This window comes from Podarcis pityusensis (genome assembly GCF_964106645.2).
Source record: "Podarcis pityusensis genome assembly, chromosome: 13".
Lineage (NCBI taxonomy): Eukaryota > Metazoa > Chordata > Lepidosauria > Squamata > Lacertidae > Podarcis > Podarcis pityusensis.
In genome coordinates, this window is record NC_138038.1 from 44,859,061 (window position 1) to 44,920,008 (window position 60,948).

The following is a 60,948-nucleotide window of genomic DNA, read 5'->3' on the forward strand; positions in this document are numbered from 1 at the left end:
AGCTCGGCCGTGATGGCTCTGCAGGAGGCGAGCGAGGCTTACCTGGTGGGCCTGTTCGAGGACACCAACCTGTGCGCCATCCACGCCAAGCGCGTCACCATCATGCCCAAGGACATCCAGCTCGCCAGGCGCATCCGCGGAGAGAGGGCCTGAGAAGCGCCCGCCTGCGTCCCCAGAACACGAATCCTGTTTCACCACAAAGGCTCTTTTAAGAGCCACCACATGGTCTTTGGAAAAGATGCTAAATTACCTCTTGCAGCTTTCCGGCACGTCGTCGGTTAGTAAGGGCAACTAACTAGGAAGGTAACAAAAAGATAGGCTATAAAAATGACCATGATAATGGGAAATTTGATACTTAAAGGCTCTTTTAAGAACTTTCTAAAAGGAACCTGGGAAGCCCCCAAAAGGGAATGCGTACTGTTTAGCTGGCGATGGCTTTATCCTTTTACTTGTTAAGGAAAATGCTAATCCCACCCCCCTGGAATTAAATGGGATTGAAATATGCTTCGCTATTCATTGTTTCTTTGTATAAATAGTCTTTTTTATTTCGCTTAGCCTAACCGAATAATACACACCCCCTTTCCCAAATAATTTAAGTAAGATTGAAAAAGTTTAGAGGTGCCGTTTACAGTAGTACTGCATTCACAAAGTCATAAATTACTCGGATTAATCGTGCTGATTTGAAGTCGACTGCTTAACGGAGGCCCCAAGGGGAGAAGGCATTTGCTAGATTTGGGCACCATCAGAGCAGGGCCATTCCTCGTCCACCTACAGAGAGAGGCTGCTTCTTTCAAGATGGCGAATTCTAGGCTTGTGTAACATTTAAAGCAGGGATTTTAAATTCAAAAGTTTTTTTTTAATATATTAGTTAAGCAGCTTTGTCTAATAAACCTCACCATTCATAATTCTTATAGAATCCGCTCAATTTCATTGACTATGTTCTGGAAAATGTGCAAGTTACATTGTAATCCTACCGCATCTATTCAATGTGAAACCACCTTAAAAGCATACTGCAAAAAAACTACATCCTTTTGAAGTAGTGGAGTATTGAAGCACTTATTAAGTACTGGAGTTGAAAACGTTTGTTTTGTGCTCGACGAGGTGGCCGAGTGGTTAAGGCGATGGACTGCTAATCCATTGTGCTTTGCACGCGTGGGTTCGAATCCCACCTTCGTCGGTATAGTGTTTTCGTTGGTTCACCTTTTGTTAAATCAGAAGCACAGACCCATGTGCGCATTTTTAGAAAATGTAAAGCTGAACTTCAGTCTTGAGATCACAGACCCTCATCAGAAATGCTGGCATGTATTAGAGTATCCCACAGACACGTTGATAGGTAGTTTCTTCCACAGAGGAAAAACTATTGTGCAACACGGTATGTCAAGCATGCTGTCTCTGCTATTTTGAACGGCTTTTTAAAAAAAAACCATGACATGATCAGATTCAGGTAGGTAGCCCTGTTGGTCTGACTCAGTCGAAATATATATAAAAAATTAAAAAATCGTCCAGTAGCATCTTAGAGACCAACTAAGATTATTCTTGGTATAAGCTTGATATAAGCTTGATATGATCAGGAAGTGTAGAATACCAACGTGATGTCACTCGTTTGCCATTAACTAGTGGAGGAAAGTAATTTTAAAAGATGTATGAAGAGGCATAGGGTGGAAGAAAAATTACAAACGCCCGAGCAGGGACTTGAACCCTGGACCCTCAGATTAAAAGTCTGATGCTCTACCGACTGAGCTACCCGGGCTCTTCAAACTTATGTTCCAAATCAGTTACAAAAAATAGAAAGTCCCTCGTTACACCTGATCCAAACCCTGTTGGGCATTTCAGTGGCTGCTCAGCCTAAGGCTTGCAGAGGTAAAAGAAGCCTTTACATTAGTCCTTTATGAGGGGTTGCCAGATTATGTGGGTAAACTGAATAGATTGCGGATTACAGCCTAAATCCCCCACCTTCCTGTGTCAACCACACCTCAGAAAAACTCTGCCTATCTAATTTACAGTAAGGTGGCAGTTCATAAAGAATTTCTAAACCATGTAATTGTTGTTGTTGTTTAGTCGTTTAGTCGTGTCCGACTCTTCGTGACCCCACGGACCAGAGCATGCCAGGCACTCCTGTCTTCCACTGCCTCCTGCAGTTTAGTCATACTCATGCTGGTAGCTTCGAGAACACTGTCCAACCATCTTGTCCTCTGTCGTCCCCTTCTCCTTGTGCCCTCCATCTTTCCCAACATCAGGGTCTTTTCCAGGGAGTCTTCTCTTCTCATGAGGTGGCCAAAGTATTGGAGCCTCAGCTTCAGGATCTGTCCTTCCAGTGAGCACTCAGGGCTGATTTCCTTAAGAATGGATAGGTTTGATCTTCTTGCAGTCCATGGGACTCTCAAGAGTCTTCTCCAGCACTATAATTCAAACCATGTAATTAAAAACTCACTATATAAGGTCTGGGTGAGACATAGAAGGCTGTTAGAACCGAAAACCCCATGGTGGGTATCACCGTTAGAAGTGCTATCGGTCAAAAAGAAAAATACGACAGGAAAATTGGCAACATACCAGCAGTTCCTAAAGGAGGAACAGGGCCAATTAAAACTAAGACCATACAAAGAGGTGACCCAATACTGCACCACATGGTTACAATATCACCAAATTGCCCAAATATTTAATCAGGACAAAATAATAGGATTTGAAAAAGAAGAATCAAAATTACAAAAAGTATTATTACAAAATCCGAAAAAGAGCATATTCAAAATGTATAATCTATTATTAGAACGGGAGTTAAAGAATGAAGAAGTAAAAGAAGTTATGATTAAATGGGCATGTGATATAGGTTATACAATTTGGCTGGACCAATGGGAGAAATTATGGAAATGCGATATTAAATTTACAGCATGTTATACAATTAGAGAAAATTTGATGAAAATGATGTACCAATGGTACTTGACTCCAGTAAAAGTGGCCAAATTTTACAAATTAAAATCAAATACCTGTTGGAGATGCAAGAAAGAAATAGGAACAATGTGTCACATGCGGTGGGAACGCCGACCTATTAAACGATTTTGGAATGAAATATATGAAGAAATCAAAAAGATGTTCAAAATATCTTTTAGTAAAAAAACGGAGGCATTCCTTTTAGGTATAATCACAAACAATATTCCTGACATTCAAAGGAAAGTATTCCTCTATGCGACAACAGCTGCCAGGATGTTCATTGCAAAAAATTGGCAAGGGGGAAACATCCCATCAATAAAAGAATGGCAAATCAAATTTTGTGAAAATATATATTTGGCAAGATTCACAGCATTCTTAAGGGGACAATCGGATCAAAAATTAGTAAAAGAATGGGATTGTGTTAAAGAATATATGAAAAAACATTGTTCTGGAGTAAGTATATTGGTATGTAATGAATGAAGCTTTGCAGGGTTAAAGAAATTGAAAAATGGTGCAAGAGGTATAAAGATAGAGGTAATCTACACTAGACACAACAATACAGAAAGATTAAAAACTGTGAGGTCTCAGAACAAAGGAAGGAAGTCAATATGTGTATATGTACGTAACGATTCATATGATGATATGGTTTTCTTTGTAGGTGTGATTTTTCTTTTTGTTTTCTTTTTTCTTTCGCTTTGTCTTGTTTGTTCTGCTTTGTTTTGGACTTTATTTTTTAAATCTATTTTTAAAAATAATAAAAATTAAAACAAAAACTCTTTTGGGGGACTTACACCAGTCCTGCCTCAGCCAGGATGAGCAAGTCCCTACAATGCCAGGGTTGGGGATTTAACGCTGGCTGAGCTGCAGATTCATCGCATGCTAAACTGCTGATCCTGGCAGATCTTGCCTTAGGATGACCCCTTATTCTAGTAACCGCTAGCATTCTACACCCTACATTTTTGTTGGAAAGCAGTTGTGCTAAGGTAATATTTTCCGATGGTATACTTTCATGCAATTAAACATGGCACTGCCCCATAGAAAGGAAACTAGAGCTTTCAAGTGGCAAAAGCAATTTTAAAAGGGGCTCTGAAGACGGCATCACACTATACAAATGTAGCATTGAACGTGTTTGTTTGTTTGTTTGTTTGTATATCACCTTCAACATGATGTACAGAATGCAATAAAAACAGCAAACCAACAATTAAAAAGAACAGGCAATAAGAGCATATTAAAAAAAAAAATCCCAGGAGAAACACAGGCAGAGAACTTTTTATCCATCTGTTGAAGCCTATTGGAACAATAATATTCTCAATTGTTTCTTGTTCACAACAATTTGTAATGTGAATGCACTTATGAGTTATAAAAGCCAATGATCTCCCCGTCGGGGAATCGAACCCCGGTCTCCCGCGTGACAGGCGGGGATACTTACCACTATACTAACGAGGAGTTGGTAGTAACCTTTCTTGATCTCAATAAATGGAGGGGAGGAAAGGTTACCCTCCCATAACCAGCTAGTTTAAACTAGCACGTTTCTGCTCGATTCTACACGGACATGCATGACAATTACCTTAAGCAGTATGCTGCAATTCACCAATACACTCTTTGTGAGAAACAAATTTTTTTCCCTTACTATTTCAGGGAAGCTTATACAAGCAGTAACCTACAGCATTTTTAGAGGAGGGAAAACTCCCTAGTCTTCAGTAATAGATACGTATAGTGGTTTGACTGTAGTTGATGAGCGCTGCGTGGAAAGTAAGGAGTAACAAAACACCTGTGCGTCACCACAAGGTATTTAAAGATGCTTGCCTAAAACGGAACAAGTTTTTTGACTATTTAAGCAAAGACGATTTCAGGAAAAGAAAAGAAAGCATCGTAGTCGGCAGGATTCGAACCTGCGCGGGGAGACCCCAATGGATTTCTAGTCCATCGCCTTAACCACTCGGCCACGACTACTTGTTAAAACACACACACACACCTTACGTCTTAAACTTTCGCAATAAAGAGTTCTGCTGTACTTTTGCTCCAACTTATTTTCTTAGTCTTCACGACTCTCTGCGTGTTCTGTGTTACACTGGTTTCTTTAGGCCCAAATACAGTCACTTTAAGAAGGAAGAAAAGAAGTCAGAAACAGGAAGTCCAATTTAGACCTATTACGAAAATTATGGGCCAGGATTGGACTTCAACTCCCATCAATCCCAGACAACATAGCCAATGTTGAGGGACAATGAGTGTGGCATAGGTTAACAGCATCTGGAGAAACACAAATTCCCCATCCCAGCATGTACAGTATCTTGTCTTCCAGCCTCCAATTGGCCTTTCTCAGTTTATTTGATGACATAGGCACCTAATTATTTCTTTGCTGATGGTTTCCAGTGTTACGGAAATTTTTTTGGGGGGCACATCTTTAAAGTTGTTAAATGTTACAAATATTATGCATAAATGTATCTTTTTGACTTGACAGCTCAGGGAAGTTACCTAGCTTTAACAATCATATAAAATCAACTCCTTTGCCAGTTTCCTCCATTTCAACACTGTTTTGGTCTTGGAAAAACCCCAAGCATGAGGACATGTATACATACCTCCTACCCCAAGAAGTGCCCAGAGGTGACAATTGCTGAGCTGATTGTTGGCCAAGGAAAGCCTAACCCCATCACCAGACTTGCCAAGGGGTCCAGACATGCAAAGGAAGTTCTATTGTACTTTGGGTGGTGGGACTTCAGATGTGTTTGCCTATGCTAATATTTTACCTGGGTCTTGCCCTGACATGTCTGCTTATGCTAATCTTGTACCAAGGACTTGACTGGACATGTTTGTCAAGGTTAAACTAGTGTAACCCCTGTCTACCCCTCCCCTTTTGTGGCATGTCAGTGATGTAGCAATGATGTATCAATGATGCTGTACGAACTGTATTCTGGGATATGGTGGGAAAGATTTAAAAGTCATTGTCACCCCTTCCTCGGGGTTCCAAATTCCTCTTTAAACCTGTTGCGCAATAAACTTTGGTCTACAGCTATTTGCTCTGGTTGGTGGCTGGACTCCTTCCTTTATTTCGCAGGGACCTGCGGGCTCTTCCCGATGAGCTGTGTGACTGAGCAGCCTCGCACCTAGATTTTTCCGTGACACCTGTCTGGAGTTAGCAGTAGAGTGGGAATTTCAAGGTGCTCCAGCTTGTTGTAATTCCCATTTGTACTGCTGTGGCAGGTACTATTAAGGGTATGGAAGCTAATGAAAGGGTTGGGAATCTGTGGCACTTCAGATGTTGTTGGATTCCCCAGCTCCTATAACCCCAACTCTGCCCTGCCACACGCACAGCCACAATGACTTTGCAAGCCGATTTAAAATTTGTGTGGGGAAGTCAGATTATGAACATCGATTCTGCCGTTATGAAACTAGGCTAAGAAATGGTGGGATTTGAGCTGGTACCCTAACTACCCTTACCAATGGGAGTTATTTTAGAGTGAACATGCAAAGCACTCAGTTGCCAGATCTCATAGGTGAACCTTCCCTATGTCACCATCTATTAATGTATCTTCTTGGGAAACCAAGACTAAATGTGCAACTCTGAAAGAATATAGTGGGAAGACATCTGTAAACAACAACCTCAATTGTCAACATTCCTATTGGCTTTGGTGGGCTTGGAGGCTCCCCCTGACACTACTGCCCTCTAACTCTTCTTGACTGAGGCCTTGGCTGTGTGGGCAGCAGTGCCTGTGGGGACTGGTGGCACCTCTTCAGTCATGCTTGTACCCAGGACAAGGTGAGAAAGTATCATGTATGGTGAATGGGCCGGTATTATAGGGCATCAATGGCACTCCCATTGGTGTGTTTTGGTGCCTTCTTTTCAAGGATCAGAAGTAGCTCCTGCCTCATCTCAACCCTGGGCTCCTTACTCTGCACAAGGCTGTGAAATCATTCAACCCAGCTGTGCCTAATTGCTCGGTTCCCAGATGCTCTTCAAAAGGACCCTCCATCCTCCAGCTGCATTGGTGTGTGGTTCCCAAAGAGAAGAAAAGGAGTCTATAATGGGAACAGAAATCCAAGGGTGGATGTCCGAAGAAAGCCTCTGAATGTGGAAAGTGCTACTTTCTAGTTTAGAAATGCCTGATTCCTTCCCCAGGATGATTCTGAAACTTCTCAGCTTATATCTCCAGAAGATCCTGAAGTCTGAGAGTGAAGAATCCAGTGCTTGGCCAAATCTTGCAATTAGAGGCGATATGTGAAAGAATCAACATGAATACAGGGGGCAGAGGTCTCAGAGAACATGATGGTTAACTAGGGTGCAGAAAATGGGTTCAGATTGGTTGAGAGATGGTACCTTCTGAGGACTAAAGGTTATTCCCCTACACATAATTCCATTCCTTCTGCTTTGGGGATCTATTTCCCAAATCTAGCAAGGCCACAGTCTTGATTTGTGACTTGTGAGTCCCTCCTCACCTTCTCTTGGTATATTTGTGTATTTCCTAGCATATTTCCAGGACCCTGTGCATAATTTGCAAAGATGCTAGTAAGATTCCCTGAGAATGAACGCAGGGCCATAATCAATCGGGGATTGGAGTGGGCTTTGTCTATTCCACAACAACAAAATCCCAGGTAAAGCGTGCCATCTCTCCCCTTACACAGAGATGCACACCACAGGACAAAAGCCAACCATTCATGAATGAATGAGAAACTGAAGGGCAGAGTATGTAGGGACCCCCCCCCCCGGTCTCCCACCTGCTGACCAAATATCTATAGCTGGATTAAACAAACCTGCCTTTTCGCTCTTACCTGAATGCAACTGCTGCTTTTTTTTGGTTAAGGCTAAGCTGGAGCATGTGACAGAATGCTGGTGCAATACTGAAGCCTTTTTACATTTCCAGTGTAGAAAGATCAAAAGGCTGCAAAACCCTTAGCAAGCTTCCCTGGGAATAAACCCCACTGAACTCACTGGAATGCAGGTAGACATCATGATTAGGATTGCAGCCTAAGAGGCTTGCGGCTCATCATATTTGACAGGAAAGTACAATTAAATAATTGATTCAGGACTGTTAGTGTACATGGAGATTTCATTGCTGCAGCTGGGAGCATTTATACTGAAAAAAGTAGGAGGTGTGTAATTATTGTATAGTTTTTCAGCAATAATGACACATACCTATCCCTGCCTACCCCAATCTAAATATGGCAGAATGCCATTTTCTATATTTCTATCATTTGATGTGAAAAGCAATGTGTGGGGGAAATCAAATGGCAGGTGAGATTTTAAAAAATCTGGATGTTTACACTGGATTTCTGTACTGTATATGGGTGTAAACTGAGACATGCTTTCTTATGTTGAGAAGTCCTTTCAAGTTGGTCTCCCGACCATCAAGAATCCTTGTTTGATGCAAAAAAAAAAAAAAGAAGAAGCCTGCAGCACAAGCTTGTTTATTCATTTGTTGTACACCTCCTTTCTGCGAGGACACCCAAGGGAGTCTGCATTTTTAAAACACTAAAACCATTCATTTCATGGCCTGTACACTGCAGCTACCTCCCCCATGCCCTGAGAGAGAGATGTATGCATTGCATAAAATAATCACAGCATACACTTTGGCTTCTGCCTGGATAATGTATTAACTTCAGAAAAATCAATGGGCTGCTGGAAAGATAAAAAGCGCTGAGTTCAGAGAATAGTATGTGGGCTCGATTGCAATAAAATCCTCTTGATATACATTTACCACTGACAGAGATCCTTGCTATCTGCTACATACATCTGTCAAGAGAAGAGACAGTCAAACGCCTAAGATTCCCAGTGATTTCTTAAGTGAGGGTAGTATGTAAAGGCGCCATGGCTTAGATGGTCAAAGCGCCTGTCTAGTAAACAGGAGATCCTGGGTTCGAATCCCAGTGGTGCCTTCTTTATTTTCCTCCTTATCCAAATATCAGAGTTGAGATGGGTAAGATTCATTTCTGTGGACGGCAGAGCCTCCTGCAATATCGAACCTTGTAAAAACCAACGACAACAATGCATGACAGTCACCGCAGAATTGCAATGCAGAGAACAAAGCTAAGCAAAGCAACACGGCTGGAAATGATTAAGGCATTTTGCTGCTATTGCACCTTGAGATAATCAGAGATGAACAGTGCAATCTTACGCACGTCTGCTCGGAAATAAGTCCTTTTGAGATCAGTAGCACTTACTCCCGGCTGGGTGAATAGAGGATTTCAGCCTGAGCCGCAGAGAGTCTTCTCTTACGGGAGCGGAGGGGGTGAAACCAGAAAGGGCAAGTCCGCCTTAACAGCTATAGGATCTTTTTGTAAAGGGAGTGAAAGCTCTAGATGACCGTGGTTCCATGGTGTAATGGTTAGCACTCTGGACTCTGAATCCAGCGATCCGAGTTCAAATCTCGGTGGAACCTAAATTTTCAATGGTTTTATATATACACAGTAGTATGCAGTATAAAAAGCAAGCTTTGCCTTTAGCACTGGGCGAGGGAATGTCCCCTGCATATTTTTGGTAGTCAGAGGTCTACTGTTATTGGAATGAAAGATGTGGTAGATTTTAGCTGCCATCCTCTCACAGAATCGATACGCCCTAAGAACATTGTGCTGTCCAATGATTTTTAAAGATCCACGTAACTAAGCGCACTTGTGCACTGGTCTCTGATGGGAGCTTAGTAGCTACTGATTTATTTATTTAAGTACGCAGTTCTGTTGCGGCCCCTCACCCATCTTCAGCTACCAAAATTTTAAGATTATCAAATGTTTTAAGTGGGCAACAAGACCCGGGCTTTCCCCCCTTTATGTGAAAACGCTAAACAAACAAAGAAAGCACGCCTGAATAAATGAGGTACACTAATAGGAGACATAAATATTGGTCTCCCCGTCGGGGAATCGAACCCCGGTCTCCCGCGTGACAGGCGGGGATACTTACCACTATACTAACGAGGAATACCTTGTTAATGACTTTCCCCCCTCACTATCTATATAAATGACCGTAGCCTCTAATTCATTGCTTAATTAAAAAACCCCATTCTAAACCGTCTCATATCGCAGCGATGTACTTCATCCCTTTACATTTCCTGACTGCTTTGAGCTTTTAACTATTTTCATGCAAAATATTATTTTGATAGGGATATTAAAAAAATACAGTTCCAGGGTTAGACAGATGAAAGGAACACTATGAAAGGCTTCTGTACTATACACTCTGGGGTGAAACCCTTACAGTAGTACGGTACTGACGGCTAAAACCTTCAATCCAGCCGTCGCTGAATGCAAAGCTGTCAAGAGCTTTACATTTGCTACAAATACGAACATACACACACAGAGTCTCCTAACTCGTGCGCCGGAAAGCTCTCATCTGTTAGCGTCGGATGCATTGCATTGCATGGGAGGAGCAACGTGACGACAGAAATGTCGAGAGGCCAAAAGGAAGTTGAGGAAGTAAGACGTTGTCAGAGATAGAATACGTACTGCAGTGATTCCAGTTCGTGTTGCCATTGTGAAAAGTGAATGACGGGAAGGCTTTTTCTGAAGTCGGCTCGTTGGTCTAGGGGTATGATTCTCGCTTCGGGTGCGAGAGGTCCCGGGTTCAAATCCCGGACGAGCCCTCTTTTTTAATTCTTTTTTTTTTTTAAGCTCTATTTTTCAAATGCTGTAAGAAAACAGATAAAGGCTATGGGAAAGCTGAGACCCGACGAGATAAAAATGCAATGAGAGACTGATGAGAAAATATTCCAGAAATTAACTAGGTGTTCGTGGTTTGTTTTTGTTTTTAAGGGTACAGTATTTAGCTAAACCATTTGTGAAATTTTGAAACGCAACAGAGTTTACCGGAGCATATAAAAGAAGAGATGCAATCCTAATACCAGATGCATACACAGATGAGGGGTCGGGACACAAATCTGAATTAGTGTCATTCTACTGATCATTGCTATTGTGCGATGTTTAAAGTTTTTATTTATTTACTCAACATGGATCAAAATGTTCCTGAAATCGTGGACGACTGATCAATGGTAGAGGGCTTGTGCAGAGGTCTCTGTGGCGCAATCGGTTAGCGCGTTCGGCTGTTAACCGAAAGGTTGGTGGTTCGAGCCCACCCAGGGACGGTACAATTTTTTATTATCACGATCTAAAATTACAGAGGTTAGTAATTTATATGGCCTCTTAACTTAGTTCAAACACCGATGTTCTGCCTAAGGCATTTTACAACATTTACCCTCTGAACAGCTTAGGCGCATGTGTGAACTGCTGTTTATAATTATAGATGCTGTTGTTTACTGCACCATCAGTGGGCATGGCTTTTTACAAAGTACAAGACACCCAAGTGGCTTACCACCCAAAATTCAACACAGGAGAAATAGTGAAGGGGTGGCCATGAAGGCAGGAAAGCAATAAGTGATTAATGCAGTCACAAGGGCTCTAGCATTATGCCAACAATAATAATTGCTTGAAGAAGGGCTTCTCCAAATTGGTATCCTCCGGATGTTTTGGACTACCTTCTATGCTGTCTCGAGCTGATTGAGGCAATTGTCCAAAGAGCACCAGGTTACAGAAGGCACTAGGCTACAGAAGGCTGCAGAAGAAGGGTCTGTTGTGCTTCTCTGTGTTTATATAGCTATAGACTTCACATTGTCCACTCTTTGACACCCACACCCCTACACACCCACACATTTGTACGCCTTTGTATACGTAAATATATGTGTGTGAATATAACATTCAGGCTGAGCATAATTCTTCGTGCATATTCTCTAGGTATCTTTATTCTACAAAAACTAAATACAGTAAGTATCTCAGGCTGCAATCCTGCCTCAGTTTAGCTGGGATGCTCAGTTTAGCTCAGTCCTACTGAATGCAACAAAACTTACTTCTGTGTAGGCATGTGTAGGGTTGCCATATGTCCTCTTTTTCATGAGTAGAAGTGGGCAAAATGTGTCTTATTTTTTGCTGTTCAGAATATGGCAACCCTAACCATGGTCCAATGTTATTATGGAAGGCCACAGGTTCAATAAACAACTCCTGCGTACTACAGCAAGAGATCAGCCATTTTCAGCCTGGCTGTGAACTGCTCTGCTGTATCTGATTAAGGAAACACAGATTAGGTTACACTGCAATTTAACAACCTCCTGTATATTAAATTCTCAAGAGGGAGGGAGGCAGAAAGTCCATTTGAAAAGAGTCAGTGGATGAGTCTCAGATATTAAGAGTTTTATGGTTCCCCGTTACATGACTATATTCTTGAGCATCATTGTGGTTGTGAAATATTAGGGCTGTCTTCTACAATGGCTTTAAAAGAGAATTAGACAAATTCATAAAGGGGAAACAGTCAATGGCCACTAGCCACAATGGCTATTCTCTGCCTGGAGGAGGTAAAAGGTAAAGTAAAGGTAAAGGACCCCTCGACGGTTAAGTCCAGTCAAGGCGACTATGGGGTTGCGGCACTCATCTTTTTTTTTCAGGCCAAGGGAGCCAGCATTTGTCCACAGACAGCTTTCTGAGTCATGTGGGCAGCATGACTAAACCACTTCTGGCTCAATGGGACACTGTGATGGGAACCAGAGCACATGGAAACGCCGTTTACCTTCCTGCCACAGTGATACCTATTTATCTACTTGCACTGGTATACTTTTGAACTGCTAGGTTGGCTGAAGGAATCAATACTTCTGAACACCAGTTGCTCAAAACTGCACGAAGAGACCTAAGCTCTTGTGCTTTGGTTCTGCTTTCGGGTTTCCCACAGGCATCTGGCCACTGGGAGAACAGGATGCTGAGGTAGATGGGCTATGGACCTGCTCCAGCAGAGATCTTCTTGAGTACCTATTTTAACCATTCGAAATGGTTATAACTCTCCCCTAAACTGCTTTACCTTGCAACATCAGCATGCATATCTCTTGACTTAATTCTTTTGTATGCAGCTTTCCTTATCTGCTTTGTGTACATGCTTTGATATCTCAGCTGTTATTCCAGGCTGAAGACATTCTGAATGCATTTTTAAAAATTGGCTTGGCTGTTCCTATTTTAAATGGATTCCACTTAATTTTACATGGGTGGGTGTATTAGGCTAATGCAGCTTTATCATAACTTACAGAGATTTAATGCTTTCATAACATGGTCAAAGAAGCAGGTTTTCTTCCTATATTGATGTGGGGAATTTGGAATCTGGAGTACTAGGAAATTCCACCAGTCCTAGTCACCGTAATCAAATAGGAACAACATTGCAGATATTAAGAAGCACAAAGCACATACTTTCACACCCACCCCAACAGTAGAGGAAACAGGGAAGAACGTTTGCAAAAATTGTTTTCTACTTTCAACACATATAGGAAGAAGTTTGGTTTTGCACAAGTGCTACCATTTCTAAGTGTGTATAGGAGGAGGGCGGGAAAAAGCAGGGGGAACCTCACACACTATTATAAAGAATGAAGAAAAAACATTGCCGAAACCCGGGATCGAACCAGGGACCTTTAGATCTTCAGTCTAACGCTCTCCCAACTGAGCTATTTCGGCACGTGTGTTACAATGCCTGAGCCCCTCCATCAGACATAAAAACTTGCTGACCTACAACACACTACGTATTTCTTTCTTTATGGACTGCAGGGGAGATGGTTGCTACATTGTACTATTGCTGCATTTACACATTGTTGTGCTACATTGTTACGCTATCGGTCTGTATTATATTGTTACCTTATTCTAGCCACACTTTTATCCAGAGGACTCCGGAGGACTAAAGAGTATTGTAGCGTATATTGCCATCTAAGAGCCCAGAAACTTAAGACAAGAGGGAAACTCGGGAGACAGCAATGTCAAGTTATCTGGGAGTAAGCCTAGTAGAAAACAGAGGCTGGCTTCCAGGTTAAAAGTGCGCGAATGGTTTCACAGGAAGCCAGACTTACACAAACTTCACATCTGGGGAAAGTTAAGATACTTAAATGATACTCTGCCGGATAAGCCTCATGTTAGATCCGTGCTGCGCTTGCCGTTTTACCCCGGAAGATACCCACTGTGACACTGAAATAAGGCGGGAGAAAGTGTTTTACGCTCTGGAGATACCAGATATTGTTGCAGGAACTGGCGCAAAGCATAAGACCCTTAAGTTACGTCTCTGCTACTAGCACTGGTAATACAAATTCCATATTACGAATTCATTTTGTCAGAAAACATACATATAATCAAATCAGCTCTTTTCTGGATATTGTGGGTGGCTCTTAAAAGAGCCTTTGTTGTCTTGTTTTGAAATGTCTCCGATGTCTCCTAAAAATCCGAGACGAATTTACTTGGCCTTCGCTTTATGGCTCTCGGTTTTCTTGGGAAGAAGCACAGCCTGGATGTTAGGCAACACTCCTCCTTGAGCGATAGTGACTTTGCCCAGGAGTTTGTTCAGCTCCTCGTCGTTGCGGATGGCGAGCTGCAAGTGGCGAGGGATGATCCTGGTCTTCTTGTTGTCCCGGGCAGCGTTGCCGGCCAGCTCCAGGATCTCAGCAGTCAGGTACTCCAGCACAGCAGCCAAGTAGACGGGCGCTCCGGCTCCGACGCGCTCTGCGTAGTTCCCTTTGCGCAGAAGACGGTGCACACGACCCACGGGGAACTGGAGCCCGGCACGAGAAGAGCGAGTCTTGGCCTTGGCCCGAGCTTTTCCTCCTTGCTTGCCGCGTCCAGACATGATACCAACTTCTAAAGTAGAACAACAACTCGAGATGAGAAACCGGAAAAGTAAGTCGCAACATGGCGATTCTGGCCCTTTTATACCCTCCCTGAGACTCAGCCTCGGCAATTTCGATTGGCTGAACGCTGAAAGCCAGCACAGCGTCCAATGAAAGCGCGGCTTCTCATTGTGCCCAATGAAAACGCCGAGGTCTCACGTCACCCATTGTGATGATTGGTTGGTTTCCAGAAAACCTTTTGTGCGCGTTGTGCTTGCTTAATCAGGGCGCCGAAAGGAGCCAATAGGAAAGCGGGAGGATTGTGCGCCGAACCGCGGGGGGGCGGTGAATAAATAGGCGTGCTGGAAAGCCTTTGCTAGCATTTGTTTTTTCACCCATATTCTCAGTTGGTCGCAGTTTCAGCGTAGCAGGATGCCGGAGCCAGCCAAATCCGTGCCTGTTCCGAAGAAGGGCTCCAAAAAGGCCATCACTAAGACGCAGAAGAAGGGCGACAAGAAGCGCAAGAAGAGCCGCAAGGAGAGCTACTCCATCTACGTCTACAAGGTGCTCAAGCAGGTCCACCCGGACACGGGCATCTCCTCCAAGGCCATGAGCATCATGAACTCCTTCGTCAACGACATCTTCGAGCGCATCGCGGCCGAGGCTTCCCGCCTGGCGCACTACAACAAGCGCTCTACCATCACCTCCCGGGAGATCCAGACCGCCGTCCGACTCCTGCTGCCCGGAGAGCTGGCCAAGCACGCTGTCTCCGAGGGCACCAAGGCCGTCACCAAGTACACCAGCTCCAAGTAATGCCTTATTCTTGGCACAGCAGCTTTTTTAAACAAACCAACGGCTCTTTTAAGAGCCACCCACTTTCTCTGCAAAAGAGCTAAATTTGCTAGAAAAACTGCGTGAGCTTTATGTAAGAGGCTTTACTTGTGTGTTAACTGTCTTTTGGAAATAAATGCTAGTTAGTTTACGTTATTGTGTTATGAGATACTCCTAAAGCTAAGCATTTCCTTTTGAGTCTTAGCCTGCAAATGAGGGGAGAAGCTCTGTTTCGGTAGGGAGAGGACTTCTATTGCTCAGATGGGACAGATTCACCTTAGCTAAGATGCAGTAATTTAATTTCATTAATTGCTATTACCTTTAAGTTGTGGCACAGTTCTTATCACTTGTGAATTAAACAAAAGAGCACCAGACTTTTGGAAGATAATCACATAAATATATATCCCTTCACCTAATGCTTTAATGGCCTGAAGCTCCCACCTGAAAAGTTTACACTCCTGGACAGATGAATTTTTAGAATCCATCTGGCAAGTTATTTCTTCCTTTCTCTACTTCTCTTACCCGTCTCAATGCATTTTTCTTCTATTCGTTTTTTCCCTTCCCTCCCCATTTTATACAAGTCCTTTTCAGTCTCCACTAGATTTCTCAACTTGGCCTGTTTTTCCTATGTCTCTTAAAGTCAAAAAGCTCATACTGTTTTGAGTGCTCCAGAAATTAACTCCCTTTCCTCAGCTGTCTCCAAATCTCCAATTATTGAAATCACCAACTTGTTTCCATCTCGCCTTCATTCTCTCCTTCCAAAGTCTGCTACACAGAAATGTGTTTAGTGGTATGTTTGGCCAATAAGGCAGATGTTTCACAGAAACATTTCTCTATTGTTGTGGGGAGGCAGTTCCCAACCAGTCTTCTGATTAGGGTTACAGCTGTTCTTATTTCAAAGTCAGTATGCCAATTCCTTTTCAATCAGTAACGTTTTGTGTAAAGTTGCATTTGTTTGGGGGGCCAAGTTCTAGCGTGCACCTAGGTCTCAAAATATTCTGAAAGGGGACATCAGGGCTGCATGTTAAATTTGCAGACTTTTCTGGGAGTACTAGCAATCAGCAATAACTGATTGGTACACCTGAAGTCTGATTAGATTCCCGTCCCTGCTGGTAACCCATCGATTCAATAATCATGTGCAGTAGTACTTACTCTTTATTTACAATCTTTTAACTTGGGTCACTCAAATAAAACTTCTGCATACTGTCTGAAATGGGGATCACATTGGTTGCAGGAAGGTATATGAAAGATTCGCAGGGAACTATTATAGGTTAGTTGGAAAAGTTGAAATAAACTGAGTTCAAATCACAGCTCAGCTAACCAAGGTGACCTCGGGCCAGCCACAGTCAACTTTACGTACCTCACAAGGTTGTTGTGAAGATAAAAATGGGGAGGGGGAGAACCACATTGAACTCCTGGTTGGAAAGGTGGTATATAAACATAATATAAGAGTATGTGTAACAGTGCTTTAATGACAAGCATTTCGCAGAAGCAACTTCACAACTTCTTTGCCACCTCTTAATGCAGCGGTCAACAAACTTTTTCAGCCATGGTCCGGTCCACTGTCCCTCAGACCATGTGGCGGGCCGGACTATTTTGAGCGGGGGAAATGAACGAATTCCTATGCCCCACAAATAACCCAGAGGTGCATTTTAAATAAAAGGACACATTCTACTCATGTGAAAACACTCTGATTCCCATACTGTCCGCAGGCTGGATTTAGAAGGCGATTGGGCCGGATCTGGCCCCCGGGCCTTAGGTTGCCTACCCCTGTCTTAATGTAACATAGGTTTGCTAAACAACTGTAGATTGTACACTGGTTATCCATGTTGCTGTATTCACAGGAGCGGAGCAAAGGCAGGCAAGCAGCATGAGGAGCTTCAACTCATGCTAATGTGACCATCCTATAGGAACATGGGAAGAGCTTGTTGGGTCAGGCCAATGGCCTATCTAGCACAGCATCCTGTTATCACAGTGGCCAACCAGATGCCTGTGAGAAACCAGCAAGCAGAAGCTGAGCATGAGCACTCTCCTCTCCTGCAGTTTCCAACAACTTGTATTCAGAAGCATTTGTATATATAAAAGAATCTGTTTCAAACACTGCATATTTATGGTCCCCCCGTACTTTTTTCTTTGGATCATCCAGTGTCTTCGAATCTACAAAATATCTTGGTTCAGCCCCTTTTGACACAATCTGTGATAAAGTGCCTGGGTATTATCTGAACATAGACTGTTCAGCAACCTCTTTTGTGTTAAAGAGGTTGTTAAGCTGACAACACTTTGTTGAATTGATGTTACACTACCTGAAGAAATCAGGCTGCAAGGTATCTCAGCAATTGGGTGCAGTTTTGCAGCACCAGTGATGCCCTGCTGTCCGTCTAAATAGCTGGCCTCAGGTGAATATACCAAAGATGTATCATGAAAGTGGTTTGTCCACAGCTCCACTCATTAGGACCTTTTCAACACATCTTCATTAAACTTTGATAAGTGTTGAGGATCACAAAAGTTACCTGAGATCTCTAGGTTTAAGTGGTCTCCTATTCTGCTGTGTATAATGAAAAGGCTACAGCATCGGTGCTTCTGTTGGCTAGGTGAATAAACAGCTACAGGAAGCCTGCTAGAAAATAAAAATGGGCAAATTCATGGATGTAGCATTTGCACACACAAAAAAAACTTTTTGTGTGTCTGTCAAGATCTTTCCTGTTCACCCTCCCTTTACAAATATGGAGTGTATTCTCCCCCACCCCTTTTGTATGGGCACAATAGACCCCAGGCAGTCTTCACTTTCTATGAAAAACATCAAGAAGTTGGGAAGCATGATGGAGGAAGGAAAATAACAATAAATGTTAGTGTCTTGGAATCTTAGCCACTGTTCTTTCCTGGACATAGCACAGTACTGGTACATAGCTAGGAAGGCTGGCTATGTTCATCCTTACTTTTTAAGCATCTCAGTTGGAAAGGTTTTTGGAACCCCCAAATTCCAGAACAATTTGGGGTGCAATTGTATATACACACTTAGGAGTAAGCCCTGTTGTACTCAGTGGAATTTACTTCTGAGTGGACAGTGCTTATAGTTGCCCTATTGATTTTCCATAGCTGTGTATCTTGTGATATATACATAATTAGGTTGGGCTTCATTTTATAATTGGTTATTATTTGTTCCTCGTTGAATTCTGCGTACATACATACTGCCACCAGCCGCTTTCAGCTATTCTGTCATAGCAGCACAGAAATATATATATAACGGGAATGATATCCTGCCGCCACGAAAACGCTAAAGTGGGAAGACTGTGAAGGCGCCAACAACAATTTCAAATTGAAAGGACAACGAGGGCGCCGATTGGCTGGTTTGAAACTACCCAAACCTCTTCTCATTGGATAGAACCAAACTTGCCCGCCAAGGTTTTTTTCTCTGGGAATTGAGCGGGAGGCTCCGCCTCTTAGTTTTCATTCTGGTCGGATTGCATTGTATATAAACCGGCTTGGACAGCGGCAGAATCTCATTTGGTTGGTGTTGGTAGTATTTGTGAAGATGTCAGGACGTGGAAAGGGCGGTAAGGGGTTGGGGAAAGGAGGCGCCAAGAGGCACCGCAAAGTTCTCCGCGACAACATCCAGGGCATCACCAAGCCCGCCATCCGCCGCCTCGCTCGCCGCGGAGGAGTCAAGCGCATCTCCGGGCTCATTTACGAGGAGACCCGCGGCGTCCTCAAGGTCTTCCTCGAGAACGTCATCCGCGACGCCGTCACCTACACCGAGCACGCTAAGAGGAAGACGGTCACCGCCATGGACGTGGTGTACGCTCTCAAGCGCCAGGGCCGCACTCTGTACGGCTTCGGCGGCTAACTGCTCCTTCGCTTCCACAGACCAAAACATCAACAAAAGGCCCTTTTCAGGGCCACCCACCTTTTCCGGAAAAGAGCCAGTCGCTGTCTTTGTTCTAATACAAATTCAATAAATCGAGCAGTTTCAAAAATAAAAGGGGAGGGGAGGAAACTCTTAGAACATGCTGACCAGGGAAGTTTTATTTGCCACCTTAGAAGCCTTATAACATAACTGGCCACCATTCATATAAAAATAATTGGCCTCTATTCCTGCGTAGTGTCTTATTCCTTTTAAATGCTTTGCATTAGGAGCTCTCTTCGTCTCATTGGGTCAAAGCAGCTGTTCTTGATTGCCAAGTGACTACTTTAAAATAAACTATTGGTCAAAGAATGCAGTACGCTCTTGTTTGCAGAACTAATGGCTTCGCTTAAGAAAAGAAAAAAATTACGTCATCCTTTATATACTGACAATACACGCTGTGTCGCGTGCAGCAGAGTGGCGCAGCGGAAGCGTGCTGGGCCCATAACCCAGAGGTCGATGGATCGAAACCATCCTCTGCTAATATTGTTTTTTTAATTTTCCTTTCTTTTACAATTACTTTTTTTTTAAAGTGCATAAATCAATGTATTGGGGTTCCTTCCTAAAATGCTTTCCTGGGAGTCAGTCCTTCTGTACTCCAGCGAGACTTCTGAGTAGATTTGCATACATAAGAACAATAAAAACGCTGCTATAAGTCAACGAAGCAAGAAATTAACGACGGGCTTTATTTTCTTCCTGATTTCCTGCAAAGTTCCACCGAGGAAGCCTCCACCCTCAGCTCCCCATAACTTTATTGCAGCGCCTATTTTATTTTAAATAAAAATAGGGAGCGACATTAGAGGTAGGAGAAAACGTGTTTGTACAAATAAATAGAAATAAATTAGCAGAGGATGGTTTCGATCCATCGACCTCTGGGTTATGGGCCCAGCACGCTTCCGCTGCGCCACTCTGCTGCACGTGGATTGGCCTGTATTGTCACTATATAAAGGATGAAGTCTCTCCCTGAGTTCTCCAAAAGCACAACGAAGTAACTTCAGGACCTTACTTTCGGGAGAGGAATTCCTGCATGAAGCGGCAGATTAAAATCGTCAAGCCTAAACCCTGATGCTTCCTACTTTACAATCCTACCTGTGTGTGATTCAATGGGTTTTATCTTCAAAAAAGAATTTCTATCTATATACATACCTGCCCGGGAGCAAGTCCCGTTCAAGTCAGTATGACTTTTACATCTGAGATAGACGTGCAGGATTGCGCCGTCCGTCTCAGGCCCTGGCGACTCAGCTAATTCTGTGTTAATTTTAATCAAGGGCTAGGGGAAGGAAAATGAAATCATCCTTTATGAAAAGGTGATGTGTAGTAAAAAAAACCACACAGAAATGCTGGTTATTTTCTCTTGCCTTGGTGTGTGTGTAAAATATAAGCGATGCATTTTGTAAATAAACTTGTTATCTGTGTTCGTATGTTATCTTTCAAGGTGCCTCCTTAGGGGCAAATACTATTCATGTTCTGCACGCACGTCTGATTTTACTTTTTATTTTTATTTTTGTTCCTAGTAAACAGGATGGCTTATTTCTAGCCTCGGGGGCCCTGCAACATTTGATCCCACTTTGAGTCAGTCACTTCCAAGGTGGTTGTTTCTTTTTGTTTTTAAAAAGAAGATCTGTACATGATTACCTTGCAGTAAGCAGATGGATGGCTTGTATGTGTTTCATGAAAACTTTGCTGCAGAGCACCTCTTTCCTGTTTGTGGAGCAGGAGGTTGATTTGGGATGGGGGACGATTGCAGTCGCGCAAGAAATTCACAAATGAATTGGCATTCTTTATAAATACACAAACGACTGAAAACTGAACTGCTCTCCAGTCCTGCCCTGCCTCAAATATCCAGGGATGGGTGTGTTATTCTACTTACTAGATAGACAGTAGGTGTGGGGGACTTTTTGTTAGTATCCCAAGACTTTTAGCCCATCCTCATGTTGCTGAACTATAACTCCCATCGGCTGCAGCAAACCTGGCCAATGGCCAGGGGTGGTGGGAGTTGTAGTTCAGCAGCGTTAGGAGGTCCAAAAATGCCTCCCTCCTGCTCTATAGCTTCCCCCAACCTACTGGCCACCAGTGCTTGGTGCTACAACTCCCACCAGCTTGTGTCAGAATGCAGGAGTGCTAGTCCAAAGCATTTAGAGGGCACCAGGTTGGATACGGTGGGTCCGCTACACTAAAAACAAAAAAGCAAGAGTTTTAAGGCACCTTCAGTCCCAATATTGTTATGCAAGAAGCTTCTTGTTGACCACAATCTGGTTTATTTCATTGCATACACCGGGTCTGGGGTACTTTTGATTCCCAAGATGCTGCTGAGATACAACTCTCATCATGCCTAGTCCTTAGCCAGGCTTGCGAGGGATGATCAGAGTTGCATTTCGGCTACATCAGCTACATCTACTCTTCCTAATGGTGATTCCCAGCATGTGGTGTTCAAAGGTATATTGTCTCCAACAGCAAAGGTGGATCATAGCACTCATGACTGGTAGTGGTATTCTCCATGGTAGTCTTATTGTGCCGATCATTAATCTCTATGGAGGACATGACGTCATGCCAAAGAACCATCTAGTCCAGGCCAGCGGTGTTCTTATAGTGGTCCACCAGCTGAGGGATGCCTAGATGAAGCCTGGGAGAGACATGATAGTTGTCTTCAAATATCTGAAGGAGTGTCTCTACCCCCATCGTTCTACCCAGACACTGAGGTTCAGCACCGAGGGCCTTCTGGTGGTTCCCTCACTGCGAGAAACCAAGTTACAGGGAACCAGGCAGAGGGCCTTCTCGGTAGTGGCGCCCTCCCTGTGGAACGCCCTCCCACCAGATGTCAAAGAGAACAACTACTACCAGACTTTTAGAAGACATCTGAAAGCAGCCCTGTTTAGGGAAGCTTTTAATGTTTGATGCATTACTGTATTCTAATATTTTGTTGGAAGCCGCCCAGAGTGGCTGGGAATATGAAGCTTGTGAATATGAGAATATGAGGAAGCTTGTGCCCTACACGGGGCAGGCTGGCATAGATAACCAGCCTCATATAGCCAACATTCTTAAGTATAATTAATGCACATGAGGGTTAAAACCATAGAGTAAGATGCCTGGCCAGGCTTAGCTCACCTTGGCAGGCACTAGGTAATCAAGCCTTTCCCCCCTTGTTTACCTGAACTCAGCATGTGAAGAGGTCTCAGCTGGTTGTGCCAGCTTAGCTGTATAGCTCTTACAAGCCCCTCCCGAGTTCCTATACCAATAATTTAGAAAATTTCACCACTTTGCAACTTTTCTGACTAATGTATGGAAAAACACATGAACTTGACCTTTGAAGGGTTTGTTGGTAAACTGATTATTAACTTGCCAAACGTGTGGTCTTTTCATATGGTGGGGGAAGAGGGGTTTTGGAAACTCCCTAGAAGCAGTTTCTGGCTGTCCATCAGGGAAGGTGAAAGTACCTTTGACTTGTCTTGAGAGGTGAGGGGCTCTCCTTCACATATAACTTTTAAAGAGGTTTAAGCACCATCACTCATGAAGGAGTCATAGCCTGCATTGTAGGATTCCTGCATTGAGCAGAAAGCTGAACCTCCAAGTTCCATCTCCGAAAACCAACCCTCAAAAGTAGTGCTATTATCCATGCACGAGTATGCCATGTAAGAGCTAGTGTGGTGTAGTGGTTAGAGTGCTGGACTAGGAGCTGGGAGACCAGGGTTCAAATCCGAACTCAGCCACGAAGCTCACTGACCTTGGGCCAGTCACTGTCTCTTAGCCTAAGCTACTTCACAGGGCTTTTTGTGAGGATAAAATGCAGAAGGGGGGAAGCCATGGATGCCACTTTGAGCTCCTTGAAGGAAAGGTGGGATGTAAATAAAACAAAGGAGAGACAGCTCTGGATAAATTCCAGAGTTATTAAGACCCTTACTCAGAGTACATGCCCGCCTGCTTTGAAGCCTCCACCTTTAATCTCCTGGTTCATTCTCAGCTGGGTCCCTGTGCTTTTAATGTGACAGAAACTCACCCGGTGAAATGTTCCCGGGGTGAAGATGCCATGATGGGTGGTAGAAACTTCACCTGTTGCATTTTTAACCCAGGCACAAAAGCCCTGCCTGAAAGAAGGGGGTCCCTTCCCAGTGAACGGCTATTAGCATCTCAAGATTTCTTCTCCACCACCATCCCTCTGTAGGTAATGTAAGGGGTCAGAATCCAACACGTCTGCCATGAAATTGCCGAGAACCTGGGGCTGTTGCAAAGTATAAGGTTCTTTGCAGGTGGTTGTAGTTAGACAGAAGCAGAAAGCATGAATGAATTACTGGGTTACTGCAACATGCTCTAAGAGGGGCTTTCCTTAAGTGCAGAATGCTGCAGCACAATCGCTGACAAGGGTGAAGCCTTGTCTGCAGAGAACTCCTGCGTTCCGAGATCTGTACTGGTTGCCAATTTGCTTCCTGGTCAAATTCAGGGTGTTAATATTAGATTATAAAGCCCTTTACAACTTGGGACCAGTTTACCTACAAGATCACAGGTTTTCTTTCTGGCACCTGCTGAAAACATTCTACAAGCCTACCCAGGTGCTTTGAAAGTTGAAATAATTTTAATCTGTTTTAGTAGTTTAACTTTTTAAAGTTTCAAAGTAGGGTTGGTGATTTTCCATTCCAGCTGATAATAGGAACTTTGTGATTAATGACACGTTTCCTTTTGTGTCCTGAATTGTAAACTTTGGGGCAAGGACTGTCTTATTGAGCTCTTCGAGCTGTCCGGAAGAATATTCTTGGCTGAATAAAGAGGTAATAGGTAAAGGCAAAGGGACCCCTGACCATTAGGTCCAGTCGCGGACGACTCTGGGGTTGTGGTGCTCATCTTGCTTTACTGGCTGAGGGAGCTGGCGTACAGCTTCCGGGTCATGTGGCCAGCATGACTAAGCCGCTTCTGGCGAACCAGAGCAGTGCACGGAAACGCCGTTTACCTTCCCGCCAGAGCAGTACCTATTTATCTACTTGCACTTTGACATGTTTTCGAACTGCTAGGTTGGCAGGAGCAGGGACCGAACAACAGGAGCTTACCCCGTTGCGGGGATTCGAACCGTTGACCTTCTGATCGGCAAGTTCTAGGCTCTGTGGTTTAACCCACGGCGCCACCCGCCTCCCTATAAAGAGGTAATACTGCCCCCATAAATAAATGTGGGGCGAGATGTAGCAAAAGCCATGTGGGCTCAGACAAACTATACAATTTGAGAGTCTTGCGTTCTGCAGTAGCCTGGCAGATGCCTCTCAGGAAGCTTACGAAGCAGGGCATGATAGCAACAGCCCTCCCAAACTGCTGCTCCAGTTATGCCGCTGGTACTTGGGAGATAGACTGCTTCTGATCATGGAAGTTTCATTTGGCAATGGTGGCTAACAGCCACCACTGACCCTCTCTGCCACACAATTCGTCACATCTCCTTTTAGACTTCTCTAACCAAGTGACGCAGGTGGCACTGTGGGTTAAACCACAGAGCCTAGGACTTGCCGATCAGAAGGTCGGCGGTTCGAATCCCCGCGACGGGGTGAGCTCCTGTTGCTCGGTCCCAGCTCCTGCCAACCTAGCAGTTCGAAAGCACATCAAAGTGCAAGTAGATAAATAAGTACCGCTCCGGTGGAAGGTAAACGGCGTTTCCGTGTGCTGCTCTGGTTTGCCAAAAGTGGCTTAGTCATGCTGGCCACATGACCCGGAAGCTGTACGCCGGCTCCCTCGGCCAATAAAGCGAGATGAGCGCCGCAACCCCAGAGTCAGTCATGACTGTACCTAATGGTCAGGGGTCCCTTTACCTTTAAGCAAGTGACATCGCCACCTCTCGTGGCAGGGGATCCTATGCATTTCTTTTGCATATCAAAACTGGGCTCCTCCTGTGACCGAAAGGGCAAGAGGGATAAAAATGAAACACACACAAGTCCTTCATCTGCTCGAAGGAATGTTTTTATTTGGGTAGCTTGTTTCATTTTGATCTTATTTCATGTTAGTGACTCGGGAGAGCAGTTAGGATTTTAAAAACAAGTGCTTCGAAAACATCCAGTTAAAATGAGTCTAAAAGTTTTGAAAATGGCAAGTACTTGTTTTCTTTAAAGTCACCCCACCCCCACGTTAGCCACCATTTCTAAAGGACAGAATCAATGCACAGCATCAGTTAAAAGGGGATTTCTACAACTACGGGCAGCACATTCCGGCTTCATTCACAAAACTGGCTACACCAGGGGTTGTCAACCTGGTCCCTACCAGCCACTTGTTGGCGTTTCAGGATTCTAGGTGGGCGGTAGGGGGTTCTACGGCACAAGCTGAATCCTACTTCCATCGAGCACTCGTGGGCAGTAAGGAAATTTTACCATCAAGAAAGATGCATTACTGGACGGTAGGTATAAAAAGGTTGACTATTCCCTGGTTACACAATGGAGGGCTGCTCAAAGCTTTGCAGCTGTGCTTGGCAACCTTTTTGCTCCTGCAGTCTGATGTAACTGACTGGAGGTTTGCCGAGGAACTGCTGGGCCAACCATAGCACCTGGCGGGTTGCATTCGCCTCAGTGGTCCACACAAGGCAAGATCCTGCTCTAATGCACAGCAAGTCTTTCATCTTCAAACAGGTCCAGCGGGGGAGTCCCGCCTGCAGAGGAAGCGGCTCCGTCGTCCAATACTTCTCACGACAACAACAACAATCAAAGTCCTTAACTTTAAAACACAACAGACAAAATTCACAACAGGTTTGGACTAATTCCTACCCTCCCTCCTTTTCTGCGAGGCAACTACGCCCACGAAAGCTGCCCCCTTACTGAGAATGGTTCAGCACATGGCTGTGCTCCTCACTGCTTTTCCTCCAGTTCCTCATCCGCCGCCAAAAGGTCTTCCTCGTCTTCCAGATCCAAGTCCTCCCTCGACCCCATGGCGCCTTGCGAGGAGGGCAGGTCTCCCAGAGAGAGCCTCCAGTCTTGCGGGACGAGGTGGCGATTCTTTCGGATGAAGGTCAGCATCTTCACGTTGGCCGGGGAGAGGTCCTTGGGGTGCCCCCTGTCCGCCAACGAACCGGCGCCACCGGAGACGTCTTCGGAGGGCACCGACGTAGGCGGGCACCCAAAATGGAACAGGGCCACCTTGAAGAGGGCCGGCCAGACCCCCATCTTCCCCTGCCAGTACAGCATGGGGTCGGCGTTCTCCCCAATGTGGTCCACGTTGTCGTGGAGATACTCCTCCATCTCCCGCAGGGCCGCCGCTGCCCCTCCCTCGGACGCCAGGCCCATGGCGGGGTCACTCTTGGTAATCGCCCGCCAGCGCTTCATGGTGAACTGCCACGCCGCCGAGCCGGGGGGTCCGCTGGAGCCGCTGGGCTGCTGCGGGGACGAGCGCCCCATCGGGGAGAAGTCGGCGTCGGGCCCCGGAGGTACGTAGGACCTGGTGGCCAAGTCGAGGATGTGCTCCCTCAACATGGCTGCGTCGCCCGTGTCAGCCCCGCCTAGCTTCATGGTGGTGATGTCCCTGAAGCGGGGGTCGAGGAAGGCGGCCACCCGGCAGATGAGGGTGCCCTTCATCTCTCTCAGCTGGTTTTGGGCTTCCAGGCAGTCCAGGGCCTGTGTGGTGAGGTGGGCCGCCGTGTTGTTGTTCTCCTGGTAGTACCTGGTCCTCAAGGCCCGCAGCTGCTCCTCCAGGAACCACAGCAGAGGGAGAGCCTGGCAGAGTGTGGCGTCTGGGCGGGTGACCAGCGTGGCAGCATCCTCAAAGGGCTTGAGGATCTCCACCAAACACTTCACCACCTTCCAGTCTGGCGGCGTCAGGTGCAGCAAGGCAGCCTCCTCGTCTTGCTCGAAGATGGCGCTGACGGCTTGCCGCTCCCGGTAGAGGCTCTCCAGCATCCGCAGCGTGGAGTTGGATCTCCGGGGAGGCTCTTGCCCTGCCGGCTGCCGGTGCGAGCCCAGTATGGCCTGTGCCTCTAGCAGGCGCCGCCGGACTACCGTGGAGCGCTTGTAGCGGGTGCAGATCCTCCGGGACGTCTTCAGCAGCCGGTCGACGTGGGCGTCGGCCGCCAAGAAGGCCTTCACCACCAGCTTCAGGCAGCGCGCCAGGCAAGGGACGTACTTGAGGCGCAGCTCGCGCACGGCCTTTGCCGTGTTGGCCCCGTCGTCCAGGACCACGCCCCCGGTCTTCAGGTCGTAGAGCCAGTCTTGCAGCACCTCCCTCAGCTTGTGGCAGATGTCCTCGGCTGAGCAGGGCCCCTCGAAAGCACACACCGACAAGGTGGCGTGATGCCGCGAGAGGACGCCCGCCGACTCGGCCACCCAGTGCCCCGTCACCGACATGTAGGAGGCAGTCTGCCGGCCCGACCACGTGTCTATGGCGATGTGGACCGTACGGCCCACGCTGCCCACCACTGCTTGGCGGACGGCTCGGGACACCACTTTGGACAGCTCGGGCACAGCCTTCGTTGCGAAGAACGCACGCCCAGGGATTTTCCAGCGGGGCTGGGCGGTGGCCATCAGCCGGCGGAACCCGTCGCTTTCCACGTATGACGGGGGCTGCATGTCCACGGCAAGCATCCAGGCCGTTTCAGAAGCCAGCTGGATGGCTGCCGAGTGCGTCGGCGGGTAGTATGGCTGGTTCCTCTCCTGGCGCACGGGCTGGAAGGCCGGGACAGGTGGCTCGGTCACCACGATGGTCGGGCCGTGTGGCCTCTCCTTCAGGGGCATCAGGGGCGAAGGAGGGACCACCGCGACACCCGGCAAGTGCAGCCCGTGGTGCACCTTCAGGTGTTTGTGGAGGGCCGTGGTGCCAGGGCGGGTGCCCCCGTCCTTGCCCCTGCGCACCCGCTTCTGGCAAGTGCTGCAGACAGCTACGCATGGCTCCCTGGGATCCAGGGTGAAATAATCCCACACGGCCGAGGTGGTTTTCTTGGGGGCGTGCGTGGGGATGCCGTCCACCACCAGCACTTCCCGCTCGCGCCCGCGCTTGTGATGGTGGTGGTGGGAAGAGGGCGAGACGTGCGTCATGGGGGTGAAGAAATGCACCATCTCGATGCCCGCCCTGCCCATGGTGCCGGCGGGCATGTAGGTCCCCGGAGGAGCAGACTGCGGGTGGAGGACGTGGGGCGGGGAGAACGACACTCTCTCAATGACCTCCTCTCCGTCGTCGTCCTCCTCCTTCTTGAGGTACGAGAGCATCTCTTGAGCCTCGGGGTGGCCGGGCTCCTTCGCCCCCAGCTGGTTGGACGCCGCCGGAGAGAAAGCGCCCAGTTCTGCCGCGTCCTCGTCCTCCTCGTCTTCTTTCTCCTTCAGGTAGGAGAAGAGGTCGTGCACGGTTGTCGTCGACGGGCCGGGCTCCTCCTCCTCCTTCATCGCCGGCTGCAAAGAAACCGCTGGGGCAGCCATGATGGGGAACGGTTCCCGGGAAACGCCGGCCTCCGGCACGCCAGAAAAGTGAGGCTCCTGGAGGTGGATGGCCACGCCTCTCCGGGAAAAAGTCGCCAGCTGGGCTCTTCTGCCCCGGCCGCGCCTTGGCATCATGGCAGAGGAGCCCTGGGAAGGGGAGGAAAAGGAACACAAGCGTTTCACTCCAGACAGGCTCCCTCTGATCACTCAGAAGCCCAGCGGCTTCTTTTAAAAGCAGACACTCAAATGCAGGAAACAAAGGGCAATGTGCTGTCCCGCCTTTATCTCCCCTTCCATACCCACAACTTTTCACACCGCAAGGGTGGGACATCCTTGTCAGCTCAAGGTTCTCATTGCCATCTGGGCAATCTTTCATTGAACATAATATCTGATGGCCTATTAAATGTGTTCCAAAATTGTTACTGCTTTGCTACTGTTTTTAACATAGAATTGTAGAGCTGTGTGGGACCCTGAGGGTCATCTATGGCAACCCCCTGCAATGCAGGAATCTTGCCCACAGCTGTCCCTTGGTAGGCTCAACCTTCTGGTTAACAGGCAGATGCAGCGACCCATTGTGCCATTATGTATTTTCTGCGTTGTTTTTTCTCGTGAACTGCCCTTAGATCTACCGATGAAGAGCAGTAGGGTTAGCATTAGGGTTCTCAATATTCTCTGGTTGGCCTGTTATTTTCTCCTACCAATAGGTAACCTACATAAGGACTCTATATCGGCTCTTGGATACCCCATAAGGGAAAAAGGGCAGATTTGTTTACAACACCACTGAGTGGGAGCAATGGCCAGAGAATCCTACTGATTCTTGGGAGCAGGAAAATGGTAAATAAATGGGGTTGGGTGGGTATAGAGGGGGGGCATACAGTGGGGCTGAAATCCTCCATCATAGCTCTTCACACACTATTTTGTTGCTAGTTACATGTAGGTAGCCGTGTTGGTCTGCCGTAGTCGAAACAAAATAAAAAAATTCCTTCCAGTAGCACCTTAGAGACCAAGTAAGTTTGTTATTGGTATGAGTTTTCGTGTGCTTAGTTGTTCTCTAAGGTGCTACTGGAAGGAATTTTTTTATTTTATTTTGTTGCTGACTCCATTTGCCCCAGTTATTTTCTTATGGTTCTACTTCATGCTCATGGCATTTTGCTAAGAGAGAGATAGGTGAGATCTGCCTCCAAGAGGCTTACGATTCAGTGGTACCTTGGTTCTCAAATGTCTTGGTACTCAAACAACCTGGAACCCAAACACTGCAAACCCATGTTGTAAACAAAAATTGCCCTTTTTCCTTATGGGGTATCCAAGAGCCCATATAGAGTCCTTGCATAGGTTCCCTATTGGTAGGAGAAAATAACAGAGGCCAACCAGGGACTATTGAGAAACAAAGCAGCTAGTAAGCTTGATCTTTATTGATCTGTTGCAACAGGGTGCTCCCCTCACCCGCAGGAAAGGAGGAGGAACCCAGAACAATGGCAATAGACTTTTGAAATTGCTACCCTGTAGATCAAGACCACCCCCAGAAACATCATACATCACAGAAGGGGTGTAGCTCAAGACCACCACCCCATATACATCATACCTACATCACAGAAGAGGTGGTCTAAAACAGAAATTTGAATGTTGTTTTTCTCCTGTTGTTGTTTATCTCCTGTCTGGCAGGTTACTTGATTGGATTGCCTGGGGAACCTGGCCAGTCTTTTGTAATGATAAATACTTAGTTCCTGGGCCAGGTCACAAGCTCACACCCTATTCATATCTTAAATGTGCCCTTAAGACAGGATTTGTGAGGAAAGAGACAATGGGGAGGTTTCCCACTTTGACCTTGCAGAGAAATCATTTGCTCAGTTTGGGAATCAAAATGGTTTCAGGTCGGTCTTCCTGTGCTGATCTATGTACGTGCTTGGTTGGTACACTTATGAACATTTAACATATACATAAGACCTCAACATTCCTATCACACCCAGAAGTAAGTGTTCCTGTTTGCCAACTTTTTTCAGAAGCCGAATATGCACCGTTTTGAGTGTTACGCTTCCGATTTGAGTGACACACTTCCGTTTTGCGTGTTACGCTGAGATCTGTCTGCTTTTACTATTTATTTTGCATTTTTGTTTTTGAGGCTCTTTTTTTGTTGACTGTGTGGAACCCAGTTCAGCCACTGATTGATTGATTGATTGTGTGACTGCAGTATATTGTTTATTGCTTTCATTTTATGGATCAATGGTCTCGTTAGATAGTAAAATCCATGTTAAATTGTTATTGTAGTGGACTTCTAAAAGTCTGGAACGAATTAATACGTTTTGCATCACTTTCTATGGGAAAGCGCACCTTGGTTTTGGAACGCTTCGGTTTTGGAATGGACTTCCGGAACAGATTAAGTTTGAGAACCAAGGTACCACTGTATAGAAGTCCTCTATTTTCATCAGAGAAATGTTGGAGGGGGTGTTAGTATCGTCTACTGCCAGCAGCTCTCTGGGGATTTCAGCCAGGCAGGCGACATCCCCAGCCCTAAGTCCCTCTGCACCTTCTACATGCATAGCACATGCTTCACTGCTGAGCTACAGCCCTTGGTAGAGGTGCCGCTACTCTAGAAGTAACTCCCTCTCTTGAGAAATTCACCCAGCATAGCCTTTTGCAGACCTCCTCCAGGAGCAGGAACAAAACATTCCAATCTCCAAAGGTGTTTAAAGCTGGTTGGCAAATCCCACCACCGATTTCCTTTCCTAGCACCTTGACCAGAAGCTCTTGGATAGCAGGAACAATGAAGTATGCACCTTGTTGGGCTCCAAACTCCCCCCCCCCCAGCCCCAGCCAGCATGCCCAATGGTCAGGGAGGATGGGAGCTGGAGTGCAGCAGCATCTAGAGAAACAGAGGGAACCCCCCCCCCACTTTTGTTCATATCTATCTAGTCTGATTGTCTATCGACATATTGTTTTGAATTGTTTTTCAATATTGCTTTTTTTTAATGCTGTAACCCGCCCTGCGCACTTAGGGTTAAAGGCAGGTAATTAATAAACAAAGGAACAATATTGTTTCATTTAACCAGTTAAAAGTCTTTCAACATGAAGGGAAGCAGGCTTGAGAAGTTCCCCTAACATGGGAAATGTAGAGAGACTAGCTCTAGCCTACCTTACAGGGTTGTTGTAATTTACTTTTTTTAGATGCTAGAGAAATATGCGTGAAATCTAAAACGTTACTGCTGAAGAGAACAACAGATAAATAAATAAATATTTTTAAAAGGGGGGGGGGGGAATCACCATTGCTACGCCTTTCCCCTCCCTCCTCCCCGCAGGCGTATTCTTTAACTGAACTCTCAGTGGCTTAAAAGGAGATGCAACGCCTTTCTCTGATACCGAACCACGAGAGACAAAAGCGATCTTCGCCCTTAAAAGCGGGACACACTCACCAATCCAAGATGGAAGCTGCGCCGACTATCAGGAACAACCCAATCCCTCAGTTATTATTTTTTTTTGCAGAGATGGCTTGCAAGTAAGCGATACGCCTTATTGCAAAAAGACGCACACGCGCAAAACGACGCCCGATTTTAAAAATACAGATTATCATTTGTTTATTTTTTAAAATGTCGCAGGCTATCTATTCCAAAACGATATATAAAAACGTAAAAAAGGAACAAAAAGCACCCGGAAGAAAACCCTAACACCCGGATGTTAAAAAAAACCTTACAGGAAACCTCACTTCCCATATTTCTTTTTTTCCTTCCGCAAAATTCATTGCACGAACCACACTTTCGTAGGTTTGCTTGGCGAGGGATTGGGAGTGAGGTGTCGATTCTTGAGCATAGCTCCTGGGAAGCAAGCCCCACTGAGATTTACTCCTAGCGAGTGCATTCGCAGTCCTACACGTTTACTCACTGAATTTTTCTGGGGCATTAGTACCAGGTGGGTGGTGAAAGGAACTGAACCCAGCCCTTAGCGTAAATTCTCTTTTGCAATTATGCATCTTCGACACATACTGCGTGCTAAAAAAGGAAAGAAAAATGCAACGACTGCTTTGATCCTCCCTGCATGTGTTTCCCGTCCCCTGCTCCAATTAAATCAACCCATCAGCCGGTATTTCTCTTGTACGTAAATAAATTCACGTTTCCTGCTTTTTAAAAATTCCACGGGATAATGAACTACAGCCCTTAATTATTTTCCTTATGTTAGCTTTGCAACCTAGCAACAGGCAAAAGTAGAGGAAAAGGCTGGATCTATCAATCTGATCTATCTAGGTCTGTTTGCTTGCTTTTCTAGCTAATATTTGAATATATAATCAGGCTGGCTTTTTAAATCCAGGCAGCAGCTGAAATGTTTAGTTCACAAGCCTCCCGGGGCGCCCAATAGCACGCGAGCGTTCGAATCGTGGTCATTTACATCCTTCGATCTCTGGAGAGTGACGCAAGCTCGTCGCCGTCCAATAGCGACGTCGCACTTTGGAGCCCTTATTTCCATAAGCGTCCTATAAATACGGGAGCTCGTCAACCGCACCACCACTCTTGATTGAGGGTGCAGTTGAGCGAGAAGATTGAAGATGCCAGAGCCAGCGAAATCCGCTCCCGCGGCCAAGAAGGGCTCCAAGAAGGCCATCACTAAGACGCAGAAGAAGGGCGACAAGAAGCGCAAGAAGAGCCGCAAGGAGAGCTACTCCATCTACGTCTACAAGGTGCTCAAGCAGGTCCACCCGGACACGGGCATCTCCTCCAAGGCCATGAGCATCATGAACTCCTTCGTCAACGACATCTTCGAGCGCATCGCGGCCGAGGCTTCCCGCCTGGCGCACTACAACAAGCGCTCCACCATCACCTCCCGGGAGATCCAGACCGCCGTCCGACTCTTGCTGCCCGGAGAGCTGGCCAAGCACGCCGTCTCCGAGGGCACCAAGGCCGTCACCAAGTACACTAGCTCCAAGTGAGCTGGGTGCCCATTTTTCGGTCGCCTGGGGACGTTCTACAGAAACCCAAAGGCTCTTTTAAGAGCCACCCACTTTCTCATTTGAAAAGCGCTGTTCCGCCTTGTGTTAACTCTCAACGATTCCCCCCCCCAGGGGGTTTCCTTTGGTGTCCTGCTGTCGGGATTTAGTGGGGAATAATGCCAATAGACGAGGGAGGGAACAGGAAGAGATCGGCTGTATCTAACGTTACTCTTAAATCTGGGTCGACCAATTAATAGGTCTGTAATAATAGTAATGGTAATTATTATTATGGTCAAAGACCAGTTCATAATAGGTCTGTATTAGTCTGATCCCTTTATTTCAATGGGCCTGTTTTAGTGGGGCTTAATGTTATCAGTGAAATAGTGTGTATGCCTAAAATAAAAGGTATGGTGAGACTGGTTGTTACTTCTTAACCTGAAAGAGCCTATAGGTTCAAAGCGCTGCTTTGCTATTTCATCGGGAGAGACTTTTGAGTTTCCCCGCGTTCTTCGTACCCTGATCCCTTTAGCGGTTTCTGAATGGCGCTTCCCTAATGATTATTTCCTCCCCTCGCCATTAAATCCACGTTAGGGCGACAAAGTCATTTCCCTTCATTCTTTTTCTAAAGGCGCATGATAATTCGGTCACGGCTGCAATCTTTGTCGCTTGCTTCTTAGTAGGTCTCATCGAACTGAATGGGGTTTGCTTCTGAAGTAGCCTGGATTGCGCTAGAAATACAGGTCCTAACCCGGCACTAAACGGCCAGGTGGAAGTGACGCCCGAAGCTATTAAGTTACTGCATTAAGTACTGCGATCTGCTTGTTTTGAATTAAATAATGAAATCTTTGGCAGCAAGACAGCCAGCGAGTGATAAACTGTGTTTGAGACCCCATTTACCAGCAGCCCGGCTAGCTCAGTCGGTAGAGCATGAGACTCTTAATCTCAGGGTCGTGGGTTCGAGCCCCACGTTGGGCGCGACGTTTTTATTTACATTCTGTGGAAAAATATACATCAAAGACCACGGTGGGTGAACTATGCACGGTGCAAGCTCACGCTCTTTCATCGCGTTTCCTGTACTGAAATAGTAATAAGTACCACAGACAGAATATTATGGACAGATGATGAAGTGTGTCACATGGCATAACTTTTAAAAAGGGCCTATATGGCATCTTGTATCCATGTCTTTTAAAAATACACTCTTCATCAACACTTATATGACCTATTACCCATTTCCCACTTTTTTTTAAAGAGTCTAGTGCCAGAAGTGGTTTCTGTTTGTGTTTTTTTCTTCCCTAAATTGCTTCACCCCACAAAAAGAAAACATTGCAAACACCTTCTTTGCAAATTAATTTCTGGAGACTGTGTCTGCTATGAAACACAGGAGCTGAAAGTAATCAAGAAGCCAGAAAACGATCGACTGTGTTAACAAAAGCCCAGTTTATTTTACATTTTTTAAGGCTGTCTTATGAGGTAGCTTTTCTTTTTAAGGAAAATTGTAGAGGCCCCTGGATGACCCCAAACCACAGCCTTCCAGTTAACAGCCCAAGCCACTACTGGATTACGCTGGTTGAAAATCAATGATAGTTTAAAATAAGGTTACCAGATTTTTTTCAAAGAATCCGAGGACACTTTTTTTAAAAAAAGTTGTTTTTTTAAAGTTATTTTTAAAAATTAAGAATTAATATCTTCTCTTCTGTGGTCTCCCCTGTCACTCGGCCTTCCTCTGGGCCCCGGCCCGCTCTCTTGGAGCACTAGCCGCCGTGGAGTAGACTCAGGTCGGGCCTGGGCTCGGCCTCATGTCCTTGCCCTCCCAGTGCTCTCCTCCTGAGCGGCGGCAGCAGCGCGGCAAGGTCAGGGCTCCCCTCTTTTTTCTCCTTCCTCTCTCTCCTCCATCTCCTTCTCCTCTCCTCGTTTTCCCTGTCTTGGCTCCAGGGTTTCCCTGGCCCCGGAGCACCGCTGGGCAGTTGGCTGCTCACACCCGGCTCAATTTGGGTCACGGGGGGGGGGGGGGAGGTCAGCGGTTACCCCAGTTGATGCACCGGCCATCCCCGGTTCGCCCTCGGCAGTGGCAGTGGCAGCGGCAGCCCGTAGCCAGCCTGGTAGTGCAATTGGTTCTGGCTGGCTTCAGGAGCTGCTTGCTGCCATGGCACCCACCTTTTTGCCTCGCCGGAAGTCCCCCATATGATGTGTCTTGTGCCGTTGAACCAATCACACGACATTCATTCCCTACTAATAAATCTACAACACTTAAAATATAAATCTGGGGACATTAAATGAAATCCGGGGATGGATTTGTAAATCTGATTAAAATAAAAAAAATCCTTCCAGTAGCACCTTTAAGACCAACTAAGTTAGTTCTTGGTATGAGCTTTCGTGTGCAAGCACACTTCTTCAGATACACTGTATCTGAAGAAGTGTGCTTGCACACGAAAGCTCATACCAAGAACTAACTTAGTTGGTCTTAAAGGTGCTACTGGAAAGATTATATATATATATATATATATATATATATAATTTTTTTTTTGACTATGGCAGACCAACACGGCTACCTATCTGTATTTGTAAATCTGGGGACTGTCCCCGGGAAACGGGGACATCTGGTAACCATAGTTTAAAAGATGAAAAAGTAATTTTCTTTACTGACAAAACTTACCATAACCACCCTTCTGAATCAAACCTCTATTTAGTCGAATATTCTGTACTAACTAGTCGGCATCCTGATGCTTTTGAAAAAGTCCACCAGGAGAGCATGAAGACAACAGACCCGGCGGCTCCTGTGCTCTCCCTCTCATCGACTGGTATTCACAGGTACACTGCACCTCAGAATGGAGGTTCCATTACTGATCTAACACCCATTCCTTTGTCAACCCTCCTTGTAAAACCACCTAGTCTTGTGACCATATCTGCCAGCAATACATATCATGAATTATACATGGTGTAAAGGGTTTTCCTATGTTGGTCCTCACACCAGTGCACATAAATTTCGCGGGATAGACCGGAGTCCTTTCTGTTGAGGTCTAGTGCAGACTCCCTTTCCTATGTGTGTTGTTTTTTTTATGAAGACTATGCAGCACCTTTATAGTAAAAATAGGAAAGATGTGTCTTTTTATTTAACTGGTGTATTTGACCATGGTCGTTGATGAAAGGACTTTAGCTTAGAAACCGTATACAACTGGTCAAGAAAACAATCGTTTCTCCCCGTCGGGGAATCGAACCCCGGTCTCCCGCGTGACAGGCGGGGATACTCACCACTATACTAACGAGGAAGTCACAGTTAAGCCTTAGACAAAGCACCCTGCATTCCTGAGTTGCCACCTGGAAAGGGTCAATAAGGAACTAACCAATCCCTTTATAGCGCGCGAATTTAAAATGTTGAAATTGTCCCGTTATTTTATACTTTCAAGCAGCGTCGTTGGACACGTTTTGCCCTTACATAATTAAGATTTTCTACTCACGCTTTCTCCACTCCTTCTAAAATACGTTGATATTTCGTATCTATAAGCAAACTGGACACTTTAAAAAAAAAAACTCTTAGAAATCACTGTGATTGTTAAATTATTTAACTTATTCATTTAACTTGCATACATAAAACAAGCTCTAAAAGCTTTTAAAGGGAAGTTTTTACTCTTTTCCTCCGCCCATCGCAAACACACTCGCTAACTACAACTTGAAGCGCTGAATCTTATGAAAAAGTCGAGACATTTCCCGCAGCACTTTTCATCCAAAGGCTGCTATCCACACTGCGTAGCAGGGTACCCTACAGCTCCATACAGTTGGATGATGATGTAACTGATGTTAAAGCCACTGCGGCTTATGTATTTTATACACAAAGGCGTGATCAGATCTTTTACTAAGAAAGTGGGTGGCTCTTAAAAGAGCCTTTGGGTTTCTGTAGCACTTTCCCAGGCAACCGAAAAATGGACGCCCAGCTCACTTGGAGCTGGTGTACTTGGTGACGGCCTTGGTGCCCTCGGAGACGGCGTGCTTGGCCAGCTCTCCGGGCAGCAGGAGTCGGACGGCGGTCTGGATCTCCCGGGAGGTGATGGTGGAGCGCTTGTTGTAGTGCGCCAGGCGGGAAGCCTCGGCCGCGATGCGCTCGAAGATGTCGTTGACGAAGGAGTTCATGATGCTCATGGCCTTGGACGAGATGCCCGTGTCCGGGTGGACCTGCTTGAGCACCTTGTAGACGTAGATGGAGTAGCTCTCCTTGCGGCTCTTCTTGCGCTTCTTGTCGCCCTTCTTCTGCGTCTTGGTAATGGCCTTCTTGGAGCCCTTCTTGGCCGCGGGAGCGGACTTGGCCGGTTCAGGCATCTTCAACAATCAGATCACCACTACCGTAGAGCACAAGCAGTAAAAGAATGATGGTGCGGGACTCGCCGTCCCTTTATTTATAGGCTGGATAATGCAAATGAAGTTTCCAAAGTTCTTCGTTACCATTGGACGAGAAGTACGCTACCCTTACGCTATTGGAAGAGAGCCCATGCATTTCAAATCTCGCGTTGCAATTGGGTGTTTTAAAGAAACTTTTCTTATTGGCCTTTTTTAACAACAGTTAATTCTCATTGGCTGGAGGCGGCACCATTTTGATAGCAGGCCAATCCCTTTTCCCGCTTCTTTGGTACAGTGGCACTTCTTTCTTCCTGGGGAGAATTAGACCCCGATCTCTTCTCATTCTCTGGGGAGCTTTCTGCCCTGTTGTATGTTGTATACGGGTCCCGCGACAAAACTGTAAATTGGCAAATTGCTGTTAAAAGTTGACTAATCGAAGTGTACGTTTCATACCCTAGTAAGAGCTTGCACTACATCTACACGACCCCCAGGAAGTAAGAAGAATACTTGACATTAAAATGAGAAAAAAGGCTCAGATGTTCTGAGGTTAAACTCCAACATGCAGCCGAAATAGCTCAGTTGGGAGAGCGTTAGACTGAAGATCTAAAGGTCCCTGGTTCGATCCCGGGTTTCGGCAGCTATATTTTGGCCTTTGGTTCAGTTTGCTGAACTTTCAATTTCCTAGTACTGTATTTTATGAAGTTTTTGCTGTTAGCTTGAGTGTTCTTAAATTTTATGTGTTAATGTGTACTTCTGCTAAAAAAATACACCCAGAAATTGCACATTTAAACGCAGACCAACGGTTGGAAATGCCTGAAGGTGTGTGTTTTAAGCACAGAATATTTTAGTTGTTTTCCTTTGCAACTGTTGTATGCTGAAACTACAGAATTCATAGATTTACAATCTAATGCACGTCTTCAATCTTGAGTGCAGTAAATTTAGGTGCATATTTTCCTGCCTTACAATATGCTTAAAATCGTGCTGCAAACCTTGTATTTTTTAATATAATGTAGAATTATTTTAAAATCACTTAACAGTGGCAGTTGCCTAAGTATTGTGAACCTACCCAATACCCTGATCCACAATGCAGTTGAAAGCAAGTTACGTTGGAGACGCCCACTTGGCCCCAACTCATATTTAATGTGTTCGTGCAAAACGAAAATCCAAGCATTTGTAATCGCTTCTGAAAACAAAAGTATTATCGGCTTTTTAGGAAAATGTGGGCAACCCACCGCTACAGAAGGCAATGAGAGTTCAGAAATATTTAAAAGGAAATTGAGCTTATCACTATCGGAACGGAACAAAATAACCAAAGCTCTTTATACCATAAAGGAAAAGATTGTATGCCTCAAGGTAGGTTTCTATGTATTTAGGACATTATTCCAATGATTCCAGTGCGTTAGGTAAAATAGAGTTAGCGATTGGCTCTTTTCTGGAAAAGGTGGGTGGCCCTGAAAAGGACCTTTTGTTGATACTTAGGTCTGTGGAAGCGAAGGAGCAGTTAGCCGCCGAAGCCGTACAGAGTGCGGCCCTGGCGCTTGAGAGCGTACACCACGTCCATGGCGGTGACCGTCTTCCTCTTGGCGTGCTCGGTGTAGGTGACGGCGTCGCGAATTACGTTCTCGAGGAAGACCTTGAGGACGCCGCGGGTCTCCTCGTAAATGAGCCCGGAGATGCGCTTGACTCCTCCACGGCGAGCGAGGCGGCGGATGGCGGGCTTGGTGATGCCCTGGATGTTGTCGCGGAGCACTTTGCGGTGCCTCTTGGCGCCTCCTTTCCCCAGCCCCTTGCCTCCCTTTCCACGTCCTGACATCTTTCTAACGAATTGCTTCCAACGCAGACTGCGAAACGGCGCTCGAAAAAACTGCCTTTAAATAGTTTGAAATCTGACCAGAATGAAAACTTCAACAATGAGTCACGTATTTACACACGCGTCACGCCTCCGTGCGCATGAACTGACGCTATCCAATCAATGATGAACAGCTATTTCAAACTAACCAATCAAACACTCTCCGGCAAATGGTAGCGGAAGCGCTATTTGGCGCCTATCTCTGTCTCTGATCAAAAGAGGATTTTTGTGCAGTCCTGGCGTATGCGTGCTTTTGGGCGGAAGTAAAAATCCCACTTGAAGTTACCTCTTCGAGAATAGCATCATATTCATTCTCGGCCTAGCCTCCTTCAATCGAGGAGGGACTATTGATTGGCTTCGTGGAAGCGGGATTTCCCTTTTTAATTGCTAATTTTAACTCCACATCCTGCTGTGGGGACAACATGAATCTGCTGGTACGAAAATAAATGTAAGGAAGCAGGCATCGCCTCCGCTGTAAATAGACATATGCATGTGGTGATTAAAAGTAAAAATATAGGTTCGGATTTTAGCTTTTAGAGAAAACCATCTTTAGTTCCTAAAGTCAACCACAGAATTCGCAGTACGTGCAGCACCACTGACAAAAATAATACACACACTCCAGTAAGGCGTGGGAGCTGTTTTCAATTTGGTGCTCAAAACGTACAGGTGAGGGGATACTATGAGGGGGAAGGGCATTATGGCATGTATCCAACGTTACAGAAACGGGGTTCTACCCTTCTCTCCCTGCGCGCCAGACAAGCCTCTGGAGCACATTTCGAGGGCGCATGGGTGTTGCAGAGTAGAGGAGAAAATAATGTTCAAAGGGAAGTGTGAGCGGCACAATAGCGTTTTCTTCAATCCCAGAATCTAAATTGCTTTCCCATTAGCAGCGGCACAAAGGTCATCTCCTCATCACCAGCACACTCAGTTGTCAGAATGATTCTTTAATTTGGGGAGTTTCATTAGTTTTACGATGGACAGAAATCTATGCCCTCTAAGGTTCTGCAGTAGAAACGTCCCCTTTCGCTGGCTGGCGCTGGAACAGAAGAGGGGGTCCGTCGCTCTGTGGGGAGAGGATAGAGCACAAACAGGCTTTGTGCGCATGCAAAGGGATCCTGCGTTCAATGACAGGCAGGACTGAGACGTAAAAACCTGCCCTAGAGCTAGATGGACCCGTTGCCAGGCTTGGGAAATGACAGGTTCTTATATAGAGCAGCAACTATATATAGCTCTTACATGGAAACTGGGTTGCTTAAATGGGGTCAATGGGGGTCATTTTTCTAACGAGAAGGAAAGCTTCACATGATAAACCAATGTTAGTCAGTAAGTGTATTGATCTATAGAGTGATTCAGGGAGTAGAATTAATTCCTTAGACTACTAGGGAGATACTGAAGTTATAATCCCCACCGTGGAAGGATGTGTGGATCCAGAATTGGCCTACACAGTCACTTACAGACTCATTGTTAAAACTGTGTTTATGGAACACAATCTTACTCGGCTACGAGTGATCGCCAAAGAAGAAAAGAATAATCGACAGGTGTTTTATCCCCAGTGGTCAAGTATGTTATAGTCTTTGAGAGAAGGAAAAGACACACTGTAGGGCACCCACCTCCTATTTCAGCTCTATGTTTTTCAAGGATCAGATTAATTCTACTGAATCCAAGTTTTACTCAGTTCCTTTGGAAAAAGCAATGTGTGTGTGCACACACACTCTTTCTGCCTGTGTGTGGGAGCTTGATCCAAGGAAGAAAGACGACAAAGGTAACCAGAGAAATCCAAATGGCCTAAAATGATTGGAGACCTCTGTTCAGGTATTCCTGGATGGGTGTTGATTGACACTTAGTAAATACAAACCCATAGTGAGGAGTATTGTGCTCAGGTCTTGCTCCTGGTGGACCAGAATCCTTGACTAGGTGGGTCTTTTTTAGCCTGATCCAGCAGGGGGATTCCTACAATTTTATGGGATTGCTGGAGTACACGGGCCCTTGGTCTGCTCTAGCAGGTTTCTTGCTCTGCTAAGTGTTACACCATTTTAGGAGGAGTAAAAAAGCAGCCAGCACACCTCACCCTGAATATCTAACACCATCCAGGTCGCTTATGCCAGATAATTTCTAGGAGAAATAAACAAGAGTCCATCGCATTGTTGAGATCAGGCAGGGCAGAATGTATCAACTTGTACTCGTTCCTCCAAGTGATGGGATCTGGCTGAAGAGCCCTTTGCACGGCTGTGACCAAAGACATCCACCTCTGCTGTAATGAGAGCAGAAGCTCAGGACCAAGCGCTGAATAAAAGTCTGTTGCAACTCTGCCCAGGGCACACTCCTCACCAAGGCCCTGTTCTGCTTATTGGAGGATATTTGCATAGATGTCATGTGCCCTTGACCTGTATTAAGTCTTTGCCTTGCAAGGTAGAAGATTTGGGGAGGGGGGGTATTTTATATTACCAACTGCCCCAGCCCTACTTCACCACTAGCATGAGGCAATGCAGCCCTCTGGGTGGAAAAAAACCACCACACATTCCCAACCCTAACTTGGGGCAAATTGACTGGAAGCAGACATTTTTCTGCAAAAGGCTGGGCCAACTTGTCAGTACACAAACAGCACGCGAGATCTTTCACTTTATCCATTGCAAGTGCTTCACTTAGTTCTCATATTTCGGCTATTTGTGGCTATGCTTTTATGCTCCACACATGAAGGCTAAGTGTAAAAAGAAACTACGGCTTTTATTAGCATTATTTTATTAAATTTGTATACCACCCAGTACCCATAGATCTCAGGGTGGTTCACAGAGAAATGCAGAACCACAAACAGGGTTGGGGGCATCAATTACTGTTTGATATTGACTTATTGTAAGCATTTAGAGGAACAGCTGGATCTGTTTTATGCAGCTGCTTAGATTTAAATGTTTGGTGTTCCCCTATCCTGGTGTGTCAATATCATTGCTTTCAAACTCTGGAAGTTCAGCAACACCCAAAACATTCATTTTAATTGAGTGGCTTTCTGTACATTCATGTTGGATATCTTACTCTACAAATCATTTTCCTTGGCTCAGTGTTTAGACCTGGGATGTTCACTTATGCCATCACGTATACAAGGGAGATTGAGGAGGCCAGACCATGCCAAATGCACAACACACATTGCAGTTAGGAACACAGAAGTCATTGCCTCAGCAACGCTTGCAGCCAAGTGCTTTTTTAAAACATTACTAACCACCACGTTTGCATCTTAACTATCAAGCGTGGTTCTCACACGTTCTAACCCATGGGTAGGCATGGGTAAAACCTCAGCGCCTAGGACTTGCCGATCGTATGGTCGGCGGTTCGAATCCCCGCGGCGGGGTGAGCTCCCGTCGTTCGGTCCCAGCTCCTGCCCACCTTGCAGTTCGAAAGCACTTTTAAGTGCAAGTAGATAAATAGGGACCGCTTTATAGCGGGAAGGTAAACGGCGTTTCCGTGTGCTGCGCTGGTGCCGGCTCGCCAGAGCAGCTTCGTCACGCTGGCCACGTGACCCGGAAGTGTCTCCGGACAGCGCTGGCCCCCGGCCTCTTAAGCGAGATGGGCACGCAACCCCAGAGTCGGACACGACTGGCCCGTACGGGCAGGGGTACCTTTAACACCTTAAAAGGGGACACGATTCGAATCTGGCCTCAGAATACTGAAGGGTCAGCCTTTGCAGCTAAGAACTGTAACGTCACACATTCGCACAGCCCACATCCGAAGGCGTTCCCTCCCCACAAATAAACAAGAGGCAAGCCATCTAAAAACAATACGTCCTTTTTAATTGTTAAGTCAATAAAGAGGTATCAAAATTAAAAGAGGAGAATTACAGGGGATTTAACTGAACTACTAGGAGAGATTTCGGGGGTCTGGCTGGGGGGAGGAGAAAGAAAGGACAAATGCAACAGAAGACACGCCATGAACACACGGGGCTCTGGGAAGGAGGGAGGGAAGAGGGCAGTGAGGAGGCAGCCGACAAGGGGCTGGTGAGAGGCTCAATATCAGAAGAACGTCGGTGTTTGTTGAGGAGAGAGGAGAGGTGTGCTGGGCGCTTAGGAGTCGTCTTCGCCATTGGCGCTGTCTCTGTCGTCTTCGCCTTCTTCGGGCTCCTTGTCATCCCCCTCGATGGACTCCAGCTGAGAGAGAGAAGGGGACAGGCAGAGGGGCCGAGTTAGCAAACAGGGAGAGCCGCGCTCCTCACTCCTGGCTCTCTGCCGCCTCCAGCTTCGTACCTGGTCGTCTCCCCGGTCTTCATTGTCGTCATTGTCCAGCAGGTCCCCTTCCTCAGCGGAGTCATCCGCCCCAGTCTCAGACTCCATCTTGACATTGCTCTCTTCTTTCTTGGTTGAGCTGCTGCTTTGCTCCTCCTCAGACTTGTCATTCTTCAGTTCTAGGAAGGGAGGATATAGAGAGGAGGGGTCCAGCAGGGTATCGGAACCGCTTGCCTGCTCTCCTAAGCTCTCGGGGCTGCCGCCCCACGTGGAATTTTCCTACATCAAGACTTGTCAAGCCAACCACACGCCTCCGGCGAGCCGGAACCATCCCAGAGGCAGAAGAGCTTTTATAAGCTGGAAGGAGGTTGGTTCTTCCTAGTCAGGCCACCTATGCAAAGGCATGAAGGGGCCGGCAGCTCACGACATATCTGTGATCAAGCAGCTGCCATGGGTTCATTTGCAAGGCTGTTGTGGAGAACTATGGCTGTACACAAAGGGCTTTGGCAAGGTGGCTGCTCTCCCCACCGACAATATAGAGGAGGGGCTAGAGCGCTGCCCTCCTAGCTATGGAAAGCAGTTAAATTGAAGAGCAGCGAAGGAGCATCACAAGGTTGCTCTCCTGGAAACCCAAAACCAAAGCCCACCTAGAAAACCACCACGATTACACATGTCAGATATGCATCCCCAGACAGCCCGTTTCCCTCCCAAACAAGCTGCTCTCTTTATTGGGGAGGAAGGATAAAGCTGAAGAGATGCTTCAAGCCCAATTCCCACAACCTTCAGCCCCCCAAAAGTCCCAAGCCCATGAAGGGCTTCCAGGGTCTTCCCCCCGCCTCCCATCCACCTCCCAACCCTTTCATTCAACTGTTTACTTTGATCTTTCTCTATCTTCTCCAGGCTTTCCAGCAGGGAATCCACTTTCTGCTTAATCTGGGTCAGCTCCTTCTTAATGGTCTGCAGATCATCTCCTTTCACTGAAATAAAAAGGACATGAGCACACTGTTTATCGGAAGCACTGATACCCAAGGCTTAGCTTTTTTGAACATAGGCACTCAATGCCTATTCCAAATATATTCAGCATCTCAACAATAGATGCTGAAAGACAGCTAACACAGATATAAATCTGGAGATTAAGCGAAGCATTTATCCCAGGGAGAGGAGGTTTCCCCACTGTTCCTTCTTCTCAACCCACCATTAAAAAAGAGATAGGGAAATAAATAGTGCTGAAAAGCAAAGGAAGGTGCAACTGTTGTCAGGAGTTCTCAGATGCCCCTCTGAAACTAGGATAGAGAACAGTCTGGGGTAGTGAAACTTTCTCACTCTCTTTATGGGCAAGTCAGCAATTTACTCCAGGAATTGGAATTGGAAACCTGCAGCCCTAGGGATACACATGACCTTCAGCCCAAGCTCACAGCATGTGACCAGGACAGGCCTCTGGCAAGAGTGACCTCACCCTCTCCCAGCAGCTTGCCAGGCAAAGAGAGATAAAAGGGGGGCAAGAGGGTAACCCTTGCCCACTGCCAGCTTCAGCATCACCCACCACAGCATGCTGGCGCCCGTTTCAAATCAGGGAAGACTTTAAACATGTCAGATCTACTTTGCTAATTAGAAGTCTTCCAGCAAAATCCAAGCACAAAAACATAATTAGAATTACAAGAGGGGGGTGCACCTGAACCTAGGAATTGGGTAGTTTTGTACCACCAGGACTGAATTGAGCTTATGGCCTTTTCACACACGAAATCACCACCTATCTTTCTTAAATTCAGTAGCCTAATTCAGGGGCAAGAATCATTTCAGTTGCTGCCATTGTTAACCAAGTGAGAAGCAGAATCTGTTGCACAATACCCAGTAGATCCCGATCTACCTTCTGCACACCCCAGTTCCAAATGGAACTTCTGCCTTGCCAAGAGAACAGTTCTAGCCAATCCCCAAGGATTTTATGTAAGGCTACCGCAACATTTAACCACTCAGTGGCACTTTGTGTGACTTTTCTGAATCCCAGTTTAAGTCCTTGTGCAAGAGAAAGGGCCCCCACCCCACTCAAATCACCTGCGCCTAGCCAGAAAATTCAACACATACACTTTCCAGATTTGGAAGACGACCCCCGCTGCCCACTCTTCGAGTTGAATCCGCTCTTGCCCCTGCGGGAGGTGTTGCCAGAAACCCGTTGGCGTTTGGAGGGCACCACGGCCCGGGCAATGGGAGGCGGAGGCGGCACCCGCGCTTGGTAGCTGTACATCCTAGGGGCACAAGAGAAAACTGCCATCGTCAGAAGCCAGCACTCAACTCCCTATTGAAACTGCCTCTTCGTGCTTTACACCGCATGTGTGCATCCTCTGCCCTGGGCTTCTCAAAACTCAGTGTTTTGCTTGCGGGATCTAACCAACAGCACTCCCTTTAGAGTTCGCTCAGGAGAGCAGGCTCTACTTCCATAGCACTTGTAAGGCCTGTAGCACAAAGGGACCTTCCTCATCCACAGAATCCTGTTCTGTGAAGTCGCATGAGGATGACTCCTCTGTTCTGCATGCATCCCTCTATTCCCCAAAATAAAACCAAGTGACATCTTCCTTCGTGTAAGTTCAATCTGCTTCTTGCTCATGCACAAGCTCAATGGCTGTGGTTCCTCCCTTCTTGGCATTTGGAGACAAACTGCACCGGAGGTGTATGGAAGGGGCAATGGCTCACTGGTGGCTCCCAGGCTGTGCATGGGTAAGTGTCCCAGGAAAGCTCCCTCCCCACACCAACCCGAGAAGATCAGGCAGATCCTCTGGGCAAGAAGGTTAAGACAGCTCCTTGCAGCATAGAAAAAATAATATTATTATTTATACCCCGTCCATCTGGCAGCTGCTTTCTACCAACTCAAGAGTCCTGGCATTGGGACACCATGACTGGCAGCAGCTTCAGTGGCGGCTGGTGCCCAAGGGGACTGGCAGGAAGAAGGTAGGTGCAGCCACAGCCAGCTACAGGCACGGCCAACTAATTCATCCTCCTCCCTTCTGAGTTCTATAATGACAACAAAGAGATGGAGGAGAAGGAGAAGGAGGAGGAAGGTAGCAGAAAGAGCCAACCCGATTTGGTTCAAAGAGGATGGGTGGGGGCCAGTGGAGGTTGGTAGGACAGTATTTCATTTGCACCCATGAACCAGCCTCCATTGAGAGGCTCTTCAGGGCTGCTGACAAGGGACTTTTGCAGCCCTACACATGGGAAGCAGGGAGGTAATTGAGGAGCTTCTACCTGCTAACCTGGCACTCTACCACTGACCTACAACCCCTTGTGAAGACCCTTTCTTCCTCCCCAGACTCCTTTTGGCCAAAGAAAAAAATGCCTCCACTTTTCCCTCAAACACTGCCATCTCCATTAAAGTCATCCCTATGGCTTCTACTACGCATCCCCTCGTCTTCCTCACCGTTTAACAGCAGACGGTTCTTAAAAATATGACAAGCACCACAAGAACCCAGGATCTGGCTAAGTGCCTTGAGTGAAAACGGAAATTCATTCTCAGGTTGTTATACTCTATGCCAAAAAAAGGAACCTACACCTGGAATGTTTTGGAAGGAGGGAATTAAAAGGCCTGATCTATTTGATGCTGACAACAGAACAGTGTACAGGTGCTTTCCTATTTTACCAGAAGGAACGAAGCATGTACAATGCAGGAAACAGCATTCAGGTAAACCTACCTGTCGTAGTAGTCACGCTGGAAGTCATAGTCCAGGTCAAAAGATGACCTGAAAGACAAAGCACATGAAACATGGTCAGGTCTCAGGGAGACCACCAAGGAAAGGAATCCTGCTCAGAAGGGCTGAAAGGAACAGGAGATTCTTTCACTTCCCATTATCAGGAGTCCATTCCCAGTCTGGCATATCAAGGCTAAACACAGTTATTCACAGTGCAAGAGCAAAGGCAACCCTGCGTTTATCCAACAATCCCTCTGTCTGTCACCCACACTTCAAAGCCACCTGAGCTTTGCGCTGGGATCCAAGATAACAAATTGTGCCACCCGCAGGTATAAAAAAACCACTCTCCCACATGGCCTCTGACATTCACATGGAGTTGCTTGCACGCATGCACACGTACATATACACACGCCTCTACACACTCTGCTTCATTTCCTTGCAACCAGCTAGACAATTAAGACCTACGGAGACACTGCTCACTGCAGGGTACAAAGCCAGAGAAATAAAAAGAACGGAAATGTTAAAATAATGGAAAAAAAACATAAGGGTCCCGACCTGACTAGAGGGGACGGAGAAGGTGGTGCGGCTACTGACCCGTACATCTCTGTGGCCGATCTCTTCACCCCAGCTTTGCCCCGGTTCAACTTCGGCTCGGCAGCCAGGTTAATATCTGGAACAGAGACACACAGAGAGAGACATGCCAATTTTGAAAGCCAGCACCTCACAACTCTTGGAAACAAGTCGCGGCCTGCCATACATCTGGGCACTAATGTGTTGCCGAGCTCTCTCTGTTCTGGGATGGGACACATTGCCCTAAGGGATGGCATAGGATATGCTGCTAAAAGGTACAGATAACATAATGCCCAGTCGCAAGAGAGCCAGGAGGGTAGAATACAAGCTATGAGCCATTAGCTTCAAGCAGGAACACCAAAAAAAGGCATTGTGTTTGGCAAAAAAATGATACTGAATAGACATCTCATGTCGGCCAGGATCTTCAGCCAATTGCCAGTTGCAAACACAGACACTCAGCTTCTTACTGCTGGGTGGAAAAGTGCAACTCTTTCCCTTGCAGTAAATCTAAGCCACACAGTGACAGAACTAATATATTAAGCAGCACTTCCAAAGTAAGAGGGTTCGCTGCAGGATGGATGGGCTACACAGAACAGACAATTTTTTTCCGCACCACCTGGGGGAGGGGTGGCAGGAAAATGTTGTCTGGCAGAGGAAACACTGGAATGAAAGACAAGCAAGGCTGAGCAAGCTTGTAGATAGCTGCTCCACTCTGTCTCATGTGCAGAGTGAAAGTTTGTCCCAGTGACTAGGAAGGAAAGCTAGACTAAAATGGAAGCGCACCAATATGCCATTATGTGACTACTAAACAGCTTGAATGGGCAACTAAGATAATTAATATCTGTGGGCTACTAAGCTACTTGTACTGTTATTTACAGGGCTATGGGCAGCAGGGGAGAGAAGACAAAGCTGCTGGTTTCTCTGAAGATCAGGGATGTGGCTTTTCGATTGGAGGAATTTGGAATTGTGGCTTTCAAACAGAGCTGCATAAACACTCTTGTCTTGGGTCTTGCCTAATGAAACAATGAGCCAATTGCAATATTACAGGGATGCCGACTGCACAAGTTGTGTCTCCTTTCCCTATACTTAGGCAAACCGGTGAACTGCTTTGAAGGAACAATGCAATAAAAATGCTTTAGCTGCTCCGCTCAGAAGAGGATTGGTGCCAGGCTCCCTGCCCCAGCCCAGCATTGCCAAATACATATAAGCTAGTCTCAAAAGGGGAGACAAGGGTAGCCACAAGAAAGAGCTGGGTTGTGACATTCTGGACCCTAGTTCAAATCCCCACTGACTTGCCCAAGGACATCCACTCTCCTAGCTTCACACACCTGGATGCTGTGAGGAGCAGGAAGACCGTCATAAAGCTACACAAACACCACACATACAGAGGAAGAAATGAAAAACCAGACCTAAAGGCTAGCTCTACATGGTGATCAACATTCCTTATTTCCATAAAAGCCAATCAAGACTCCAAGCTGCCTTTCTGTTCCCTCACCAACCCAAAATGACCAACAGCCCTGGAAGGATCTCGGGAAAGAAAGGCAGATGAAGAAATAGAAATCAGGAACCTGCTCCTGCTCCATCCTGCGGAATGGATCATTAGAATTTGGGTATACAGGGGTACCTCGGGTTAAGTACTTAATTCGTTCCGGAAGTCCGTTCTTAACCTGAAACTGTTCTTAACCTGAAGCACACTTTAGCTAATGGGGTCTCCTGCTGCCGCCGCACCGCCAAAGCCTGATTTTTGCTCTTATCCTGAAGCAAAGTTCTTAACCTGAAGCACTATTTCTGGGTTAGCGGAGTGTGTAACCTGAAGCGTATGTAACCCGAGGTACCACTGTACTTGATTAAGGCTTCAAAAGGCGTTAACAGACAATTAGGAAAGACAGGCTTGTACCCCACCTTTCTGATGTTGCTCTGTGTGTTTACCATGTTTTGATGTTACTTGTAAGCTGCCTTAGAAGAAACTGTACCTTGAAAGGTGGAATAAAAATAAATACAATAAAATAAACATGGGCAACACTCTTCACTTCCACACAGCTCAATATCTAGCTGTAAATTCTGACTTCCTTGCTCTCCTCTTTATAGACTTGCCACCTCCACTCTGACATCTAGACTGCCTCCGAAACGGAGCCGAAAGTATGTGCTTGGTTTGCGTATGTAGTTGTTTGGCTCTGCTAGCAGAGAGTGGTGTGTTATGTCTGAGTGTGAAATGAGGCAATAAGGAAGCAAGAGAGGTGCTTGGAAAAGGAACTGGTCAGTGATTTCAGCCAGGCCTAAGGAAAGGGGTAAGCTAAAAACCACCACAAGGCGCTTACCTAGGACCTGGCCTGCGATCATCCTGCCATCTTCTCCTGCCACGGCAGCACGAGCGTTGCGCTCGTTCACGTACTGCACGAAGGCAAAGCCCTTGTGCACAGAGCAGCCCACGATCTTGCCGTACTTGGAGAAGATGGCCTCCACGTCCGACTTCTTCACCACTAGCGTGTTGAGATTGCCGATGAACACGCGGGAGTTCAGGGAGCGTGGGTCTGTCTTGTTGGTGACGTTGCTGGCCATGACTCAAGTATGCAGCAGAAACACAGGCTTGGTGCTGGAGGAGGAAGATTGTCAGAGAAGGGAAAGCAGTCACGTGGGATTTCAGCGTCTTGACACATGCGCGCACACACACAGCCAACAGAATACACACACACGCAGCCTGGCAGGAAGCGCTTCCCCCTTTGAACGAATAGCTACGATCCCCGAGGCATGCTGGAAAATCTCAGATCCATCCTGCAAGCTGTAAGGCACAGCAGTATTGCTAAGCAACTGCATTTTCCTTTTTTAAAAAAATGATTGCCACTAGGCAAAGACCATTTTTCGTAAGGCACTAAAGGAAGTGAGGTGGCTTTGCCACCAGCCTGCCACAGAACCACCCACATTCTCCCACAAGAGACACCTGTGCCCACGTCAAGCCCTGGCTGTGCATGATATTGTGTCTAAAGCTAGCAGTGGTATTCCAAGATGGGTGGGTATCTCTCATGTCAGCCTGGTCTCAGGAGAAACTCAACCGCTAGACTATGGGGCAAACTAAGGCCTGAGGGCCAGATCCGGCCCAATCGCCTTCTAAATCTGGCCTGTGGAGGGCCCGGGAATCGGCATGATTTTAAATGAGTAGAATGTGTGCTTTTATTTAAAATGCATCTCTGGGTTATTTGTGGGGCATAGGAATTTGTTCATTTTCCCCCCTTCAAAATATAGTCCAGTCCCCCACAAGGTCTGAGGCATAGTAGACTGGCCCCCTGCTGAAAAAGTTTGCTGACCCCTGCTCTGGATCCTTGTTTCAAGGACAAGCATATTGTGGGTAGAATCAATTTTACTCCCAGCCCTCAATTTTGCTTTTAACCAGCTTTCTAAGGAACACAACTACAGAAACCCCAGCTCCAGTTCAGATGAAACCAATACAAAAAGCTGTCACCAGCTAGCAGAATTTCTAGTAGTGAGACAACTCTCACACACAGTTTTCTCAACAAAACTTCTTTCAAAAGCAGTGAGTAGAATGCTATCTAACTTTGGGCCTCCATTTATAGATGCTTATGACAAAAGCACCAGGACCTTGCTGTGATCTTTAGATTCATTGATAAACATGGAAATGAGATTCTGGTTTGAGTTCCAGCCTCATTTCAACCACTTACATGGAGCAACAACATGGAGCCTGCTCATCTACACAAGTCTCTTGCGCACACCTAGTTAACATAGTTATACTTAGAGTATATTTTTAAAGCGACCGGTGGAAACTAAAATAAATCTGTATTGGAACTTCGTCTATGTACAAACTCAGAGTGGTCTTGTAATACATCTGAAAGTAGCCTGGGAAAGAAGTTTCAGCGTGGAGGAAGATTCAACGCTGCTCACCGCATTTTCTCACTCTCTCTCGCATGCATGCACACACACGTTCTCTCTTCTCTCCCCGCCCCCCCCAAGCTATTTACAGAAATCCAACAGGGCAAAGCCTTTTACTTTCCTGCTCTCACCTTGGCACATTTAGTTCTGTTGCATGTGATACTCGACAACCCAGACCTAAGCCATCAAGTGAACAGAGTGGGGGACTGATTGTTAAGTTTCGCTGCTGGAGGTCCATGTTCAGATTCTTTGTCCAGCAATGAAACTCCCAGAGGCTCGTGAACGCTCTCTGCCTATACTTGCTTCACAGGACTATTGCAAGAACAAGATGACAATGGAGAGCAACCTCTGGATAATGAGTAGAGTCGTGGGAAAAACCCCAAGACCCTTCAAAAGATTCAACACTTTCAGTTCCAGCTGGCAGTTTTGATTGAGATGGGCAGAGGAAAAGACTATTACATGATTTTTGTGATCAGAAACAAGGTAAATGTGTGTGTGTGGTCACAGCATACACTGCAGCCAAAGGCCAGCGAAACAGGATTAAGAGCAGGTGGTGTATATGGGACTGACAACATGCAGCAAAGCACAGGGACAGAAATTAGATTTATGGTGCTATCACCTTTCTGTGCGACCTCAAGGTGGGATGAGTGTTTCGTTAATCATCCTCTACCAAAAGCAATTCTAATGGCCAAATGTCAAGGGCGGTCAGAAGGCCCTCTCTGCAAGGCTCCAAGGAGACCCAGCTTTAAGCTCTGCAGGGTTTGATAAATCCACTTGCCTCCTCACTGTACGTGAGTGCTTCACCCCCAACTGATGACCATCCCTGCACTTCCATCACATCCTGTTTGCAGGCAAGTACCCCTCTTCACCACCACCACCACCCCGCCCAATGCTTCAGAGGAAGAAACAAGGTGTAGTCTTTTATTTTTCTGGTGAATTTTGTATTTTGTATACTGTATGCTTTTATCATCATAAGTCACTCTGAGACATTATTGTAGAAAGCAACAAATAAATGCAATAAATAACAACAAAAACAACATACTCTCTTTCTCATGCAAGTTGGGCTTTCGCAGCCCATGGCTCCCTCCTGCCCAAAACAGGGGAGAGGGATAAAGGAAGAAATGACACTATCTTTCTCTTTTCTGGAGGAATGAAGAGGCAATCTCTTTTCTTTCCAGTTCAATTCACGATGCAGGCAGCAAGGAGGTGCTGACACTTTCTTTCAGAAGTTGAACTCACCCGGGGGGGGGGGCAGGGACATCTCCTCCCCACCCCGAATCAGAAGAAAAGTGGTTTTGCTCCCTGGCGTTTCCACAGAAAGCATCAACTGTGTTTTTCAGTTGTCTCTTTAAAATTTCTATCTATCTATCATGGGATGGGGGGGGGGGTATTAGCCCTCCTTTATTCCCTTTCCTGCACAGATAAAAGGGTCACTTCCATCCGTTCCCATAGATGGTTCTCATACATCAAGCTGCAATTTTGCAGAAAATGCCAGGAGTCTCTCTCTGCTGATGCCTTCGGCAAAAACCCAACTGGGAGGAAAAAAACAAACGTTCTCTCTCTCTCTATTGCAAGTTAGGCTTTGGCAAATTGCAGCAAGCTAAGGAGGAGGAAAGGAATGACTAGGTTTTCTTCCACACGTTTTTTGGAAGATGCAGAGGGGTGCTGCTTTCTTCAAAAGCCCGGTCCACAAGCTCTCTGCACATTCTACAGCTCTCAGGGAAAGCAATGGGGAGCAAGCCATGGTGGTAGCAATGAATGGGATTAACTCACAAACCAAGCCAAAATATGCTGGCTGTCGATTCCACATCTGTCCATGAGTTACCATGCCTCAGCAAAGCCATATTATGACCACAAAACTTAGTTCTGAAGAGAGGTCCCATGACTTTAGCTGGCACCTAGCATGCACTTCTTCTGTTTGTCGCTGCCAGGAGCGTGATGTACCCAAGGCCTAAAGATTGGCTATTATTTCATTATTAACCAGAGCCTTTATCAGCCACCATCACTACCCTTAAAGATGTTCATGATGTAACTTTTCACAAAGCTATTGCCTGAACTTGCTTGTTTCATTCCCGCCCCTGTTGCCTTTCTCATGTCTAGCATAAGTCTGCTGGCAGAGACTTCTTTTAATCTCTGCAATGCATCAAGGTAACTTGGGTACTGTGACATACTCTAGTATTTTTATATATAACTCAACTGTTAAAAGAGATTGTTCCAATCTGTTAATTAGGGTCAAGTAACGGGCAAAAGATTCCAAGTATGTGCGCATGCACTGCAAAGTTTAACACCGAATTATACTCTGGGAGTGTAGTTTTGTTGCCACTTTTTAAAAATGAAAAAAAGAAAGAGTCCACCACACAAAACTGGCCAGTTCACCCCCTACCCACAAAGCCCAGCGCAACAAGATATACTGAGCTTGGTTGCTGAACTTGCTTTTGCTCCCCAAAACCAGACAACCCCTCTCCCCCACTTCTAACCCCTAAAGTGGCTGCATGTTCAGAAGGCAATGAAGACCTGAACTCACATCTACTAACAGAGTTTTGCTTGAAGTGCAGGTGTGTACTCTTTTTCAGCAAGGCCTTTAAGAGGGATGGCTGCTGAAGCCTGGAAGTAAGCCAACTCAGCCCCTTACCATCAGCCAAGATGGGTTTGTGTCTGCTCCATGCAAGGCTCCGCAGGTAACTGCCTCTGCCAATCCAGACTGGGCGTCCATGACGGCGTTTGTAAGGGAGGGACGGTGTGGAGGAAAAGATCAAGATGGGAACTGAAGGGTACGAGACAGGAAGGGGGGGGGCGGGATCTGACCAAGGGAAGGCTGTCACTGCTAGCGAGCGATCAGCACCACAGACACATTGCAGCAACAGTTGAAAAATTGCACAGAAATGAAATATTAAAAATTAAAAAAAATAAAAATAAAAAAGTGTAGGAACTTCCTGAGATGTTCAAACAAGTTCTGGAGAGAAATTGGGTTCCGTTCTTAGCAGCCAGGCAATCAGGGAGGGAGGGAAAAAAAGAGTTAAACGCGATCAATCCACTTTTTTAAAAAAAATGTGTTTTAAAAACCTTGTTGTGTTTTTCCCCCCCAAGGGGTTAAAAGCCCAGAGTCAGTTAGGACCACTCAGAAAAACTCCATTTTCATCCGGTTAAAAATCAGCAGTCATTTTTTTTAAATCACCACCATCAGCAACACATCATCATAGTCACAGTCACCACCATCATAGTAGCAATAATATCAATAAGTAACTAGCAACAACGATAAAAAGGAAATCAGTGGAAAGGCAGGAAAAAATTGGAAAAAAATTGAATAACTTACTGTAGCTGAAGATCAAAAAAATCTCGCTGTAAAAAAACAAAAATAAAAATAGCCCAGATTAGAAAAACCGGAGGTGTAAAAAGGTCAAAGTCAGTAACGATTTTTTTCCTCTCTCTCTCTCTTTCATTTTCTGTCCTTTTTTCCCCCCTCTCACCCTCTTGTTCCAGCCACGGTTACTGCAGAACCAGGCAGGGGAGAGCTCCCGGCAGGAAACAATCCAAGCCCTTTGAACACCATTTCTAAAAATGCCTGAGAGAGGTGAGCTCATGCGAGGCTAAAAGATTCCTCCTCTAACCCAGCTGCTGCAGGAAAAAAAAAAGTGATTTTTTCCCCAAAATTAACATCTTTCAATCCAGCTCTGGCTTCACTGCAAGGCCAACGCTGGGCCGCAAAGCCACCGTTTTGATAAAAAAACGGCTCATTCTAAGACATTGGGAGGGGTGTGCGTGCGGTGGGGTGGGTGGGTTTTTTTTAAATAAAAAAACAAAACACGAAGCTGAGCTCCAGTGAAGGAAGGGTTGGGGGTTTTCGCCTTGCTGCCCTGTGAAAGGAGAAGGGACAGGATGAGTCAGGGTACCCGAGAAACGTTGCCCACATCTCCCAGTTCCCCCCTCCCCAGCGCAGAGAATGCCAGTCCCACGTGGCTACCCCAAGCTCACAGCTGACGTCAAAAGGCACCAGGAAGCTTGTGGTAGGAGGTGAAGTACATTGAAGCTCATACACAGATACCCTGAAGCAAAGATGGAGGAGGAAGACTTCACAGAGATTCTGATGCATGCAACTGAAGGAGAAGCAACCTCTACAAACCTCATAAGCGTTAAGAGCATGAGGGCACTGCAGCCTAATGCTCTATGCATCACTCCCCAGAAGTGTAATACATGCACCCACCCACTGGTTTTTAACATCCTGTTCAAAACTGGAAGCCATCCTAGTCCTGGGTACCAATTTTGATAAGCCATTAATTAAATTCTAGCCCAACTGTTTTATCTGCCTTCCCACCCAGCATTTAAATGCCAGGAAAGTACTGCAGATAAACCACCCAGATTTACACTTTAAATAAATAATCCCCAGGTCTCTCAGAAGAGGAATTCATAGGCAGAACACTCCTTTTCTTTACTGTGCTATGTTACCCCTGGAAGGATATAGGGTATGTTTAGTGCAGTCAGCACAGGCAGGGAAAATAACAAAGGGAGAAGGGCAGGTCATTTTGGAATTACTTGGCAAAAGTGATAAGCAAAACAGGTACAAGGTTGTTGATGCCAAACACATTTTGATGCCAGCTTCAAGCAAACTGAAATGCTCTTTTGGACCAGATCTACTAACACTCTGGAGACAGGTGATGAGTATGTGGTGGTGCTAGGAAGAAAGACTTCCAGCCACGTTTCCTCAATGTTACTGGGGGAGGTCAATGCATGGTCCCTGGCAGAAGAACCCAGACGTTCTACCTTTCCACCCTTTGTACAAGTTCTCAACAAATGGAAGGAAGCATGTTAAGAGAGAAGAAGGCTAATGTATTCAGATTATTCTACTAAGCATGACCCAGCACGTGGAAGACTTGGATTCAAACTCCTGGTCTTGTGCAAATCCTGTGGCAACTCCTTACAGAACAGCTAGTTCAATCTTGCATGAACACTTGCAGGCTTCAGCTTTCAAAAAGTGACACCAAAAGCTCGTAGCCTTTAAGGTATCATGAGACTCATGCCTCCCTCCCACCCCGTTCCTGCTGCAAACTAATAAAACTAATTGAATGGAATTTTAAGTAAACTGGCTGTTAGTTCAGTGTTACAGGTGCTAATAAAGAGCTATGTGCTGCAAGCTAGCGAGCACCCAGGACCTGTCCAGTCAATGAATGGGTTTTGGCACACCAGGGATAACTGTTTTGCAATTTACACATCTGGACTGGTGTAAGTGCAATCACTGGTGCTGTTCATACAGAATGAATCCTGCCCTCACTATGTTCCCATTCCCCTTCTATGTGATTTACATATCTCTAGGCACCAAACGACAACAGCCCTCTTCTCTCAGACGTTTGGCTAATTAAACTGTCTAAAATGGGGGGGGGGGTGTTTTTGTTTGTTACTATGTTACACATTTCTGTGTTTTTATATTGTGAACTGTCCCTGTGAATCTTGAATGAAAGGTGTTATAGAAATGTAATAAATAAGAATAAGAATACTGTAAACCATCACTGTAAACCTAGCTTATGGCTAGGCATCAATACCAGACCCTCACTCCTGATCCTGTCTATCTCTGTCTTTCACAGGAACACCACGTCCTACCTCAAAGCAGGATGTTAGCTCTTCAACATGATGTTCACCAATATTAAGTGCTGTACAAATTACTTCTAAACTAACAACACAATTAGCAGCCACATGATTCTGAAGGATTCCAAGTGAAATGCAAGATCAGGCTTTTGTGGGCTTCCCCAGGAGCAGAGCAGTTAACCCTACTTAACCCTGTTCCAAAGCTGGGGTCTATATGAGCTGAACCCAATTCTCTTCCTTAACAATTAAACTTTTTAAAACGCAAGTCCAAATTCAAGACAGGCAGCATAGCTGTACTGAATCAATTGCAGCTGGCAAAGGCAATATACAAAAGTGTTTTTGACTCCCATTTGCTAAGCATGCAAAACAGACCCAATATAAATAGGCCACCCCAAATTATACAAAATTTAGAGCAATAATTGACAACAATCTATACCAGGCCAGGGAACTACTAATGATTTTTTTCCTTCAGAAAAAGCAGCAAGGAGTGGGGTGGCAGCTCTAAAGACGAACAAATCTAAAAATGAACCTTAGGTCCAGGTTATCTGAAAGACCATGCAAACATTCCTGGGTTCTGAGATCTTTGGGGCAGGCCCTTCTCTGGGTTACACTACCTTCACAAGCACATTTGGTGGGAATGCAGGAGAAGGCCTTCTGGATGGCTGTTCCCAAATTTTGGAACTCCTTAGAGAAGCTAGACTGGTTCCTTCCTAACTGTCCTTCTGCTGGCAGGTGGAGACTTGTTTTATTCCTAAAGCCTTTTGAGAACTGTTTTTAAAGAAAGGGCTTTGAGTAGTTCTGTGCTGCTTTTACTATCTGTATTTTAATACAGTAGATTTATTTTTATATTGTTTTAATTCTCTGTTTAATAACTTTTAAACTTCTGTGTTTTATCCATGTTGTTTTAATTTCTGTAAAGCCCCTTGAGTCCTGGTTCTGTGAGAAAGGCAAGATAATATAGCAATCTTGCTGCAATCCTATATACGCTTCCTTGGGAACTAGCCACATTAAGCTCAGTAATATGTACTTCCAAGAAAATCTAAGATTCCACAGCCTATTGATGTGCCACAAGGCATTCTGCTTTTGCAGCAACTGATTATTTATTTAAAGAATGCATACCCTGCTTCTCACTGTATTCCTCAATGTGACAAACATGATCCCTCTGGAACTTTTATTTTTTTTAACAACTAAAGTTCAGTATGTTCCCACCTTAAGCGCAATTAAATATTACAAATTAATTGCATGCATGCCAGTTTAATAGCGCCTTTTGTGTTGTCTTTTCCCAGTGCGAAAAAGCTTTTAATCTCCCGGGCTTGCTTTGCAGGTTCTGGGAGGCTCTTGGGACGGCCCAGCAACAAGATCTCAAAAGAGCCTCCCGGAGCCTGGTAAGCAAGGTGGAGAATTTAAAAACTCTCTGCCTTGCTTGGTAGGCAAGGATGGTCACATGAGGGCAGTTCTAAGGAGGCAGTTCAGATATGTGTTTTTTCTTATACATACCATCCCCAGAACACAGCCCCGGTGCAAGATGCTAGCATACTGTAGTTAAGCAACAGTCTGTATGACTTCTAATTTTTGCAGGGTCTTGCAGGCTGAATGGCACAAAGGCTAAGGAGGACCAGGAGACCTGAGCATGTAAGAACAGCTTTACTCCAGTTGTCACTAGAGAGCTTCCAAGCTCAATTCAATATGCTGATGCTAACCTGTAAAGCTCTCAATATTTGTGGCCAGCTTCTCTAAAGGACCACCCTTAGCTCTTATGATTCTCAGTGTCTGTAAAAAAACAACAACAAAGGCCCTTCTGGCATGCCCACAAGGGGAACACAGAAAAAACAGCCTTTAACAATATCAGATTGCATGCCCATCTTGCTCAGTATTGCCCGTTCTGACTGGCAGCACCTCTCCCAAGGTTACAGGAACCTGACTTTATGATACCAGGGACTAAGCCTGTGACCTTACTGCCCTTCCCATAGCTATTAGGCTGGTGGGCTCAAGTGTGGTGGCACCATGGCTCTGAAACTCCCTCCCTGCAGAGCTAACAAAGCCTTCAAGCGTGCCTCAAAAACTCGATTTGTTGCAACCTGCTACACTTTTCCCAGTTGTTTTTATGTCACTCATTCCTGAGACTTGTTGGTTGCTCAGAATTCATTATTATTATTATTATTATTATTATACAACCCAAATGCATTTCAAGTGGATCTCCTCCAGTTGTGCACTGCCTTGTGAGGGCTAAGAGGCAGGATATAACATATATATATATATATATATATATATATATATACACACACACACACACACATATATGGCGCACCCCCGCAACTCTTCAGCCATGTTTATTCATGAAGCAGCCCCACTGAGCTCAGAAAAGCGTGGTCAGGAGCGCAGCCTACATTAGACCACTAATCCGGATTAGGCCAGGAGAGAGGGCGGGCGGGCGGGCGCCATGCCTTCTGCACGGGAAAGGAACACGCGGGCAGAAATGTCACTTCCTGACCAAAGCCAATAGCCTCACGTGGGTCGTTTTTTGTCCCACCGCCACCTAACTCTTTCGGGGGGGGGGAATGAGGATTATTTCCTCCTCCTCCCCCGCCCAAGTACAATGGTCTCTTCCAGAGGCAACACATATGAATTAGCTCGGAATGTACCATTTGGAGTAAGCGGGGGGGGGGGAGGAGGGAGAATCTCTCGGATCTTCCCATTTCCCTGCGAAGGCCGGGAAGGGAGATACCAAAGTGGCGGGGGAAGAAAACAAGAGAGAAAGGGCGGTACCATCATTAACTCCCCCCCCCCGCGGCCGAAGCGCGAAAAAGGAAAGAAGCGTCGCCGCTCCTTCCTTGGCCACCTGAGGCGTTAATATCCAGGCAACGAACTCACCAGGAGGCCCCAGCTCCGGAACGGCGTCGTTTTCCTTATCTATAGGGCTTTTTATTTTCCTCCTTCTTCTTTCACATATACCTTCGCCTCATCCACGCTCCGGACTCTTCACAAAATGGCGCCCCCGCCGCCCTCTGCCTCTGCGCCGCGCAGCCGGGACGTAGCGCGGCCCCTTTTCATGCTACACCATCTGTCATTGGAAGGGGGCTTTATATATGGACGTCGTTCATTGGCTAGCATTCGCTCTCAATCAAATGGGGACCAATAAGCGCCCGCTGAGGTTGTGAAGGTGAGGACGAAGCAATAATAGGGAGAGGGAGAGATTTGCGACGTGAAAGGCGGGACTCGAAACGCGATAGGCTAGCAGGGGTGTCGCTCTGTGTCCCGGTTGTTTGCTTTGTGATTTGACAACTGGGCTGTCAGTCCAACCTTCCCTCGCAGTGATTTCTGCTGTTCATTAATTTCC

The 60,948-nt window shown here is 46.1% G+C and overlaps 6 protein-coding genes and 3 pseudogenes across 14 annotated transcripts in view; 4 read left to right on the top strand and 5 right to left on the bottom strand.

Annotated features, from left to right (window-relative positions):
• The window catches only part of LOC308460731 (histone H3.2), an 805-nt gene extending 301 nt beyond the window's left edge, over positions 1-504 (top strand). Inside the window, exon 1 of the mRNA XM_080977246.1 lies at positions 1-504. This exon is cut by the window's left edge and continues 301 nt beyond it. Within this exon, the coding sequence (XP_080833372.1) occupies positions 1-153 (153 nt within the window). The 3' untranslated portion in view covers positions 154-504.
• A 13,520-nt stretch (positions 505-14,024) lies between these two features.
• On the bottom strand, positions 14,025-14,662 carry LOC308460281 (histone H2A-IV). Its single transcript, XM_080976424.1, has one exon. It carries the CDS (start codon positions 14,537-14,539, stop codon positions 14,150-14,152), a length of 390 nt encoding a protein of 129 aa, XP_080832550.1. The 5' UTR covers positions 14,540-14,662; the 3' UTR covers positions 14,025-14,149.
• A 117-nt stretch (positions 14,663-14,779) lies between these two features.
• LOC308460282 (histone H2B 7 pseudogene) lies at positions 14,780-15,501 on the top strand (annotated as a pseudogene). Its single transcript has one exon. The product of its transcript is annotated as a histone H2B 7 pseudogene (transcript).
• Positions 15,502-18,882: 3,381 nt separating this feature from the next.
• LOC308461987 (histone H4) lies at positions 18,883-19,422 on the top strand (the record flags this gene model as incomplete). The annotated part of the gene is made up of 1 exon (XM_080979159.1): positions 18,883-19,422. One exon carries the CDS (start codon positions 18,883-18,885, stop codon positions 19,192-19,194), a length of 312 nt encoding a protein of 103 aa, XP_080835285.1. The 3' UTR covers positions 19,195-19,422.
• A 5,739-nt stretch (positions 19,423-25,161) lies between these two features.
• On the bottom strand, positions 25,162-32,850 carry LOC308461684 (zinc finger BED domain-containing protein 6-like). 2 transcript variants are annotated; one of them, XM_080978805.1, is made up of 3 exons: positions 32,015-32,850; positions 31,248-31,467; positions 25,162-28,754 (listed from the first exon to the last, which is right to left on the bottom strand). In XM_080978805.1, exon 3 carries the CDS (start codon positions 28,740-28,742, stop codon positions 26,055-26,057), a length of 2,688 nt encoding a protein of 895 aa, XP_080834931.1. In that variant the 5' UTR covers positions 28,743-28,754; positions 31,248-31,467; positions 32,015-32,850; the 3' UTR covers positions 25,162-26,054. The 2 variants fall into 2 exon arrangements, with proteins under 2 accessions (XP_080834931.1, XP_080834930.1); XM_080978804.1 differs by lacking the exon at positions 31,248-31,467 and having other exon boundaries at positions 32,015-32,849.
• A 264-nt stretch (positions 32,851-33,114) lies between these two features.
• On the top strand, positions 33,115-33,935 carry LOC308460241 (histone H2B 1/2/3/4/6 pseudogene; annotated as a pseudogene). The gene has a single exon. The product of its transcript is annotated as a histone H2B 1/2/3/4/6 pseudogene (transcript).
• A 3,432-nt stretch (positions 33,936-37,367) lies between these two features.
• On the bottom strand, positions 37,368-37,916 carry LOC308460750 (histone H2B 1/2/3/4/6 pseudogene; annotated as a pseudogene). The gene has a single exon. The product of its transcript is annotated as a histone H2B 1/2/3/4/6 pseudogene (transcript).
• Positions 37,917-39,182: 1,266 nt separating this feature from the next.
• Positions 39,183-39,732, bottom strand: LOC308460751 (histone H4). Its single transcript, XM_080977277.1, has one exon. It carries the CDS (start codon positions 39,659-39,661, stop codon positions 39,350-39,352), a length of 312 nt encoding a protein of 103 aa, XP_080833403.1. The 5' UTR covers positions 39,662-39,732; the 3' UTR covers positions 39,183-39,349.
• Positions 39,733-43,455: 3,723 nt separating this feature from the next.
• On the bottom strand, positions 43,456-60,641 carry HNRNPC (heterogeneous nuclear ribonucleoprotein C). Of its 5 annotated transcripts, none has more exons than XM_080977828.1 (9): positions 60,483-60,624; positions 55,348-55,373; positions 50,471-50,745; positions 48,177-48,252; positions 47,586-47,633; positions 45,988-46,148; positions 44,781-44,882; positions 43,927-44,084; positions 43,456-43,830 (listed from the first exon to the last, which is right to left on the bottom strand). In XM_080977828.1, the coding sequence occupies exons 3-9, from the start codon at positions 50,709-50,711 to the stop codon at positions 43,747-43,749; spliced, it is 870 nt and encodes a 289-aa protein (XP_080833954.1). In that variant the 5' UTR covers positions 50,712-50,745; positions 55,348-55,373; positions 60,483-60,624; the 3' UTR covers positions 43,456-43,746. The 5 variants fall into 5 exon arrangements, with proteins under 5 accessions (XP_080833954.1, XP_080833953.1, XP_080833951.1 ...); XM_080977827.1 differs by having other exon boundaries at positions 48,138-48,252; XM_080977825.1 differs by having other exon boundaries at positions 43,456-44,084; positions 48,138-48,252; positions 60,564-60,641.
• Positions 60,642-60,948: the final 307 nt, after the last annotated feature.

What these genes read in the sequence shown, in the direction of transcription:
- LOC308460281 (XM_080976424.1), bottom strand. Translation starts at nt 14,539, where the DNA reads ATGTCTGGACGCGGCAAGCAAGGAGGAAAAGCTCGGGCCAAGGCCAAG.
- LOC308460751 (XM_080977277.1), bottom strand. Translation starts at nt 39,661, where the DNA reads ATGTCAGGACGTGGAAAGGGAGGCAAGGGGCTGGGGAAAGGAGGCGCC.
- LOC308461684 (XM_080978805.1), bottom strand. Translation starts at nt 28,742, where the DNA reads ATGATGCCAAGGCGCGGCCGGGGCAGAAGAGCCCAGCTGGCGACTTTT.
- HNRNPC (XM_080977825.1), bottom strand. Translation starts at nt 50,711, where the DNA reads ATGGCCAGCAACGTCACCAACAAGACAGACCCACGCTCCCTGAACTCC. An exon ending in GATCGCAGGCCAGGTCCTAG is followed by an intron (nt 48,253 to 50,470) that starts GTAAGCGCCTTG and finishes TCTCTGTTCCAG; the next exon opens with ATATTAACCTGGCTGCCGAG. An exon ending in GTCTTCCAAATCTGGAAAGT is followed by an intron (nt 44,883 to 45,987) that starts GTATGTGTTGAA and finishes TTTTTATTTCAG; the next exon opens with TGAAAGGAGATGATCTGCAG.